Source organism: Oncorhynchus keta, chromosome 35, assembly GCF_023373465.1.
Source record: "Oncorhynchus keta strain PuntledgeMale-10-30-2019 chromosome 35, Oket_V2, whole genome shotgun sequence".
Classification (NCBI taxonomy): domain Eukaryota; kingdom Metazoa; phylum Chordata; class Actinopteri; order Salmoniformes; family Salmonidae; genus Oncorhynchus; species Oncorhynchus keta.
In genome coordinates this window covers 59776120-59848208 of record NC_068455.1, presented here as the reverse complement: position 1 = coordinate 59848208, position 72089 = coordinate 59776120, and the positions used below count along the sequence as shown (strand labels likewise).

General features: G+C 45.4%; 1 protein-coding gene across 6 annotated transcripts; it reads right to left on the bottom strand.

Annotated features, from left to right (window-relative positions):
- Positions 1-17411: 17411 nt before the first annotated feature.
- Positions 17412-65035, bottom strand: LOC118368762 (peroxisome proliferator-activated receptor gamma coactivator 1-alpha). 6 transcript variants are annotated; one of them, XM_035753130.2, is made up of 13 exons: positions 64825-65033; positions 61274-61453; positions 40678-40872; positions 39575-39697; positions 37426-38752; positions 36523-36568; positions 36254-36327; positions 30734-31958; positions 28504-28608; positions 27722-27842; positions 24370-24491; positions 23864-24015; positions 17412-20488 (listed from the first exon to the last, which is right to left on the bottom strand). In XM_035753130.2, exons 1-13 carry the CDS (start codon positions 64870-64872, stop codon positions 20385-20387), a joined length of 3822 nt encoding a protein of 1273 aa, XP_035609023.1. In that variant the 5' UTR covers positions 64873-65033; the 3' UTR covers positions 17412-20384. The 6 variants fall into 6 exon arrangements, with proteins under 6 accessions (XP_035609023.1, XP_052353155.1, XP_035609030.1 ...); XM_052497195.1 differs by having other exon boundaries at positions 40678-40869; XM_035753137.2 differs by having other exon boundaries at positions 38416-38752; positions 64825-65030.
- Positions 65036-72089: the final 7054 nt, after the last annotated feature.

The window sequence follows — 72089 nt, the reverse complement described above, 5'->3', positions numbered from 1 at the left end:
GAGATGAAGGGGAGGGACATCCAATGATTCATTGCAGCAGAGCAGAGCCCTCTTTCTTCCTTCCCCTCTCTCTCGCTCTCTCTCGTGTTAATGTTTTGTACACTCAGTGTATGTATTTATGTATGTGTATATATACAGTACCAGTCAAAAGTTTGGACACACCTACTCATTCAAGGGTTTTTCTTTATTTTTTACTATTTTCCACATTGTACAATAGTAGTGAAGACATCAAAACTATGAAATAACATATGGAGTCATGTAGTAGTCAAAAAGTGTTAAACAAATCAAAATAACGTAGGAGACTCTGCTAGCTAGCCAACAGCTAACTGCTAACAGCTAGCCAACGTCTGCTGTTTTGAATTCAACAACCCGGTCAGGTGGTTTCACATTTTCGTTTCGTTTCATTGCAGTGCAGCGGTTTGATTTGTTTGATCGTGGCTAGCTGCATAGCCGTCTTTGTTTCAAAGATAATTGTGTAGTCTAGACCGATTCCCTAGGTTAGCTAGCCAGCTATTGTCGTTCTTTAACTCAACGTAACGTAAACAACACTGCTAGCTAGCCAGCTAGCCCCCGAATAGCAGCACTGTAGAATTATTACACTCAACGGAACGACTTGATTAGTGTAGTGTCAACAACGCAGCTACTGCCAGCTAGCCTACTTTAGCAGTACTGTATCATTTTAATCATTTTAGTCAATAAGATTCTTGCTACGTAAGCTTAACTTTCTGAACATTCGAGACGTGTAGTCCGCTTGTCATTCCAATTTCCTTGCATTAGCGTAGCCTTTCTGTAGCCTGTCAACTATGTGTCTGTCTATCCCTGTTCTCTCCTCTCTGCACAGACCATACAAACGCTCCACACCGCGTGGCCGCGACCACCCTAACCTGGTGGTCCCAGCGCGTACGACCCACGTGGAGTTCCAGGTCTCTGGTAGCCTCTGGAACTGCCAATCTGCGGCCAACAAGGCAGAGTTCATCTCAGCCTATGCCTCCCTCCAGTCCCTTGACTTCTTGGCACTGACGGAAACATGGATCACCACAGATAACACTGCTACTCCTACTGCTCTCTCCCTCGTCCGCCCACGTGTTCCTCGCACACCCCGAGAGCTTCTGGTCAGCGGGTGGTGGCACCGGATCCTCATCTCTCCCAAGTGGTCTTTCTCTCTTTCTCCCCTTACCCATCTGTCTATTGCCTCCTTTGAATTCCATGCTGTCACAGTTACCAGCCCTTTCAAGCTTAACATCCTTATCATTTATCGCCCTCCAGGTTCCTCGGAGAGTTCATCAATGAGCTTGATGCCTTGATAAGCTCCTTTCCTGAGGACGGCTCACCTCTCACAGTTCTGGGCGACTTTAACCTCCCCACGTCTACCTTTGACTCATTCCTCTCTGCCTCCTTCTTTCCACTCCTCTCCTCTTTGACCTCACCCTCTCACCCTCCCCCTACTCACAAGGCAGGCAATACGCTTGACCTCATCTTTACTAGATGCTGTTCTTCCACTAACCTCATTGCAACTCCCTCCAAGTCTCCGACCACTACCTTGTATCCTTTTCCCTCTCGCTCTCATCCAACACTTCCCACACTGCCCCTACTCGGATGGTATCGCGCCGTCCCAATCTCGCTCTCTCTCCCCGCTACTCTCTCCTCTTCCATCCTATCTTCTCTTCCCTCTGCTCAAACTTTCTCCAACCTATCTCCTGATTCTGCCTCCTCAACCCTCCTCTCCTCCCTTACTGCATCCTTTGACTCCCTATGTCCCCTATCCTCCAGGCCGGCTCGGGTCCTCCCTCCCGCTCCGTGGCTCGACGACTCATTGCGAGCTCACAGAACAGGGCTCCGGGCAGCCGAGCGGAAATGGAGGAAAACTCGCCTCCTGCGGACCTGGCACCCTTTCACTCCCTCCTCTCTACATTTTCCTCCTCTGTCTCTGCTGCTAAAGCCACTTTCTACCATTCTAAATTCCAAGCATCTGCCTCTAACCCTAGGAAGCTCTTTGCCACCTTCTCCTCCCTCCTGAATCCTCCCCCCTCCCTCCTCCCTCTCTGCAGATGACTTCGTCAACCATTTTGAAAAGAAGGTCGATGACATCCGATCCTCGCTTGCTAAGTCAAACGACACCGCTGGTTCTGCTCACACTGCCCTACCCTATGCTCTGACCTCTTTCTCCCTCTCTCCAGATGAAATCTCGCGTCTTGTGACGGCCGGCCGCCCAACAACCTGCCCGCTTGACCCTATCCCCTCCTCTCTTCTCCAGACCATTTCCGGAGACCTTCTCCCTTACCTCACCTCGCTCATCAACTCATCCCTGACCGCTGGCTACGTCCCTCCCGTCTTCAAGAGAGCGAGAGTTGCACCCCTTCTGAAAAACCTACACTCGATCCCTCCGATGTCAACAACTACAGACCAGTATCCCTTCTCTCTTTTCTCTCCAAAACTCTTGAGCGTGCCGTCCTTTGGCCAGCTCTACCGCTATCTCTCTCAGAATGACCTTCTTGATCCAAATCAGTCAGGTTTCAAGACTAGTCATTCAACTGAGACTGCTCTTCTCTGTATCACGGAGGCGCTCCGCACTGCTAAAGCTAACTCTCTCCTCTGCTCTCATCCTTCTAGACCTATCGGCTGCCTTCGATACTGTGAACCATCAGATCCTCCCTCCACCCTCTCCGAGTTGGGCATCTCCGGCGCGGCCCACGCTTGGATTGCGTCCCTACCTGACAGGTCGCTCCTACCAGGTGGCGTGGCGAGAATCTGTCTCCTCACCACGCGCTCTCACCACTGGTGTCCCCCAGGCTCTGTTCTAGGCCCTCTCTTATTCTCGCTATACACCAAGTCACTTGGCTCTGTCATAACCTCACATGGTCTCTCCTATCATTGCTATGCAGACGACACACAATTAATCTTCTCCTTTCCCCCTTCTGATGACCAGGTGGCGAATCGCATCTCTGCATGTCTGGCAGACATATCAGTGTGGATGACGGATCACCACCTCAAGCTGAACCTCAGCAAGACGGAGCTCCTCTTCCTCCCGGGGAAGGACTGCCCGTTCCATGATCTCGCCATCACGGTTGACAACTCCATTGTGTCCTCCTCCCAGAGCGCTAAGAACCTTGGCGTGATCCTGGACAACACCCTGACGTTCTCAACTAACATCAAGGCGGTGTCCCGTTCCTGTAGGTTCATGCTCTACAACATCCGCAGAGTACGACCCTGCCTCACACAGGAAGCGGCGCAGGTCCTAATCCAGGCACTTGTCATCTCCCGTCTTGATTACTGCAACTCGCTGTTGGCTGGGCTCCCTGCCTGTGCCATTAAACCCCTACAACTCATCCAGAACGCCGCAGCCCGTCTGGTGTTCAACCTTCCCAAGTTCTCTCACGTCACCCCGCTCCTCCGCTCTCTCCACTGGCTTCCAGTTGAAGCTCGCATCCGCTACAAGACCATGGTGCTCGCCACGGAGCTGTGAGGGGAACGGCACCTCAGTACCTCCAGGCTCTGATCAGGCCCTACACCCAAACAAGGGCACTGCGTTCATCCACCTCTGGCCTGCTCGCCTCCCTACCACTGAGGAAGTACAGTTCCCGCTCAGCCCAGTCAAAACTGTTGTAAATGTAGATTTTATACTTGAGATTCTTCAAAGTAGCCACCCTTTGCCTTGATGACAACTTTGTACATTCATGGCATTCTCTCAAACAGCTTCATGAGGTAGTCACCTGGAATGCATTTCAATTAACTGGTGTGTTAAAAGTTAATTGAATGTGTTTGAGCCAATCAGTTGTGTTATGAAAAGGTAGGGGTGGTATACAGAAGATAGCCCTATCTGGTAAAAAATCAAGTCCATATTATGGCAAGAACAGTTCTAATAAGCAAAGAGAAATGACAGTCCATCATTACTTTAAGACATGAAGGTCAGTCAATTCGGAAAAACTCAAGAACTTTGAAAGTTTCTTGAAGTGCATTCAAAAAAAACATCAAGCGCTATGATGAAACTAGCTCTTATGACGACCGCCACAGGAAAAGAAGACCGAGTTACCTCTGCTGCAGAGGATAAATTCATTAGAGTTACCAGCCTCAGTAATTGCAGCCCAAATAAATGCTTTACAGAGTTCAAGTAAGAGATACATCTCAAAATCAACTGTTCAGAGGAGATTACGTGAATCAGGCCTTCAGGGTCGATTTGCTGTAAATAAACCACTACTAAAGGACACCAATAAGAAGAAGAGACGTGCTTGGACCAAGAAACCCGAGCTATGGACATTAGACCAGTCTGATGAGTCCAAATTCGAGATTTTTGGTTCAAACCGCCGTGTCTTTGTTCGACGCAGAGTAGGTGAATGGATGATCTCTGCAAGTGTGGTTCCCACCGTGAAGCATGGAGGAAGTGGTGTGATGGTGTGGGGGTGCTTTGCTGGTGACACCATCAGTGATTTATTTAGAATTCAAGGCACACTTAACAAGCATGGCTACCACAGCATGCGATACACCATCCCATCTGGTTTGCGCTTAGTGGGACTGTCATTTGTTTTTCAACAGGACAATGACCCAGCACACCTCCAGGCTGTGTAATGGCTATTTGACCAAGAAGGAGAGTGATGGAGTGCTGCCTCAGATGACCTGGCCTCCACAATCACCCAACCTCAACCCAATTGAGATGGTTTGGGATGAGTTGGACTACAGAGTGAACGAAAAGCAGCCAACAAGTGCTCAGCACCCTTGAACGAGTGGGTGTGTTCAAACTTTTGACAGGTACTGTATATATGTGTGTATGAGTATACAAAACATTAGGATTACCAGCTCTAGAGAGGGGAGGGGGGGGGGCGCTGCTCTGCTGCAGTGAGTCATTGGACGTCCCTCCGCTTAATTTCTCCATCCTCATCCTCACATCACAGGAACATCTGGCTGTGAATCCGGCCAATAAAAGGTCCAACGGGTGTGTGTGTGTGTGTGCCTGTGTCATGATTGACTAATTGAGCCCCTTGAAATGACAGCCTTCACAAAACCAAATGGCATCATCATTCATATGTAGTGACAGAAGCTCTGCCATATTTAGAAAGGAATATATATTTCACTGCAAAGGTGAGAGTCAACGTTATGGGTCACAAAAGGAAACTGCAATGGGTAAATCAAGTCAATCAACAAATCTAATCATACACAGCCCAACTGTATTCCAGACAGAATAAATGGATTCTGCCAAGAAGACCAAACTAATGGATGACGCTAAGGATAGTGTGGCAGTTCAACCATGAGGATGAAATAATTACACCTTCCTTGGTTGTCTTAACAGTTATCTGTCAGATGGACTGAGCACTATACTCAACTTGTGTCTATCATTTGCAATTACTATCATTTGCAATGCTATGTGCAACAGCACATTAACAAGTGAAGCAGGCAAGGTGCTGTCACAACTGAAACATGTATACAGTACCAATGAAAGCTAGGTTGTTTGGAGCTTTTAAGCCCCTGTAAGCAAGACAAAACTCAGGAGGTTGGTTGGCACCTTAATTGGGGAGGGCCAGCTCGTGGTAATGTCTGGGGTGGAATAAGTGGAATGGTATTGAATACACCAAACACATGGTGCCATTTCATTTGTTCTGTTCCAGCCATTATATTGAGCCGTCCTCCCCTCAGCAGCCTCCACTGACACTCAGCTATGTCGCTACAAACTAAATATTGTACAACATAATATGTACAGCAGGCGCTACCCAGCCGCAGGCTTTCGTTCCAACCCTTCTACAACGCACCTGATTCTACTAGTTAGCTGCTCCTCAGGACCTTGTTTAGCTGAATCAGGTCGGTTATAGCAGGGCTGGAGCAAAAGCATGCATACCCACTAGCTCTCCCATGTTGCACTGCACTAAATAACTGACTCTAGTAAACAGCAACATGTGAGTTGAAATCCTCGAGGGCCTGACGGAATGCGACAGACAGTATATGCATCGCCACGCTCAACGTCCCTGCAACCCAAACAGGTCAACGGGAATCAGCCGGTGCCGAAATTAATATCACAACGTGTCTCTCCTCCCCTCGCTCTCTTAAGGTGGGAGCGTTGCTTTCTGCACACCTCCAATGCAGTCATTGGTAAATGTGCCATATCAGCGACTCTTTAGCGAGAACACTAGGCATAATACCGCATCCAGGGATAGACAAGCAGTGCCATAGGCAACCATGTATAGGCTACACCCAGTAAATATGCAATTATTTGTCACGATTGGATTGGAGCTGAAGTCAAATGATGGTACAGTGTGACAGGCCTACCATGAGTCGGGTGTGTTCAGCCATACAGCATCGTCAGTTTTAACAGTGTGTGTTTTCACCAAACCTGAATGTACAATTCTAGAATTAGGCATATGCCACTGGGTGGGAGTGGCTTTCTTCAGAGCAGAGTGCACTCAGTCTTCAAGAGCTGTGTGTGTCATCTCTGCAGACTCTATACACACACACACTAACAGCAACATACACACAGAAATGCACTCTCTCTCACACACACACACACACACACACACACACACACACACACACACACACACACACACACACACACACACACACACACACACACACACACACACACACACACACACACACACACACACACACACACACACACACACACACACACACACACACACACCCTCTCAGCCTTTGTTTGAGGAGACTACAGTAAGTTCAGTACCCAGAGACCAAGCCTCATGCACAGTTAATGTTTCTCCTGTCTAGATGATTAACGTTCCCCGATCTCCGCTCCCAAACGGTCCCCTCCCGACTCACCTTCTGTGTTCGACACACTCCTGGGCCCCAGTAAAAATAGCTCCTCCACCCCTGTTCTTCACTTTGTTCTAGCCTTCTGTCAGCTGTCGTCAATACCAGCCCTTTGTCCACTATGACGGCAGGCCTGGGAGATGTCGAGAGAGAACAGAGAATGTTTGAAAATGGCATGTTTGTTTGTTTCAGCTATGTATTTTTTTTGTTTAATGACATACAGTACCAGTCAAAAGTTTGGACACACCTACTCACTCCAAGGTTTTTCTTTATTTTTATTATCTTCTACATTGTAGAATAATAGCGAAGACATTAAAACTATGAAACAACACATACGGGAATCATGTAGTATCCAAAAAAGTGTTAAACAAATCCAAATATATTTTGTATTTGACATTCAAAGAAGTAGCCACCCTTTGTCTTGAAGACAGCTTTGCACACTTGTGGCATTCTCTCAACCAGCTTCATGACGTAGTCACCTGGAATGCATTTCAATTAACAGGCGTGCCTTGTTAAAAGTTCATTTGTGGAATTAGTTTCCTTCTTAATGCGTTTGAGCCAATCAGTTGTGTTGTGACAAGGTAAGGGTGGTACAGTATACAGAAGATAGCCCTATTTGGTAAAAGATGAAGTCGATATTAAGACCAGCTCAAATTAGCAAAGTCCATCATTACTTTAAGACTTGAAGGTCAGTCAATTCGGAAAGTTTCAAGAACTTTGAAAGTTTCTTCAAGAGCAGTTGCAAAAGCCATCAAGAGCTATAATGAAGCTGGCTCTCATGAGGACCGAAACAGGAAAGGAAGACTCAGAGTTACCTCTGCTGCAGAGGATAAATTCATTCGAGTTACCAGCCTCAGAAATTGCAGCCCAAATAAATGCTTCACAGAGTTCAAGTAACAGACACCTCAACATGAACTGTTCAGAGGAGACTGCGTGAATCAGGCCTTCATGGTTGAATTGCTGCAAAGAAACCACTAATAAAGGACACCAATAATAAGAAGAGACTTGCTTGGGCCAAGAAACACAAGCAATGGACATTAGACTGGTGGAAATCTGTCCTGAAGATTGAGATTGTTGGTTCCAACCTCCGTGTTTTTGTGAGATGAAGAGTAGGTGAACGGATGATATCCGCATGTGTGGTTCCCACCGTGAAGCATGGAGGAGGAGGTGTGATGGTGTGGGGGTGCTTTGCTGGTAACACTGTCAGTGATTTATTTAGTATACAAGGCACACATAACCAGCATGGCTACCACAGCATTCTGCAGCGATACGCCATCCCTTCTGGTTTGCGCTTAGTGGGACTATCATTTGTTTTTCAACAGGACAATGACCCAACACGCCTCCAGGCTGTGTAATGGCTATTTGACCAAGAAGGAGAGTGATGGAGTGCTATAAAAATATGACAATGTCAATTATGCTTTTTTTGTTTTGAGCTAGGCTACTGTAGGGGGCTCAAATACTGTACATGTTGTCTTGCTAGTGGCACAACATGGCTTCTCATAAGATATTTAATCACTGAAAGACTCCTACTGTACATGAGCTTTCTTCTAATATTCAGATATGTCCTATCCAGTATCTGTAACAAATGAGAAGCGTACTCAAAGTGTGAAGTCTCTGTCCTTCACACTGTCTGATTTGCTTAGCTAAGGCTCTCACATCTTATGCTAATCTGAAAGACACCAGTGGAAATCTTGGCACTGTTTCAAAGGGCTAGATTTGGGCTGGTCCAACGACCTTCTCACTGAAAACATAGAAAGTTTGCTGGCTCTATATGTCACAGCCAGCACATGCTCAGAGAGAGGAAATATAACATGGGTTGAAGCTGTCGCTAACATTTGTGGTAGACATGATTGAAGTAGTGTAGTAACTAAGAACGAGTTGCTCATGGCATATGTATAATTTGTTAATTTGATCAGATTTTTGTCATATAATACACAATGGAAATGTGTAAAATATATCTTAGAACAAACATATCAAGATTTTGGCAAAAAATAAATGATGAGAAAAATTATTTGGAATTTAAACTGTGTGACAATGACAATGTTCTGCTAGGTCGTTAAAATCACTTCAATGCAACACGTCTATTTCCAGAGCCACATGAACACCTTCCAGCCATCTCATTGGGTGGGGTTAATGTGTCAACTTCCGGCCCATTGGCAAACAAGCAAAACCATTCTTAAATATGAATACAATTTGTCAAAACTACAAAATAAAGCGCACAACATTTTTAAGATGTGTTAATTCTCTGTTGAGGAAAATGATTGAAAACATTTTAACATGCGTTTTCACAAAGTATAAGCACTCGGATGTCGGCGTTAGCATAATTACGTGGTTTAGCTAGTTGGTATAACATGCTATCTATTGGTCATTATCCATACAGGCTGTGTCCCTTTTCAATCAAAGATGAATGCTTGAAAGAGAACTGTTGTTTGACACAGAATATTAATGACAAAAGTCAGAAACGGTGCCGATGTAAAAAAAAAACAAATGTATATAACATTAGGATATGTTTTATCTGTTGTGCCACAAAGCTAACTAGCTGTCCCGCCATGTTACGTGTACGAGAATGCAAATTATGCTAAAGCCGGCTTCCGAGTGCTTATACTACGTTTCTATAATTTTTCTCACAAGAGAATGACCAAATATTTCAAATCATGTGCACGTTATTTAACAGTTTTTACAAAAGTAATTTATATTTAACGACAGATAGGATGACGTCTGTAGCGAATCAATGGTCCGTCAAGACAAACAACTGATATTTCTAGATTACAGAAGAATTCTCAAGACGTAATTATAGTGAGTAAAATAAGTTTTAAGCAAATTAGCCTTCCGGAGTAAGTTGAAACAAAGTGTTAAAATGGGGTTAATTGAATTTTAAGCCTTGTCACAGAAGATTATGAAGCCCATGAAACACCACTTTAATTACGTTATTACCATGTGGATTAAGGCGTGGAGTATTTTTAACCAGTAATTCGAGTCACACTGTCCATGCATTTTAATGCAGTTTAGACACATTGGTTTTGGTCTGCATTTCTAACGATCCAAACATTAAGAGAAGTTCTATTCCAAAATAAACAGCCTCCATGATGCTTTGGAATAATGACATTTCTGTGTTAATTGTAAATGTACCCTCTCAATACCCCTGGATTAAATGGATATGTGGTGTTAATGAGTTATTAATGTGTTGTTAGCCTTGGTTTCATACTATTAGCAACACCAGAGCCTACAGGACAGTATTATTCTCAAAAGTTGTTACTGCTGTGTGCCCAAACATCATTTACGTGTTCAGTCTTCCATTTTGGTCATAGAATAGTAGGTTTGGTAACAAAGTTTGCCACTCTTGTGGCTTTGTATGAGATGAGGTGAGCAATGTAAATACATACTGAAGGGGCACTCTCATGGAGTGAGCATTGATTCCGCACTGGAGGACAGGGAAGGGTACACGTTCCCTGATAACACCGTTTGGCTGTGTTTGTCAAAGTTATTTGAAGACTTGCGATGATTTTTTATGATGATGATTTCTTCCGTCCAGAGGGATAGGGCGCTCTGCAATATGCCCCTTTGGGACAAGACCTGTGACTTGCTTTGCTGTCAGGAGCAGGACGCCATTGAAAGGAGTGATAACTGGAGTGGCGTTAAGTGTCGAGGAGGACCTACTGAAATGGAAGATTACTGGTGTCTGTGACACGGTGTGACTCAGGCCCATTGGAGAGTTATTGGGACTATCATTTATTTTTCAACAGGACAATGACCGAACACACGACCAGGCTGTGTAGGGCTATTTGACCAAGAAGGAGAGTGATGGAGCACTGCATCAGATGACCTGGCCTCCACAATCACTCGACCGCAACCCAATTGAGATGGTTTGGGATGAGTTGGACGGCAGAGTGAAGGAAAAGCAGCCAACAAGTGCTCAGCATATGTGGGAACTCCTTCAAGACCGTTGGAAAAGCATTCCAGGTGAAGCTGGTTGAGAGAATACCAAGAGTGTACACAGCTGTCATCAAGGCAAAGGGTGGCTACTTTGAAGAAGCTAAAATCTAAAATATATTTAGATTTGTTTAACACTTTTTTGGTTACTCACAAAATAGTTTTCATAAGCTTAACAGATAGATAAACCCGGCACAGTTACTGTTGTGTTGAAGGTTGATTTATTGCCGCTTTTTCGTAGATACAGTAATAGTGACTGAAATGAGAAACTGAAATATAGAAAGAAAAGAACAATGAGTATGACTTATTGTATGCTGGCTAGAATACTAGGCTTAATTCTCTATAATAACACAGCATGTATGTGTATGCATGTTCATGAACACATAAATATGCAGCATTATGCATTAAATCAGATTAAACTAATTCCCAAAAACATGACAAGATCAAATGCACTCGACAGTTATCTATTCATAAATGTCATTAAAATGATAATCTGTACAAAATATCATCATAAATTGAAAGCCAAATATGTTATGATTAATTTTACGTAGACAATGCTTCAAAATGATAGCAAGGATGGAGTTTGATAACGTCTGCAGCTCCACAATTTGACTTTCACCATTTTGTAATGTGAACTATTCTTTTTCTACAGGATTTAGCACATTAAACGAACAATACACATCAACACAGGAAAGTGGCCCCCAAGTGGTCAACAATAGAATTACACGATAGCCTAAAGGACCTCAAACCCACCTACAGGGACCAGAACACTATTCATAATTATGTTTTTATTTTTCAGAAAGCTTTGGAAAAGCCTTTCGCTGCTCTTACTGTATCCGTTTGTGTCCCTTACCTGCTAACACACTGCCCATTTTTTTCTCTTGAGTCCCCCACACCGGCCAATGTATTTCCTTAAGGCCCCAATTATTAGCCATTATTAGCACAAAAAAAAAAAAAAAAGATAGATAGGTCGACTGTGCTAAAAATGGACCAACCCGTCTGGCATTTTCCCCGAATGCCAAATCGCCAGTCCGCCCCTGACAACATATCCAACAAAATGGCAACCATTTTAATGCCCTGGGACATGTTCCCAAGATGTGATGTATCATCTATAAAGCTTACATATACTGTATTTAAGGTAAATTGTGCAAACAAATAGTTTTTGTCCACTTCCCATTCTATAGTAAAGTGACGTCTAGTCATGCGATGTGCTCAGCTCCATCTGAGACGGTGTGTGAGGGTATTTGCTTCACTAGAAGAGAGTAGAGAGGGGTAGGCAGGGGGGAGAGAGAGAGAGGGGGAGAGAAGTCAGTCAGTCAGTCAGTCATACTCTTTGAATTTGGCTGTCTGTACATTTCTAAAAAAAGAAGGTGCATGAGGCCTCAGCTGGAGATGACGTCCAGTAATACTATGTATTGCTGGAGCAGGATAGTGCATCATTCAGTGTTTAATTGCCTCTAAACTGTCTATTTGCAAGAGGAAATGAACATATTTGATTTGTCAGATTCTTGACTAAAGTCATTAAGAACAGGGTGAGTCACGGAAATTATGCTAATAGCTATTGATGCCACTTGATGATTACCAAATAATTAGATGATATAAATGCACTCACATCACCTCATTTGCATATTTTATTCAACGCTAGCTCATCAACCATCACACTAAGTGTATGCTGGTAAAATGCCTCGCTATCAATATCATTCGCCTCTCTCGCCTGCTACGGGCATTTCAAATTTGAAGTATCCGCGAGGTGGCTAGGCTACATTGCTTTGGACCGTACAGCCAGGCAGCCCCAAAAAGCACAGGCCTGTCAAGTCGAGTCAATTCCTTTCTCACTCTGTTCCTTTCTCAGGTGATGCGCGCACAAAAAGGACACCCATCTGCGGCCAGAACCCTAATGTCCTCTGTCAGCCGGCTGTCCCCACGGTGGCCGCGGCGACTCATCTTTCTGCTGACGTCCCGGTGTGGAGGAGTTGCCAGCCCCAGCATTCTAAAAGGCCTGCCGTTGCCCGGAGGCACGCTAACGCTGTGGTACCATGCACAGCGCAGGTGCGTCTCGTTGTGCAACCGGCTCCTCCTCTACCATTCAGACAGTGGCCACAACTGGAGGCCTATCAACAAGCGAGGGTTCTCGCCCCGTCTGGGGCTTTTCGCCAGTCGTTAATCCGTTTATGCTTGCTCTTTTCCCTTCCTCTCCACATACAGTTGGGCCACATCTGATTCATTCTATCTCAACATTCCCTTTTATGTTGTTCTAATTAATATGGTACGTCTTGGGCACACTTGCGGTAATTAGCATTGTTTTTAGCAGGCGACACACAGCAGATGGTGATTGAAAATAGGGATGAGTAGCTCAATCAGCCACCGTTTGTCTGTAGCCATTAATTATCTAGGAGAAGTATATGTTCATGGTCCCCAATGTTGATAGTTTGGGAGGAAGAAGAATACTGTCCATCTGTTGCTCATTACTCTTTAAAAGCACAAAGTGCTGCAACACAACAGTTGGAATAGGGAGCGTGTGATCGTAATAGCTCCGTCATGATCATCTCCCCATTACTCGCCATACAATAGACAACAGTCTCGATGACATATAAAGGCACTTTTGCTACTGAAACAGTTCTGGAGCCTTCAGGGATTCATGGAGATACTGTATATAATAACCCTGTCAGTGCTGGTCTTGTGACATAAGGTTAGAAGGTTCAAATCCACGGTTGAAGGCTCGTCTTAATATACTTCTCAAATTGATTACTTCAAGGGCAGTGATGTGGTAGAGGCCAAAAACACAATGATATACTGCACCAGAATGATCCTTTGGTATGATCCAATGAGAGCCATATGAGGTGGGAATCCCAGTTGTTAGCTCACATGACCGTCACGGCACCATGCCACAGGCCGGATTAAAGAAGCTGTCACTCTCTTTTGATGTCAACCGATGGGAGTTGCACCTCTTTGTCATCGGTTATGGGAATCATCACGATGACATGATATTTCAGGCGAAGGCGATTATTTAGCTACTTCCACCCATTTTGGCAAGACTCGTTGGTACTGGCAAGCACGGGTTACGCATGGCTAGAGGTCAAAGAGTGTAGACTTTGCCTGGTGACAAAGAGGGAACAGCACTGCTTATCAAATCTTCTAAAAATAAAACATAGGGAGGAGAGTGGAGGTTGGGGGCTCAAGCTGAGGAAGGTTTGAAATAAAACAGGAGAGAGAACTACGGAATCCAGGGACCTCACCTCGCCCGCTTCTCTCTCTGATGGCATTCCATCATCCACTAACAGTTCGCAAAATCCTGCTTCATATCACACACACACACACACACACACACAATTGTCCCCTACTCCCCAGTCCTAATGTTGTCACTTAAGTTATTTTTCATAGAATTATACAGGCAAATGATATAACTGGAATGCCAGTTTCACACTATTCACAAGAAAAAAAAAGTTCCTTCTGAGATGGATTTTTTCAAATGAATCATGTGCTTCCCTGAGAATAAACTGTTCCTGATACTAAATTACGGGTAGCATTACATGTTCCACCCCAGAGCCTTTAATTAACTAGTCGTGTGTAGCCTTATCTTATTTTCACAGATTTTTCTTCTTCCACCCTGACACTGTACGGGAGAGGTACAAATGTGTGAGAAATGCGTGAGAAAAGGTCAAGTGTTGTATTTTTATTTGAAGAGAATCTAAATCATCTAGATGTTGTTTGTCAAACATTATACTGCCTTAAAAAGGTATTCATGTCTTGAACATGTTATACATTTTCAATGTGACTGTGATTAGACTTCAATTTATGCCCAAGTTGAATTGGTCGATCCACAGAGCCCTTGAAGACAGTGTCAACCCTGATACCAGTGCTACGCAAGGAAGTGCAGGAAGGACGATGGCTACCCTGCAACTCTAAATAATATCACCTGTTTTGTCAGAGGGAACCAAAGCCGATCAAACCCCATTATCTGCAAGACTTCCACTTACCTTCAACCACAGTCCAGATAGGTGCTTATCTTACTGGTTAATATTTATTTTTTTAAACACATAACAGATAAAGTCGGCCATCCTATCATGACGGGAAGGGGAGGAGGGACAGGGAAAAGAAAGGGAATTGAGATTTCCTGGGACAGTTTCATTCTGTGGAAAGGGCAAGCAGGGAGAGACCTCCTGCTGGAATGCTGAGCCGAAATGAAGCCGGCCGCCTCTCTTTTCCTCCGGGGGCTAAATGGCAGCCCTTAATAAAAAAAACACAATCAGACCCCCAGTCTTAAAGTTTAATGCACATTCCTCCCATATTTCCCGTCACACCCACAGAGGAAAGGTTTGGGGGCTCCCAGCGAGACGTCCAGCCACGAGGCCAACCGGTGGCCGATACAACGATGCAGTCATCGCCGTCGTCCGTACTCCGTCTGCCAATTTGTGGACTTCAAATCAATTTGTCCCCTCAACATTATTAATTAACTTGCAGGGTCATGGTACGCAGGGCTAAAGTTGTGGACACTGACAACTAGGAGAATATATAGCATTTTCAGGTGATAGGAATATCAAAGAGGGGAAAGCTTAGGTCTAATTAAGTTCTTGGTCGAGACTTGTAGCTACACATGAAGACATTGATATGTTATATGCGTAGTCTTTCGTTTCATACAGTTTCATACAGTTACAGTAACCTAATGCAGATAGATGTAGCTTTGGGAAACCTAAGGTAAATGCTTACTACTACCGGCAGCATGGTGTCATGTCTACATTACTCATCTCATATGTATATACTGTACTCTATACCATCTACTCCATCTTGCCTATGACGTTCTGTACCATCACTCATTCCTATATCTGTATGTACATATTCTTTATCCCTTTACACTTGTGTGTACAAGGTAGTCGTTTTTGGAATTGTTAGGTTAGATTACTCGTTGGTTATTACTGCATTACTGGTTATTACTGTATTACCATCTGCTAACCATGTGTATGTGACAAGTACATTTGATTTACAACATTGCACCCAGTAACACAGGTGCAGTGGCTTCAGAGAGTAGTCACACCCCTTGACCTTTTCCACATTTTGTTGTTCGTCTGATTAAATAGAGATTTTGTGTCACTGGCCTACAAACAATACACCATAATGCCACGCAACGTGGAATTATGTTTTTAGACATTTTAACAAACGAATTAAAAATTAAAAGCTGAAATGTCTTGAGTCAATAAGTATTCAACCTTATGTTATGGCCTGAATAGCTTCAGGAGTAAAAATGTGCTTAAATCACATGATAAGTTGGCTGGACTCACTCTGTGTGCAATAATAGTGTTTAACATGATTTTTTTAATGACTAACTCATCTCTACCCCACACATACAATTATCTGTAAGGTCCCTCAGTTGAGCAGTGAATTTCAAACACAGATTCAACCACAAAGATCTGGGATGTTTCCGAATGCCTCGCAAAGAAGAGCATATATTGTTTTTTCCAAACAAAATGAACAGACATTGAATTACACTTTGGATGGTGTATCAATATACACAGTCACTACAAAGATACAGGTGTCCTTCCTAACTCAGTTGCCGGAGAGGAAGAAACCCACTCAGGGATTTTACCATGAGGCCAATGGTGACTTGAAAACAGTTACAGACTTTAATAGCTGTGATAGAAGAAAACTGGGAATGGATCAAGAACATTGTATATAATTAGTCCACAATACTAACCTAAATGCAAGTGAAAAGAAGAAAGCCTGTACAGAATAAACATATTCCAAAACATGCATCCTGTTTGCAATAAGACAAAAAACGAATTCTAACATTTGTGGCAAATTATTTTTATATCCTGAATACAAAGCACTATGTTTGGAGCAAATTCAACACATCACTTAGTACCACTCTTCATATTTTCAAGCATGGTGGTGGCTGCATCATGTTATGGGTATGCTTGCCATTGGCAAGGACTAGTGAGTTTTGTAGGATAAAAAGAAACGGATTAGAGCTAAGCACATGCAAAATCCTAGAAGAAAACTTGGTTCAGTCTGCTTTCTGACAGACATTGGTAGAAAAATTCACCTTTCAATAGGTGACCTAAATACAATAACCTAAAGCCAGGCCAAAGAAAGACTGGAGTTGCTTATCAATACAGCACTGAATTTTCCTGAGTGGCATAGTTACAGTTTTGACTTAAATTGGCTTGACAATCTATGGCAAGACTTGAAAATGGCTGTCCAGCAATGATTGACAGAGCTTGAAGAATTATTATATATTGTACAATCCATGTGTGCAAAGCTCTTAGAGACTTTCCCAAAAAGGCTCACAGCTGTAATCGCTGCCAAAGGTGATTCGAACATGTATTGACTCAGGGGTGTGAATACTTATGTAAATGAGACATTTCAGTATTTCATTTTCACTACATTGAAAACATTTCTAAAAACATGTGTTCACTTTGTTAGCTTGAGGTATTGTAGATGGGTGAGGGGGACAAAACGATTTAATAAATGTTTAATTCAGGCTCTAACGCAACAAAATGTGGTATACGTCAAGGGGTATGAACACTTTCTGAAGGCACTGCATTTCAATAGTCAGTGTTCGCATGGAGGGGTAGACTTCGAGGACACGCCATTACAGTCATGCAGTGCCGATTTTTAAATAGCTCACAGTGATGCTTGAATAACACAGTCTTACCAGGACAATGAGAGAGGAAGCAGGAGGGATGAGACGGTAAAGAAAAGAGGCACATGAAAGGAGGGTTCCAGGTGAGTTTCTTTCAAACACATTTCCCTTTATTGGCATGGTGAGGCTGATGAGAATTGCACATAAAAACAAAATTCACAAGAAAGTCATACAATAGGTAGAACCACAAAGGCATCGGTAAGGACTCGGCAGAAGGCAACGTGGATAGGACACAAACAGGTAACAACCCAAAGCAATACCCCCGCCCCCTCCCACCCCCCCTCTGCCCAACACACACACACACACACCTGCCTATAAACACACACATGCTCACACACACACACGCTCACACCATTGTCCTTCCAAAAGAAACATGATCACCCAACAAACGTTTAAGCAGTGGCAAATTCCTCAGTAGTTCACATTGTTAAAAAGTCTGACACAGTTGACATTTTGAGGACCATAAGGTGTTATAATATATTACTACTCTAGGCGATTTACAAAGCAGATTTTCTTTTTTATTACAATGATTAAAGCCACATCTATCAAATGGGACGCGACACCATTACCCAAGCGCTGTACATAAAATAAAAAATATGTTGAAATACAGGTGGACGGGGAGATTTCCCCACCACTGATTTTGCCTCTGCATCAAGGAAATTAGCTCGTTTTCATCTACACAAGTCAAACTTCATGAAAGGTGGCCTGTGATCAGCGAAGCTTTCATACAAAAGAGTTCTACCTCTTGCAATGTAGGCTGGTTTTTCTTGTTACTTAGCTTGCACTATAAACAGGATATTAATTGCACCAGAAAGCACAAGGTTACCTTTAATGTCACGTTGAAGGTGCTGTGGTATCTGGACTGTGTGGCAGCAGCGCCTAATAGAAAATGGTGCGGCTCCATGCAGTATTGAGTAGTTTCTCTAGGCTTATAAGATGTCATTCAAGTAGTGCCATTTAGAAAGGAGAGCCTGATATCCAAAAGTACTATGCGCTGTATCGGCTGTCATCATTTAATAGCCATGCGCGACACAGACAAATGTTTTGATGCTAGGATGCTTGTTGTTGAACACTACAGTTTTAACAGTGTGTTTTCCATGGTATTAGTTTACATTTGTACAGTTGCCACAATGTTCTACACAAACACACAGACCTGAACGTACACTAAATGGGCAAACACGAGTGTTGAGCAAAACATTCTGTAAGTGTTCTCTATTGGGTGATAAGGGTCATGTGACCATGCTAAGACACTGGAATGGAATCCCTGTATGTTGCCAGCGATTGGGTAATGGGTCAGGGTCCAAAACCACACAACAATATGAGCTAAAATACAACTTTGAAAAATAATTTATTGCTTTTTTATATACTTTTTCTTTCATTTATATTATTATTATTTTTGTAATTATTGTGAATAATGTCAATATTATTATCATCATATATATATATATATATATATATATATATATATATATTTTGTACATCAAATACAAGATTTTTTTAAATTCAGGAAAGAAAATTGTAAACTTTTGTTTGGCATTCACATAATCAAGCGTGTGGAGCAACGAAACAGATTTTTACAGTGTGGTACAACAAAAATACCTGGAAAATCATTTTATTGCTTCATGTTCTACGGTGTATAAAGGAAAATAATGTGGTAGACATTTTGTCATGGCTGCAAACCACTGTTGTGGAGACAGAAATCACTTGGACAATGAGCAGCATATCTCATGATGGGCCACTGTCGAGGAGATTATAATTGATTTTTTATTGTTTCTGAAAGGCATAGAATGTAATATTCCCACATTATTGTACACCTTACCCACTGATTGTAAGTGAAATAACAAAAATCAAATAAAAATATAAATAGCAAAAATGTGTGAGGTACACCATGTGAGATGGAGAGGATAAATATTTTTGATTCAAATATTAAAATAAATAGATAAATATGCACGGTTTATCCTGATTAAACAGATTAAACATTAGTAGTAGTCTTTTCTCACTGAGAGTAAAATTATCAAAACGAGAACCATAAAAAGCATTGAAATCAAAATGAATTGATATATATATATATATATATACTGATTGTTTCAGAAATATTATTAAAAATGGGGTTTGTTTCATTACAATCATGAAAAAACACGTTAAAAATGCATTTTATACTTGTTGTATACGGAAAAACACTGATTGAGAAACTTTATAAACAGATAAAACTATACATGGTTAACTTTTTTCCCCCAACAAAATAATTCTTAAAAAAGGAAATTTGTTCACATGCTCCATCAAAATGAGCCTCCTACACATTTTTACAATCATGTCATGTCCTCTAAACTTCATGTAGGTGTACAATATGTCTTACATCATTGTAATAACTACAGATCGACATTCTTTAATTGAGAAAATGTCTTCATCATTTTAAAAAGGCTGCATTTTACAGTGCATAGCTGTAACAAATAAAGAACTTTGTTTGATATGTACACAAAATAAAAATATTCCTTTTGATAATATCTGTATATACAGGGCTACATTTTTTTGTCCTGAAAATCTAGACAGCAACGTTATCTTGAGCCTCCAAGATACTCTTCCCTATACTCTCGTTAATAACGTAACACCACATCCCAAACACCAGATTTAAAAAAACAAAGAATAATCAAGGACAAAAAGAAAAAAAGACTGAACGAGCTGCACATGTTTCACCACTCAAAGCATAGTTGGGTTTTTGTAGTGCTTGGAGAGAAAAAAAAATCTCATGAATGTTTTTGTCTTTCACTGACTGTTGTACAGCAGTAAAGCACACACATCTGTGTACAGCGTTATGAGGATTCACTGGCTTTCCAGGTACTGTCTCTTCCCAGCTTCTTCAGCAGCTATGTTCATGTAAACGTTGTTTTTAATATACTTTTTGTTATATATATATATATATATATAGGTCTATATATATATATAGATTCCTCTTTATATACTCTCTTACATAGAGTGTAAAACTTCTCGTAGTCAAAGGACAGAAGCATTAGTGAGGTATCAAGACATCCCTCTTGGTAGACAGCGGCTGCTGGAGCACATGTTACCTTCTCAAGCAGCGCTGGGCCTCTCTCAGCAAGCTGTCAAAATCCATGGAGTCATACTTGCTTTTAGTGGAGGCTGGATCAAAGTCGTCAGAATGGGAATCTGAAACCAGAGATTCATTTTGACATCAGTGTTAAGCAACCTAAGTGGTCTCCTGTAAGTCGCCCCGGATAAGAGCGTCTGCCAAACGACTAAAGTGTATTGTAAATGTCTGGACACAAAATGTCGCTGGACACAAAATACCTGTCTCACAGATCGAGGCAAGTGGCACCTCTACATCAATCTCAAAGAACCCATCTGCATCTGTTACTTTTCAATAAGTCCCAAAGTTATCTGTACTCCCCTCCAATGTTCCATATCTCTCCTGAAATGAGGTCTTTAGACACAATGTTTACATGATTAAAATGCTCAGTGTGGAAAATAAAGCTTTTCCTGACACCGAGTGACCAAAAAAATCCCAAACTGAGCGAGTGGTCGGAGGCATCTATTTTGAATGGTCAGCGCGATAATAAACAAGTGTCTTATCTCTCGTGGCAGACAGCTTCACAAATGGGGCCCCCACACACAGGCTGCGGCAAACTTTGAGAGCTTGAGAAATGGGAATGACCATGGCAAGCTGGAGATGCCAGTCGTGATCTAATGCTATGGCCAAAGGGTGGATTGTGTCATGCCGCACACCTTGACGGATGAAAAATACCCACGCACACTACTTAGAACTAATGGACAGTGTCTCGGAAAACAACAATAAAAAAAAAATCGAGACGAGCGCGCCGGGCAAGATTGAGAGGAGGGACTGAGGTCGCTACCGCATGACATTATTCAAGTTCCCTTGCTTTGGACACTACGCTTTTCTCTTCTCTTTCTTTTCGCCTTCCCTTTTTCTCCTACTCCCGTCACGGGGCAGTTTGGGATAGCCTGAACTAGTTTTTCTCCCACAAAAAAAAGAGAGGAAGCAGAACGAAGGTCTTTCTTTTCATTCCGAGAGACTGATTAGCTGTCTTAGCGCTCCATGTCTTTTCTCAAGGACCTCGGAAATATACAATAATGCTTTCATTCCTTTCAAGAACATGTTATTTTTTCCCTCTGCCATGACCTACTGACCTCCCAGTGGCCCTGCATTACGCTAGTAAAACCAAATGCATGCTTTTCAACCGATCGCTGCCTGCACCCGCATGCCCGACTAGCATCACCACCCTGGATGGTTCCGACCTTGAATATGTGGACATCTATAAGTACCTAGGTGTCTGGCTAGACTGCAAACTCTCCTTCCAGACTCATATCAAACATCTCCAATCGAAAATTAAATCAAGAGTCGGCTTTCTATTCCACAACAAAGCCTCCTTCACTCACGCCGCCAAGTTTACCCTAGTAAAACTGACTATCCTACCGATCCTCGACTTCGGCGATGTCATCTATAAAATGGCTTCCAACACTCTACTCAGCAAACTGGATGCAGTTTATCACAGTGCCATCCGTTTTGTCACTAAAGCACCTTATACCACCCACCACTGCGACTTGTATGCTCTAGTCGGCTGGCCCTCGCTACATATTCGTCGCCAGACCCACTGGCTCCAGGTCATCTACAAGTCCATGCTAGGTAAAGCTCCGCCTTATCTCAGTTCACTGGTCATGATGGCAACACCCATCCGTAGCACGCGCTCCAGCAGGTGTATCTCACTGATCATCCCTAAAGCCAACACCTCATTTGGCCGCCTTTCGTTCCAGTACTCTGCTGCCTGTGACTGGAACGAATTGCAAAAATCGCTGAAGTTGGAGACTTTTATCTCCCTCACCAACTTCAAACATCAGCTATCTGAGCAGCTAACCGATCGCTGCAGCTGTACATAGTCTATTGGTAAATAGCCCACCCATTTTCACCTACCTCATCCCCATACTGTTTTTTATTTATTTACTTTTCTGCTCTTTTGCACACCAATATCTCTACCTGTACATGACCATCTGATCATTTATCACTCCAGTGTTAATCTGCAAAATTGTAATTATTCGCCTACCTCCTCATGCCTTTTGCACACATTGTATATAGACTCCCCTTTTTTTTCTACTGTGTTATTGACTTGTTAATTGTTTACTCCATGTGTAACTCTGTGTTGTCTGTTCACACTGCTATGCTTTATCTTGGCCAGGTCGCAGTTGCAAATGAGAACTTGTTCTCAACTAGCCTACCTGGTTAAATAAAGGTGAAATATATATATATTTTTTTAAATTAAACATTCCCCATTTCACTCTCTGTCAAGGGATGAATGGCGAGTGGAATATGGGAGCAACTGTACAAGCCCCACTCTGCATCTTAACCTCCATCATCAAATGGAGCAAATTACCTCTTATGGCCACACAGGACAGCATACATCTTGGTGGACTGACTGACAATTTAAACATCGATGCCAAAATGTCTACCCTCTTATTGATACTGGGACAATAGTATAGGTAGAGGATGAGAAAGAGAAGGATGGACCAGCCATGTTCTATTCTTGTTCTCAACATCGGCGTCTGTCGAGGGAGAAGCAGAGATATTTTTTATCAATTGTCATATTCGTCATCCGGCACCAAGTCCATCTGAACATCGAGTCCAGTCTTTCATGCGGATGAGGTTTCTTTTTCGGTGCATGCATGTGTAAGTTGTGTACCTTTTCCTCAGATGAATCGACTAGCTCTACCCGTGCTTTTATGTCGATGGCACTTTGTAGGGCTGCCGTCTTAAGAACCCGAGCCTCTGTCTGTCTTTGTCTATAAGTGTCGCACGAGGAAGAGATGGCTGACTATTAGTCAATCAGGCCTCCGCTGTCAGGCTCGTTTCTTCATCCCCCCCCCCTTCCCTCCCGTCAACCCTTCATCCTTCTCTCAGTGGATGACACGCTGCTAGGTACCACAGCGAGGTCTTTCCTCTGTTGAACGCCACAACAGCTGGCAACAGATGGAGGCTCACCCAGGAGGGATGGGCTGATGGGACTTAACCTTGCCCCCCTCCACCCCACTCCCCCTCCCTCTCTCCTTCCATCTACCTCTCTTTACCCTCCAAGAGGACCAGAGCATAAACTATACATCACTGTATATAGGGTATCAAAACAAATCACAGATAAGCTTTTAAAGAATCTTGCGCTCATCTTTCCAATTACTTGTGCATTGACTAAGTAGAAAGATAGAGGCTTTGAGCAATGGAATGGAAGAAGGCCTCCCGATTCCTTGAGATATACTCCTATATGGGTGGCGGTAAAAGAGCAGTTCTATTCCTGGACTGGTACGTAGAACCGTGATGCCTCGAAGGTGAATTGTAAAGCTTGGGGGTGGTGGTGGGGGGGTCTGGGGGGGGTAAGGGTAAATATATGCTCTTTCATTTTAAAAGGCGTCACTTGAGCCTATTTCTTTCAACAGCTTCCCCCTCCATCCCTCCCTTTGACAGTCCGCCTGTATTGGCCGTGGCTCCGGGGTTCTCCCGAGCAACAACAAAGCAGAACTTACCCAAGTCTGTATAATTCGATTTGCAGAACTGCTTTTGTCCACCGAAGCACAGCTCGAACTGGGGCTCGTTTGACCGGCGCAAGGTGTGTCCGTTTTCAAGGGCAGCGAAGGCGTCACAAGTGTAGCGGTAGGTGATGAAACCAAAATTGTCCCTGCAGTCGGGAATAAAAAAACGACGTCAGGGCCTCCTCTGTTAGTGGACATCCACACTATTTATTTATACAGTAAAATGTATCTGTAGGGCTCTTTGTAGGCTAGGAACAGATAAGATGAATAAAACATGATTGGAATGCATACAGCTCCATCCCGCCCTGCGTCTCCACTCGACATTGACATAGAAGTCGATGCAAAGCCCTGAAAGAGATGATGCTTTTCCGTGTTCCACCTAACCCAGATGGTAGGAATGAATGGACACAATGTATCACAATGAATCCTATTACCTCCCTATATAGCCAACACACACGCATGCACGCACGTCACACGCGAACACCGTCCCGGGGCCTTACCCGTCATCTCTCAGGTTCACGGCACACTCTTCGATCTCGCCGAAGACTTCAAAACGCCGCTTTAGCTCGGTTCGCGTGCTGTCGGACCTCAGTCTCCCCACGTACACCACCCGTCTCTCCTCCTGCTCATTAAAGGATAGAAAGAGAGAGGGAGAGAGATAAAGGAGGAGTACTTCCCTCTCGTTCATCCTGTTTCCTTCCCTTCAGGTTCACTCGGTGGCCGTAATGAACTACTCGGAACACCCGGTGGCGAGCGCTGACGTGAGGCCACCTTTTTGTTGCTCCCGTCTTGTTTTGTTCCTCCTTGATTGGTTGGAATGTGCTAAATACCTCCTCTTATCCGATAGGACAGAGAGGCTTTAGCGATCGTCTTATCTACCTGTTCGTTCACTTGTCTTTTCTGTCTTTGTTTCTGGCCCATATTGAACCGTATATCTTTTTTCAATCCAGTGACAAATATCAGAAGGAAGCCTTTTCTCTTTCCATAGCTCCTCCTCTTTCCATAGCTCCTCCTCTTTCCATAGCTCCTCCTCTTTCCATAGCTCGTCTGAACATGAGTTAATGAGTTGTTTATGCCATACAGTAGGCTCCAGTTAATATGCCATTTAGAGAAACCTGTACGAAACACCATCAGGAGCAACAGGAGGCCGGGGAGTGGTGGGGGGGGGGGGTCACACAATGTTCCTCGAACCACAAAGGACACAAAGGTCACAGCGGCATAATTTTGGACCTAAAGCACGAGGCTGCAATCATGTTTTTGGGAGCAATTTAATTGCGTCTGCTAATCATATAATGTAGAGCCAGCTTTAGGGCTATGTTGTATCACTGGTATTATTTACTTATTCACTCATTTACTTGCCATTACTGGGGCAAGTCTATTGGGATCCATTCAAATTTTGAAAGCTACCTCAGGCCACTGGTAACTTATACATGTAAATCAGTTGCCTGGTACTAAAACTTAAAGTTCACCTCCGCAAAGAAGCTAAACTAAGGCTCTGTCCCAAATAGCACCCTGTTCCCTATGTAATGCACTACTTTTGACCAGAGCGCTATGGCCCCTGGTCAAAGGTAGTGCACTATATAGGGAACAGAGTGCCATTTGGGATGCATCCTCAATGGCAAGACATAAGTGTTATTTTTCTCTGGCTCTTCTTCACATACAGTTTGCGGAACTAGTCATTTAATTCCTGACAGCTGATAAATATGCCGGCTTTCCAAGATGGCACCCAAGGTAGAGTCCTGCATCGGGTCTGATATCCACAGGTCCCTATGTTTGACCAGCAAAAGAAGCTGCCGGGTGGAATGACAATAGTCTTTCAACCCGCGGGTCGGCTTGCGGTTCAGAACAATTATACTGCAGGTAGGAAACAATCAAGGTTTTTTTTTTTACGAACCCATGACCATGTTGTTTGGCACTGTGTCGCAAATTCCATTCGGTGAATGGTAAGGCAGACAGGCTACCAGCCACACATGCAGCGAATCAGGGAACTGTCCATTATATGTGTGGTGCTGAAACACAAAACCGGTAGATGGATACACAGCCTGCAAAGCATATTTGTTTACGATAGGCTAATTCAGTTGATTATCAGTTAATAATCCAGGCTGCATCACATCCGGCAGTGATTGGGAGTCCCATACGCCGGCGCAAAATTGCCCCAGCTTCGTCCGGGTTTGCCCTGGGTAGGCCGTCATTGTAAAAAAAAAATAGTTCTGAACTAACTTGCCTAGTTAAATAAATAAAAAAATATAAATCATCTTATAATGTTAATTCAGGTTTTCGTTCATTTAGACCATATCAAGTTTAAACCTGTGTGGCTGTTAAAAGTTAGAGTATAGCAAACTAAATAAATCTATTTTTGCAGCCTATATTCGATTCTGGGAATTGTTGATTTAAGTTTCAATTAAACTTTTTGAATATCTAAACAAAATTGAATGCAAAGGTTTTGTTATGTCGGTTATAGACTTTCTGGAGGTAAGATGGCTAATGAAAATGCCCTTTTCTTCAGAACGATTGAGTTGTCAATATGCTGCATCTCATTGTGAAAATAAAATATATTGCTCTTTACTAATGGCATGGTTTTCTTTTATCCAAATGTTGAATAGACACGCAGACAAATGAAGTCATCGTATTTTTTTTAGAAGTTGATATTTGTCGGGTCACGGATCGGCTCTCAGAACAATTCTATGCCGATGGGTTGGGTTGTGGAGGAAAATCTGTCCTGATGTCGGGTATCGGGTGAAGCTCAGAATTGATGTGGCCGGCATGGGGCGGGTGCGGCTCAACAAAAACTGCCCTGTGCAGGACTCCACCCCAAGGCTGGCAGTCAGTGTACGTGTGTGTGGCCCTCACATCCGCTTGCCTCCCAAACCTCTACTGACAGCTTGGCTTTGCTGCCCATAACCGTCTCGTCTAAAGCTGTGCGTGTGTGCATTACTTGACATGTGCCTTTATCAGTCTCTGTTAGCATGTTCCAAACGAGTGCAATACTAAACAGAGAGAGGGGTTGAGAATTGATATTCATCCCACTTTGATTCAATTCAAAACTAGATCACTGGAAAGATTCCTTATTTGAAGTGTACATTGCCTTGGCGGTGAATTTCCCTTTTTATCCCTCCTCCCACTCTTGCCGTTTCTAACATGTGCCCCTGTGGTGTGATTAATTAGAACTGACACCGTTCCCAGATGCCGGAGACTTTTAAAAATACACAACCTGGAGATAAAGAGGAAACGAGTGGAGCCCTGAAACATTCAGTGACTCACTTTGCATGTATTCATTCATTAGAGAGGAACAGTAGGCAGGAGGCACGGCCACGGGCCCACAACTGTCTGCCCTGTCTAGGTAGTGAGACAGCGATGGGTACAGCTGGGAGATATTAATGCCAGGCTGCTGTTAGATGGAAGGATGAGAGAGAGAGAGAGAGAGAGAGAGAGAGAGAGAGAGAGAGAGAGAGAGAGAGAGAGAGAGAGAGAGAGAGAGAGAGAGAGAGAGAGAGAGAGAGAGAGAGAGAGAGAGAGAGGTTGGGAGTGAGAGAGAGAGAGAGAGAGAGAGAGAGAGAGAGAAAGGCAGAGAGAGAGAGAGAGAGAGAGAGAGAGAGAGAGAGAGAGAGTGGTTGGGAGTGTAGAGAAAGGCAGAGAGAGAGAGAGAGAGAGAGAGAGAGAGAGAGAGGAGAAGAGAGAGCGAGAGTGGTTGGGAGTGTAGAGAAAGGCAGAGAGAGAGAGAGAGAGAGAGAGAGAGAGAGAGAGGAGAAGAGAGAGCGAGGGTGGGTGGGTGGGAACGTAAGGAGATAAGCAGAGGGAGAGAGAGAAAGATCAGAAAAGAGAGAATATAAGAAGAATGACAGGGGAACTCACTATTGCTTTTTCACTTTGCCTCTCCCTCTGCTCGGCCCTCTGGGACTCCCTCTTCTGGTAGTCCTGGCGATACTCCTCCCGCTTCAGACGCTCGTGTTGGTATTCCTCGTAGCTGTCGTACCTGCGGAGGGACCAAACGAAACCCATCACTTTCACTGTCCTCCACCGCCCTTCCAACATCCGCCCTTCCATTTGACGCCAGCAGTTATGAAGCGTATCGGCAGAAAAAAAAACACCAACGAGATGGGCTAAATTTCTCAGAGGGGTCGGGAGACAAACAAACGCATTAATAAGAAGATGCCTCCTCCCCGCTGTTAAGGTTATGGATCCCACAGGAGGCCCGCGGGAGATGGTGGATAGCGGTAGAGGCGTACAGTTGGGAGTTGGGCAGCTGCCACTGTCAGCACTACTTGACGTCATTACTTTCTGCTTAGTTAGGGCTTCGTCCGGAGGGAAAGAAGTGCAACTTTTCTCTCTCAACTTCCTCGTCAAGATTTGTCCATGCATTGGAGAAGATGGGAAGAGTTGGGGATTTCCTGGTGTCGTTTGGCTCATCAATAGCAAATCATTTTGGAGCGAGGAGTGACTGTCAACATTTTACACTCCCTGTGTTTGTGCATAAGGACATTGTACAGGGGTTCCACAATCCTGCTGGTTTTCAAACAATTCATGTTGTTGGTTAAAAGGCAAGGATGAAAACAAGCATTAACTGCAGGGACTGGATCATCAGACCAGAGCTGTTTACCCCTGGTTTAGTGTAAGGGAATGTGGTGGACCCTTACCTTGGCCTGCGGCTGAGGGGGGATCTGGACTGAGATCGAGACTGCGAGTGAGGGCTTTTGTGGGTCCTGGATCGGTAAGTGCTGGAGTCCATGTTGTGACGAACCCTGCAAAAAACGGAATGCACATTAATCATCAAGATATCATCCAGGATATTTAAAAAATGTGTGCATATCTGAAATGCGTATCTCGAAAAACAGATAATGTTGTCTAGACATGCCAGTCACTGTACCTTGGCATCCCTAAATCATAGCCTTTTCTTGCAAGATGACAGACAGTCACAGTGTAAAATCTAACCATAAAAAAAAACACATAACCAAAAGTCCAAATATATTCTGCTAATTGTTCTTAACACATTTTCCTAGTTCTACTGAATTTGACTTGCTAGACTCTGCTTCTGCACAGTGCAGCTGGGAGATGTTCTCACCTTTTCCCCCCATCAGGGCCAGTATATACATGCTCCTCGTATCTATGTTAAATGAGGGGAAGGTCCTTAGGCCCTGTGGCCTAACTCTAAAGCTAGTAGCCCTACACAGAGTACACGCTCTCATTGCTTAATTATTGAACAGATGCTGAAGAAGGCAGACTTGGATGATCGAGGGAGAGAGGCTAGGCAACGGTCAAACGTCCACAGAGTTAAGGAAGACGAGAGTTTGGAAAGAGAGATGGGGAGTCGAGAGGATTTGAGAGAGAGAAAAATGGATTTGTTGCAATTGTTTCCCTTCGAGTTCTTGAGTGAGCTCTTGAGATTGAGGTACTTTTACCCCGGTAAACTTAGTCATCACCTTTTATGTGGTTATTTTTTCCCCCGTTTTTCTTCTTTCAAGTACCAACCCTGACATCCTTAGAAACCTTGTGACTTTCTCTGTGTACTGTATCACGAGGTTGGTGATAGTCATCCGAGTGAGTGATTTATCAAGGGTAAAGGACTTCAAAACAGAGGTCAAAGCTAACCTCCATTGAGAACCTTTCATTAACCCAGCAAACAAACTTAAACTCACTTATGAGCTTGAGGGAGGTGAACGAAGAGTCTATCCAGTTTGCAAGGCACTCAATGCAAACTCGCTGATAAAGTCTCCTTATATGTGTAGTCCTACTCGGTACCTATAACCCTTAAAAATAAAAAAAAACATACAGTACCCACTCTGCTCCGATCAAAGGGAACCATGGGAAATGTAGTTCTCTCGAGCTGCTGTGATAATACACACTGTTTTCAGAGGGGGGGGGTCCAGAAATAAACTCACTTCCCAGATTTGGCTTTCATCTTCCGGGACAAAGGGGGGTTCGCCTGGCGCTCAGCAAAAACAACAGCTGCAGCTTAAAACAACATGCACTGCATCAAACAGAGATCCCAGGAAAACAGAGGAGGAGATGAGAGAGACAAAACCTTGCCATGGGAAATGAGGCTTTGACAACGTTGAAGCAACCAAAGCCCAGCGCCTCAGTCGCTTCATCATTTTCCTAGTTGCCTCTTTCTCAGATATACCATTTTGATAGCACATGACTAACACACCAAACCTCCTTGTCTGGTATTTCCCAGTGGAACTGTCGGTCTGTAAGTATCAAGCTTCTCATAGTAGGAGTGCTGATCACGGATCAGTTTAGCCTTTTAGAGCATAGTGAATAAGATTATGTACATGAGGGACCTGCTCTGAGATCTGCACTTCTACTCTAAGAAGAGTGATACATACAGCCTCTGCTCTATAGTAAAGTCTATAGAGAGAGTTGAGCTTGGCTAGCCTCATTACACCAGCCAATTGCAATCCACTGTCCAGTAGTCAAGCCAGTAAGGATTCTCCCTGACCCTGCCACACTCTCCTATTGTTAAAGCCTATTTCCTGTGGAATATAATGAGTCTCCCCAATGTTTTTAGCTCAAGCTGGGAATGCTGAAGCAGCTGAAGCTGAAGGAGGCCCCATACTGGGAGACTGAAGAGACTCAGAGCACAGGGCCTATCCTCTACTGACACGTCTCTGACAGCTGAGGAGGCCTGTTGACACGACTGAGCTGTCCACCCCCTGCCGGGAACACTGTCAGAGCCGCCCACAACCTTTAGGCAACGCTCAAACAACGTTCAAACAACAGAGGGGAAATGGCACCCAGCAGGAGGGAATGAGTTGGCTGTGTTCCGATATCCACACTGGCATACTACTTAGAATGAAACTATTGGGCAAGACGTAGTATGGACATGGGAACCTAGACACGGTGAGAAGAGATTGAGGCTTTACTCACCTGGAGGAGAGGCGTCCGTCGGGTGAGCTGGAGAGGGAGCGCCTCCGGTGGTGGGAGGAGGAACTGCGGGACCGGGAGCGAGAACGGGAGGAGGGGGAGCCCGAACGGGGCCAGACAAAGTGTCTGGGGGAGAGGAGGAGGGAGGAGAGGGGTGAGACGGAGCCCCGTGAGGGGGAACAGCTGGACGGCGAGCAGGACGGCGAGCAGGACTCGAAAAGCATTTCCAGGGGGGTGCCCTCCCAGGGGTAGAGGTAGCGCCCCTCCACGCCACGGTCCTGGAGCTCAAGTTCCTCGTGGAAGGGCGGGGGACCCGGGTGCAGGTACCCAGTAGAACCAGAACCAGGGAGCTTGCAGTAGTACTCGTCCCCAGCAGGGTTCTCCTCGGACTCCTGCGGGGCGACAACCTTCTCCCCTCCTCCCTGCCCCCCCTCCTCCACCACCAACTCCCCCCCCTTCTCATCCTGGCTGTAAATGGCTTGCTGGGGGCGGCCAAAGTGCTTGTTGAGCTCCGCCCGGATCTCCTGGTCTCGCAGGGGCTGCTTCCTGCTGGTGGAATGCTGGTCCCCATCTAGGGTCTGTGGTGGGGGTGTTCTTGTCTGGGTGGTGGGGGTCCGGTCCTGTCCCCGAGCGCCCTGCCCCCGAGCCTCCGTAGCCACAGGGTAAGAGCTCTGCTGCAGCTGCTTGGCCAAAGAGGATGAAGATGTAGGAGAAGATGTAGAAGAGGAGGAGGAAGAAGAAAAGGAGGAGGGTGGCATGGCTGAGTCCTTACATTTCACATGCCTGTCCTCCGCCATGACCGGATTGGGCATCAGAGGGGTTGTCGTAGTAGTCGTCATGGTAACAGTAGCATAAGCTGCGTTAGCCGCATTAGCGTCAGCGTCCCGTTTTGTGCTGTCCGCCGGCGACTGACAATAGTCGTGGTCGCTGAAGCCGCGGGGCTCCTCCTGGCAACCCCCTGTCGTTGCGGTGACCACCGAGTTGGGGAGGGCAGTGGACGCTTTGCTCAGCTGGGCATACAGTTCAGTCTGCTCGGGGCCCTTCCTGGAGGGACCCCCACCTAGGTTCGGGGTTATGGCTGGGGGGCCGCAGGGGCCCGCCTCGCTCAGCCGAACCCTCTTGCACGCCAGGGCAGACGAGGAGCATGAAGACAACTTGGTTTTGAGTGATGCTTTGAAAGGGTTCTCTTGACTGGCTTTGTGGGGGGGCGTGGTAGGTGGTGTCAGACCTGGAGAGAGAGAGAGGAAGAGACAGAGAGAGGAAGAGCGAGAGGAAGGAGAGAGAAAGAGAAAGGATTGATAAGAGAATGGAATTATAATGCATTCTACCTCTCCACCTACACCCCCCTCCATTTCCACTCCCCACAACCTGTTTATAGACAGTGGGATAAACACAGGGGCTTGATTAAAATATTCACTTTCATTCCCGCTCCTAATCCTGATCCGTATTTTATTGCAATCTTGACAGATTCATGTAATGCTCTGTGTAACTTAATATGGTGGAGCTGCTACATGGCTCGGTTACCTCCGCCATCTCTCCCTCCCTCCCTGACCTTGGACAATCCCTTGTTCAGGAAGAAGAGAAAGCCACACATCTGCAGCGGACAACTAGAATACATCATCCTTCGAAAATATATAGCATCTCGACTTGAACCCTCGAATGTAGCCTAAAAATAGCAAAGACCTTTGGCTTCAGTTTTGAAAATCTATCACAAGTCTCCTATAGCTCAGGCTCCCTCTTTCTACTGCCAGTCAAGGTAGCGAGATATGTCAGTATTCGGAGGTACATGTTGCTATGGCGTGCCACTGTGCTGTCATACGATAGTGTCGGCTTGGCGCGAGGGAGATGTCTGACTGGTAATGGAAGCTCACTGTCTGCCGGGGTAATGGGTTGTCATTCTTCTCAGATCCCGCCTGCCTCTCCGTGACTCGTGCCGAACCTGACCCCCCCTTGACAGATTTACAGGCCGACAGATGGCAGTTATATGGGACTTCCTGAGATGGGTCTGCTTTATGGCACTGTTAATGCACACACACAAACAACCAGCGCTAGGTAGGCAGTCCCTTTCCCTCTCTCTTGTCTCTTCCCCTTCCTTTCTCCCTGCCGGTCGTCCTCTCTGGATCAATCTCTCTGTCTCTCTCTGTCTCTCATCATCTCGCTTTCTCTCACCGCCTGTCTTGCTCTTCCAGACTAATACACAGACAGACAGCCACACATGCACGTTCACACGGACACAGGCACACAATAACCGCGAACGGCCTCCCTCTCTGGAATGTATATTAGGCACTTTGAACACCTACGCTCCCTGTCTTTGCACATTTTCATGAACGCACATTACTCTCCGTCGCAGTGAATTGGACCAAGTGACAGCTATTAGTTTGAAATCCAGTGTAAGAGTATTTGATGGGACGGCTCGGAGTCAGAAAAGAGAGAGCGGGAGAAAGACACAAAGAGAGAGGAAGAATGAGAGAGAGAAAGAGCGAGACTGACACGTAACAAGTTGAGTTTCGGGGCCATTTCCTGAGTTTGGGCCGTCTAATCCGACCAGCTTATCATCTGGAATTATTATCTGGATTTGACATTAAACCGAACCGCAAACCGCCGTCCCACTTTAACAGTCAGACGTGCAACGTCGATAGAGACACAGAGACTTGATGCAGCATTTCAGAGAGAGAACTGAGAAAGAGGGCTTATGTTTATCATTACGCCAACAGAAAAGAGCGATGAAAAGGGAAGGGTGGTGCCTGAGGAACTTCTGATTCGCCAATGCGCACTAGGGTCCTAAACTAGGAGCCATTAGCGCTGTCGAAAATAAATCAGAATTCGATAAATATGCGCCTCTCAGTCAAACCGGTTGGTGATGGATGCTCGGCAGACACAAACACTTAACATATAGCCATTTTTTGTTGTTGTCTCTTTCTTATTTTTTCCCCCCTAATCTGTTTCTGTCCGGACTGTAAATTGCGAAGAGACTTCCAACCGAATGACTCTGACTCGGGGCTTAAAGAGTTGATCCTGCGGTAAGCCATGCAAATAGCAACACATAGACCCAAACCCCAGTGTCATGAGATACTGTAATTAAAGACAACACAGTGCAGAGTAAATCTATTAGTGAGAGGAGATTAGTCCTTCCAGTCAAATCTGTGGGCTCGTTCGGAGTAGTGGGGTTGCCTCAGGTTTACCTCAGTGACAAAACAATAACAACCAAGGGCCTAGGCCATAGCAAAAAGATGCTAGAGTGTACGGTTAGCGGTTTATAATCATACTATGACGACAACTCAGGCTTCTCCTTGTATTATTACTAGTACTACTACTAGCACTACTACGCCTACTACTATCATCACTACTGATAATAAAGAAAGCATTTTTCACCCCATGTCATGGAAAAGTTTCCAGCTGAAATGTTTATCTACTACTGGCCTACTATTACAACTCCTAATAAAGATATAAAAATGTCTCTCCTTGCCACGGAACATTCCCTGTCCTGAAGGTGGCCCCTCCCCCTTTGGCTTAGCTCCTTTCGGTTATCAATTAAAGAAGCATAATCTCCAGATCTACTCAAGCGGGGGCCATTGAGCAGACATTAACTCAAGGGATCACAGGGATTTCATCCCCCCCCCCGTTTCTCCATATCCAGCGCTCCCGAGTCGCTTACCGCACGGGACTAGACTAATCCTAAAGCGGAAGGGGCTCAATATCCACAAGTTTTTCCCTTCTAATTGCTTTTCCCTAATATCTAATCCCAAATCTGCAAAGGGCAGTGGGGTCAGAGTTTGTCTTTATTAACTATGCCTGGAGCAGGAGCACAGGGACACGAGGAGAATGGGACAGGGTTTAGGTCTGCTGTCAGAGGCACACCCACACGCAGTAAAAATCAAGAAATATGAACAGTTTGATTGCTCCACAGCTCTTAATTCCCATTGGGTGTCCCCTCTGACCTCTGATGCTCATATACACACAGGATTAAATGGCAAGTGGATCGAGGTCAATTGGAGGATCCCTCATTGGTGCATTGGTGTCCCACAAATGTACACCCTCTCCAACACAGGAGATGGCACCTATTGGTCCTCGTTCCCAAACAAAACGTCACCTTGCGTGTCGGGGCGTGTCTGGTGTGTTTACATCGTGGGCCCTTTATTTTCCAATCTGGTAAATGAATACCAAAAGGCAATACATTGTGAAGAAGAAGAAAAGGGCATCCATTTTGTTTTTATTGACCTGGGATGATTAATCTCAGGGAAGGAAGGGGGGGGGGGTACTGAAATAATTACCTGCATAATTCACATTCATACACAGAGAGAAACAGAGAGAGACAGACAGAGAGAGAGAGACAGAGGGAGACATAGGGAGAGAGAAGAACTGCTGAAGCCTGGTGTTTTAGCTTTGGCTGACATTCTCTTCGTCTGGCTTTTAATTACCTTTTGTCTGTAGCTTCTCACCGACACACTTAATGAATAAGTATAGAATACACAGAGATAATGACAATAATACTACTAAAAATCACCCCGCGTTGACCCCGTTTGGAAAATGTCATCCTTCCCATAAATACCAAGCCTTAACATTGGACATTACCTTCCCATGTCTCTAATCAAATTACCAGACTGTCTGACGGAAAAAAAAGAGACACAGATAATATCGGTCGAAACTGAATTACGTGGCAAAACCAATTAAAATAATAATAATGACATCAATTGTCTGTGATGTATTGGTGAGCATCACAGTCAAAGAGCATTAAGATCGAAACGAGAGAGAGAGAGAGAGAGAGAGAGAGAGAGAGAGAGAGAGAGAGAGAGAGAGAGAGAGAGAGAGAGAGAGAGAGAGAGAGAGAGAGAGAGAGAGAGAGAGAGAGAGAGAGAGAGAGAGAGAGAGAGAGAGAGAGAGAGAGAGAGAGAGAGAGAGAGAGAGAGAGAGAGAGAGAGAGAGAGAGAGAGAGAGAGAGAGAGAGAGAGAGAGAGAGAGAGAGAGAGAGAGAGAGAGAGAGAGAGAGAGAGAGAGAGAGAGAGAGAGAGAGAGAGAGAGAGAGAGAGAGAGAGAGAGAGAGAGAGAGAGAGAGAGAGAGAAAGAGAGAGAGAGAGAGAGAGAGAGAGAGAGAGAGAGAGAGAGAGAGAGAGAGAGAGAGAGAGAGAGAGAGAGAGAGAGAGAGAGAGAGAGAGAGAGAGAGAGAGAGAGGCAGTATATTAACTCTTCACAGAGAGAAGAAGGGGGATCTGCCTAATAAACCCAAAGGAGATTGGAAAGCTTAATCAATAGCGAGGCATATAAAAAATGTCACCGTGTGTCCTAGTCCTTCACCTTGAACTCTAAACTTTTATGAAACTATCAAGATGGTGTGAAAAGCCTTGAGGCAGTGACTGCAATTTAACCCCTAACTGGCTTAGTGAGAGAACTGGGGTTTTCCATTATACCACTACAAAGCAGGGCGAGCTTCTCTGTCATTTTTGTGAATATTTGCATCAATCCCCACTCCTTCATATATGGAAGATCTTCATTCATACATTTCCTGAAAACACATGAAATGCTTACCTGGGGTTCCAGAGATCTCCACACTCAATGTGCGTTCAATGGATTTGCTCTCAAACGGTGATCCCTTGTGGTCACTGAGAGACAAACGAGATTGAACACAGCATTTTACACCACACAGGAAAACGTGACTTAAATAAAAGGGCTTTGTGATCTTAGAAATGGAAATGAGAGTTAACAAAATGCCTCATTCTTGGTGCTAATTCTTTGTCTTTGTTCTTTTTTTGTTGTTTTCTGGTCTATGTAGAATGTTGAAAAACTCTTGCACTTACTTTGGAGACTCTGGGGTCAAAGGAAGTGGCAAGGTGGTTGGTTTGGCTGCAGAACACAAAGGAGCATGGGTAATTATTTAACTAGATTAGATAACAAGTTGAGGCAGAAGAGATCAGGTCCAAATCTGCAAATTGATCTCAGATTCGGGCATTATGTTACAAAACCCAACCTAGTACGATTAGAAATATGCTCTCTTGCTCTTGGTTTAGAAGAGCAAATAACCAATAGGCTTTCTCTATTGACCCTGTCCGTTTGTTTTGGTTGACTGTTCACTCTGTGAGGCAGGATGAAGTGATGGCATTGGCACATGTGTTCAGAGTACACCGTTCGACCCAGATATCCCATTCAATACAAAAAATGAAAACTACGAAAAACAAAATAGAAAACGGCACAAACAGTACACATGGCAATGGGAGGTGGTGATCCCTCCCTCCCTCCCCCCATGAAGTAATTGTCGCATGCATTTGGAACCGAAAGCAGAGGAAGAAAGGAGAGTCGAAGAAGCTTGTGCAGTTGCCTGAGGCTCTGGCTGTCTCCAACTGCAGCTAAAGATTGAAGCTCAGTTAGACATTAGAGCAGTACTCTGCCGAGACTAGCTAGGTAGACATTCAGAACACTCAGCTTGATCCAGCCAGATAGTGGTTGATTTAACAGATGCCATAATGTATCAACACGTAACACCCCTCTCCCACCTCCCCTTATGTCAATCTTGAGACAATGGTCTGTACCAATTCGAAAGAATACATTTTGGAATAGATGGTACATCTAGAAATGTATTTGCTGTTCTCGGAGTGATAGCTAGCGTCAAATTAGCATAGGGGTTAGTGTGTAGTCAAACTGGAAAGTGGTTAGAGCAGGAGAGGGAGAAAAGAGAGAGAGGGCGGGGATGCAGCGATGATTACCTAACAACAGGAGGCCCTGGTCATCGGGGTGCCTGCAGACTGCCTGCATGTGTAGGTGCTGCTGCCCTTGTGTGACGGAGGGAGTGGGGTCTGGAATTCTAGAATCTGGGAAGAGTGGGCATGGCAGGCCCAGTGAGAGCGCCATGGGGCTGCCCATGGCATCATCATCGCGGACCTCCTCCCCGAAACAGCCAGCCTGCTCCACCAGGCCAACCTCCGGCCAACCCAAGCCCAGCTCCAGCCCCAAATCTAGCCCCTGGTCTGACTGGCTAACCCAGCTGCCTAGGCCTAAGCTCTCGGCCAACAGGGGGTCCGAATCAGGCTCCTTGGCCTGTCTGAAACCCCAGCTGCAGGGATTGATATTGACAGTGCCTCTGTACTTCTCCTCCACCTCAATAGCCTGGCTGGGACACTGATCCCTCTCCAGGACTCCAGAGCTCATTCTTGATGAACTGCTCTTGCGGGGCTGAGGGGTAGTAGCGGGCAGGAGCAAGTGGGCCCGATAGCTGGCGGGCCTCTGCTTGGAGGTCAGCAACTGGCTAAGCAACGGATGCCCCGGCTCCTCCTCTCTTTTCTTTATGGTCACTGTGATGTGCCTACGCGCTGCCGCACCACGGCCATGCCCGCCCCAGCACTCGCTAGCCTGAGTGGCAGTGCCCACCTCAGGGCAACGCCCACAGCTGCCTGTCTGACCCGTCTCTCTAGGAAGGAGAGAATAAGAATGCATGTACCTAATGAACCTAGCGGCTGCCAGGCGCCCCGCGTCCACCGCAGGCTGCGGACCTGGCGGCCTTCCTTCTTCACTGGACGGCCTGCGCTCCAGTTTGGGGCGGGCATGGCCACTGCCGTTCCTACGTGTTGGGGGGACAGGAGCGGGTGCCGCCGCGGGTTCGGACTGTCCCTCAGTGCCACCAGCCCCATGAGCGCAACGACGCCACTTCCCAGCCCCCACACCAGCCACACTACACTCGCCAGCAGCCCGGCTCTCACCTCGCTGGTGATGCTGCTGCTGCTGCTGTTGCGACACGACGGACGACGAGGACGACTTCTTCTTGGAGGCGATAGAGGAGGAAGAGGAGGAGAGGGAGGAGAAGGAGGAGGTGGAGGAGGAGGACGGCGACGAGGAGGTGGAGGAGGAGGCGCCCAGCAGGCCGCCCTTGTCTTTGCCACCACCCCCCCAGGCGCTCTTGGCGTCGCTGGCTTTGGTCTGGAGGAGGATGTCGTCGGTGGCAGTCAGGTACTTGAGCAGCTCGGTGCACGGGCGCCTCACTAGACGGCTCTGCTGCGGACAGCCCCCCCTCGGCTTGCTGTTCCAGGAGATCTCCGTCTGCAGGGGGAGGTAGAACGAAAGAAAGAAAAGAGTTAAAAGAGAATAAGGAAGAGAGAGTGAGGCTCAGCACAACGGGTCGGCCCAACTGTTTGGGAGGCGGTGGTGGGAGCGCCGCCCGCCCATCATCTTAATTGCGTGGCCCCCGAGCGGCACCGCAGCAGCTCTGTGCGCTCATCCCCTGTCCTGGGGGAGCCCTCATAGCTCCATGCTCCAGAAGTGGGTGAGTCAAAGGAACAGTTTAAAAATAGACTTTTCAGGGATGTGTTAGCTCTGTGTGTGCACAACACAACAGCTCCCATATGCGCTGTTTACTAGACAACAACGCTACCAATGCATTCCAAATTATTATTATTTTTTTTTACAAAGCGCACCTTTTTCAGTAGTTTCTCCGAACAAGCGGGAGTAAACGAATGTATTATTTATGTGCTATCGTACTAAATAAAAATTGAATCTTCAAGAGCATTCATCATGTTCCAATGAAATGCGGCAAACAGCAAAATACTGGAATCACCGACTTCACTTAATTTGTATTCCTGTGCCCATTATACACCCACTAAAATAATACATTCATCTAAATGGAAAACCCATTCCCTCTACGGGGAGGGGGGTTAAATAAGACAACAGTCCCGATGCCTCGCCTGGAAAGCTGAACAGGCAATCAGCCTGTTTTTATTACGAGGCTGCAGTGGAGCAGAAGTTTAACACATTCCAAGGCCGGCAATGAAAAGAAATCTGAGAGCAGGGATGGTAAACAAACATGGAGGGGCCCTCCGGAAGCGGTGCCTTTGAAGTGAGCGAACGGTGCGACTGGGTAGCTACCTTGACAACAGCAGGTGTTGGTCTGATCCGGTGGTTGCTGGCTGCATGGTTTTGTGCCTTGTCGCCTATGTATTGATTATAGCTGAGCTGGGAGTTTGCGGGTGCCAGAAGGAGCTTCTTCAGCTGAAAACCCCCCACACAGAACAGAGAAGAAAGGGGGGTGGGAGAGAGAATAGAGAAAAAAAAAAGGGGTGAGTAGAGATTACGCAAACTGCCGTTGCCTCTGAAATTTCAACATTTCACTCAAATAAGCGATCGGAGATAGTCAACGCTTTTGTAAATGTCTGACTGAGGATGTTCGATTTATCTTGGTGTAGTTGTAACAACACAGAAGCCCTCATGAAGACAAAGCTCATTACTATCTATCAAGCAGGTCTTCTTTCTGTTTATTTACAGTGTTAAGAGGACAAGTCAATGAGAAACTATATTGCCGGGGCAGGTGTTTTGGGGTACACAACGGCCGTGCTTTACTAGTGTGGATAGGTTGGTCAAGCAGAAGCCAGCGTAAAATACAACGGACTATAACTGAACAAAATAAACAATATTCCAGGTCAAACCCCCTCAGGAAAGGCCAAATCAAAGGGGTTATTGTAGTCATGTTTTGTGTTTCGCAACAAATACACCAGTATGACCAACCTTCATCAGGAAACCAATGATGGTTTTGGGATTAGTATGGCCACTGACATTAGATGAGATGGATTTCCTTTCCTCATTACATCCCTAGCTTGATTTTCAGGCCTGTGGCATAGTGTCACCCATTCCAGACCCACCACTGTGCATGTATCATTACATTGGCGCAGCTAGCACGCTACAATGTAATTAGCACCTCACAGCTAACACTGATCAATTCGATTTGCTCTTTCATCCATGCATCTGAATCATGGCTCATCTCAGCCCACAGACAGACAGACATGCACAAGGGGGGCATGTGGGTTGGCGGCTGGGCTGCCAAAGCTGAAGGCCTGCAAGGCACACAGCCATTTTTGGTCACCGGTTGGCTTCGCTCATAGTGCCTTATCTGGTGCCGGCTGAGGCTCTGGTGAAGGGAGTGAAGGGAAGGGTGTGTGCTGGGGGATGGGGGAGGGGGCGGAACAGGGTCTTACCAAGGAGGGCTCCTCTGGTTCGGGGGTGCGCGGCGAACCGTCGGGGGTGCAGGGACAGCTCTGGTCGCTGGCATTGGTCACGTCCCCATCTGCCAGGGCCTCGAACGAAGGCAATCCGTCCTCGTCCACTGGGATGCTGTCCAGCGTTTCTGTAAGCACTGCCAGCAAGTTGGCCTCATTTTCCTCATCTATCTTCTTAGGAGGAGAAGAGAAGAGGGAAGAGGGATGGAGAGAGAAATAGGACATTTTAGTTTAGAGAACTTGCTTTACCAGCATGTGTATTTATTTGCAGAAGGGGTTGGGAGTGTGGGTGGTAACATGCTTATGTTGTTAATAGAGTAGGCCAGTTTTGCAGCAGAACGGCTTTGTTCTGGAGTCCTATTCCTTTTAAAAACACAATTCTCTCTCTGCGCACATGAGTCAGGCCTGTCACTCATATTTTAAGCATGCAGCTTACAGCACCAAAATAATATCCCCCCCCCCAAAAAAAAAATCCATTAACAAGGGTGACACGCGGGCAAAATATCTAGGGGGGAGCAGATAGGGAAGGAGGGATGTTGAGTTGCCGGAAAGGGAGCGATAGGCTTGTCAAAAATATGTTTCGAGCAATCCTCTGATAAGGCGAATTACTGCCTGTTAATGCTATATGAATGTGTTTTTTTTTAAGCGGCAAGAAAAGACAACTGATGTCCATCGAAAAGCGTGTGTGAGGGGAAAGTTGCCGTCGACATTTCTAAATAAAGTCCTGTTCTCGCCTCTTGTTCCCCTTTGAAGTGGATGTTGTGAGTTAGCTGCAGCTGTTTCCACAGTTAAAGGGGTGAAGAGAGAGAGCGAAAGAGACGGAGAGATGTGAGCTGCCTAGCATCGACAGGGGAGGTGTGTGAGAGAGAGGGGTATGGAGGAGGGAGGGGGGAGACAACAGGCACTGGAAGTTCCAGGACAAAACCCAGGGGAACCGAAAAGACAGGAAAAGATAAACAGCAATCGCCCCGGGATGCTCCATGGCGAGCCCAATAAGAATAAGAACAAATCCCTTTATGCCACACAGCAGGATTAGCATCTCTCGCCGATAGCGTGCGGCGATCATCCCGCCGAGGGGGAACCATCCCTTCAGATAGAGCCACTTGCCTACTCTGGCTTGGCTCTCTCGTGCACACAATTACCCCAGGCCGCTTGCTCCCATTCAACCCCTCTGAGTTTCCCACGATTACACACCACCGTGGATAGCTCTTCACGGGAGAAGCTTTAGAGCTTCCGAGATAGCGGCCATTTAATCTTTTTTTTCTCCTCCATTTTTTGGGAAGATGGCACAGATAGCCTAAGCATTTGCGTTAGCTAGCTGACAGTGAGGAGAATGTGAATCCAATGCCCATTCAGACAACATTCACCCTCTAACAACATGTGCTCTCAGTCATTATTAGAACATTATAAAAAGGGCCATAATTTCACAGAGATAACAAAACGGTGACTGGGGCCACGCCAGCACTGGCAGTAAACGGTTAGCAGGAAATTGCTCCCGAAGTGGTACCATGCTGTTTAATTACTTGCAAAAGAGCTTCAATTCAGCGTGCCGGAACCTATGTTGCCGTTCACAGTTTTCCAACATCCCACTTTATTAGCCGTGCACTAAGCGGGTGGGTAATAACAGTTGATACAGCCAGATCCTTTTCTCAGAACCTAACATGCACTCCTCAGCTAGAAAATTGTAACTGGGATCATTTCAGATGATCTCAAATGAGGCTTTAATGGAGAACCATCTGTTTGGATTCAACATAAACAACTTTTCACTGAAGGCTTGGGTGGCGTTTTCTTAACCTCCTTTCCAGTTTCCTCTTACCCAGTATGCATGTGCTTTGCACGTGAAATGAAGACCACTGTTTGACCGAGTGCCAGTAGAAGTTCAAAAGGCCACCGAGCCTTGTCGGAAAGGAGGGGTCTCAGGAATTGTTTTACAAGGCTCTGGTCGAGTTTCACTCGAGGTACGTGACCACTACAATCCGGTTTGCTAGACTTGAGAGGTAGCCCATGTTCCTCAAGATAACCCCCTGGGGGACTGTAATGCTGTGAAAGGGACACTTGTAAAAGCTCAAGTCGTGACGGTCATGCTACAGGCCTTGCTAAAGCTCCAGCTGGTAAGAGTCCCAGGCCAGTCAGGGGATTTTCAGGGGCTTGGGGGAAAAGAAGAGACCTGAGAAAGTGGTTCTCCTCTTGAGAGAGCCCCTGTCCAGCAAAGCCCAGCTTTGCCATGCCAGCTTAGGACCCTCCTCTCATTGCTTTACTGGACCAAAGTCAATCCACTAACCCCTTGACTCTTCACCAGCCAAAAGAACCCTGCTGGGGGAAATCTTTCACTTGGACCGATTGGGTTGAGATACTCAACCATCGGGGCTAACCTGGCGTCCTCTTTTATCGATTACCACAGCGGCTGTTGAGAGAATGAAATAGGGTTGGCAGAAGAAAAGAAAAAGGAATGGCCTCGGTGGGAGCACCATCTCTCCCATCCTGGTTAATGGACCTCACTGAATTAAAGAGATCTTAACCATCCAAGGCTAATTGTGGGATCACAATATATTAACCCGCTTCAATTCTAAAGGGTGCCATTCATGGCTGTTTTACTCCAAGCGCTTCAATTAGCCATAAAGCATGCTGGCAAGCGCCGGTAGGACTGTTTCCATCTCTCTCCCACCTCCTCCCCCCTCCCCTCCCACACCAGTCCTTCATTATCAGGCGAGGTTCTTTGTTATCAGACAGGCTGTCTTTGAAATCGTCCTTGCTTTAAGTCTGTTATTGAGTTCCGCCGAGCCATTGTGTTCCAGAGGTATTATTCGTGCCACTGATAACGGGGTGTGCATGTTTAAAAAAATAAATAAACACTTTTGAACTCTTGAGTTAAATAGCCAAATTAAATGGACTAATTGCTTCTTGAAGATTTGAAGCCTCCGAGCAATGCTCCAGGAATCAAACTTCAAGTAGACATTTGGCAATGCATCTTTCCATCTTTGAAGGAGGGGAATCAAAAAATCCACTGTAAAAGTTTACGCAATTGCAAACCTGATCATTCAATAAGACAGAGATTCATTTTATACACACTGCTGTTATCTTAAAAGGAAAGAGACTGTTACAACAACCACTCAGGGAGAAGAAAATCCTCTCATTCTAAATGGGTCATCTGTTATTGAAAGTACTTTTTATAAGGGGGAGACTGCAAATAAGGGGAGAAATAAATAAATAAAAAAGTCAGTCTACACAGACAGAAAACATTTCTTAATCAATTGGCCTGCGAATTGCTCGGGGTTAAATCCGCGCCTTGACAATTTAATTGTGCTGCTTCGTCTAGATATTTCTCTCTCTCTCTGCCCCCTCATAAACTCAAAGGCGTTCTCTCGGACGAGGTTAAACGACTAGCCAGACCTAATCAAAGCACAATCAGAAACGGAAGGGAAACCAGGCTAGGAGTGGAGAGGAGGAGAGGTGAGCCGCTTCAACGTCACAACTCCACCAAGAAAGCAGCGTTAGATTTGATGAACAAATAATGTCATTCTGTATTATTGCCCCAGATTTCAGAGGAAATAAATCCAAGTCAGAAGCCACTAAGGCGTTAGTCGAGCTGACAAGTCAGCTGGTCACACAGGCGCAACATATGGCAGGAGAGGGGGGAGGGAAAGGGGCAATTTTATGCTTGGTCCGGCAATACGGTGCGGAGGCTCCGTACGGAGAGTATGACACAATTGCGGAGGATTGCGGAGGCCAAATCAAGCTCTGTACGGTGATGCCATGGACCTCCCAAATGTTGTAACAATGTGGAGGGCTCTGTATAGCTCTGCATTTACATGATTGGTTGATGGTAGGTGGGGGCAGTAGGTCCTTTATAAACACAAACTCACTTCCTTGACAACTTCCATGACAATAAACATGGAGAACCTTGACAAAAGGCTATAAGAACAAGTTTGCAAACGTAAACATCTTCATGATACCGTGTGTAGGGATTTCAAAGACACAAAAATTAGGGGAAGAGAGATCGGGGAGGTAGTGGCGATGGAAGGGGACGCTTGCCACAAGAAGTGGAGGCAGTTGCAGGACAAGTTCGGAAAACAAAATGTTTTAAATGTTTGAAGTGGAGATGCAGGTGAGAAAACGGTGCCATTTGACTTCATGCTGTCTTGGCTGAGCTCCTATATCAAGCACCGGGAAACCGACTCCAATATCTCAGAAGAGGTAAGGTCTTGTCTTTAAATTTTATCCGGCTGCTTGTAATTTGCTGGCTGGCTATAGAGGTTAGCCCTGAATCAGTGCGACCGGTGCATTTTAAGTGGTGCAGACCAATTCATTGGATGCCACACTCTGCTCTGCGGAGGCCGCATCGCCGTAAATGCTGTACGGCCACTGCAGACGCCGGTTGGACCATGAATCGGATTTAAGGTGCAGCACGATGCACTGGAGAGACAAATCGTGCAGCCAACAGAGACGGCCAGTCATTTAGCGCAGGGAGAGAGAAGGTGATCGTAACCTATAGGAACGACACAATACATAAGTGCTGTATATATCATTATTGTGTATGTGTGTGTCTGTGTATGTGTGCATACGTGTGTGTGTGTGTGTGTGTGTGTGTGTGTGTGTGTGTGTGTGTGTGTGTGTGTGTGTGTGTGTGTGTGTGTGTGTGTGTGTGTGTGTGTGTGTGTGTGTGTGTGTGTGTGTGTGTGTGTGTGTGTGTGTGTCAGGCTGCACTGTCTTTCTCAGTGTTACGAGTCATAAAACAAAATATTAAAACTGTCAAATTTGTCAAGGCCATGATTGGCCCGGTAACAGATGTCAGCGCTGAAGGCCAGTCTCGTTTTACCGTCTGGCTACTGGAGTCAACGGTGCATCGGATTATTCAAAGTCCATTTCCCAAGCAAACGATCCCAAGCAAGAGACCGGGGTCTGCTTGCTTTGGACACAAGGCTCACCAGGTGGCATCGGTCAACACCTGAAAATGTTTGAGCCAAGACACACGCAACACACACACATAGAAAAATAAAACACACGTATACAGCCCATTTACCCAGCAATAAAAGTCTAATTCCTTGACCGTCTGGGTTTTACATACAGATAAGAGTGGTCAAAACTGTGGGTCGTCCACTCAGCTCAAATCAGACCATTTCCCTCTCTGCTGAGCTAACGCCGTAAGAGGGCTCATATCCTAGCTTGCCTAACATCTTAGCAATGTACTACTAGGGTGCAGGATTATGATCCAAGCCAGAAATCTTGGCCCTACACACAGTTTCTCAGTGATATCAGGAGTGATGTCAAGGCAGGATATCACTGTCACGTGTCACTCCCATTGACAACCAGTATGACTTTTAAACAGTGGAAACTACATTCCGGCCTGTCGGTGAAGCCTTGGACTGTGTGAGGGAGAAGTGTATGCCCCGAGGCCAGCACTGATGATGTGTCTCCTGGGAGCCATTTCAACCGTTAGAGCGCTATGAGATGAGAACGGAGAGAGCGAGAGAGCGAGAGAGAGAGGGGGGAGGGGGGGGGAGCGCAAGAGCAGAAGAAAATCCTTATGACCGATTCTCTGTCAAAGACCGTCAAACCAGACACAACTCACTCTGATTCTGAGAGTAACCCAAATGTGTTTATAAGGAAACGTCTCTTTATTCTGGTTTGTAAAAGGGTGATGGGCCCAGTCTTTGACCGACAGCTCCGGCTGTCCCACCACAACTCTTGACCGAAACTCTGACACAAAACATGCCCAGGTCTCGAAAATCTGCTGACGCCATCCTTGTCCTACGGCAATTTTTAGACTTCAGCCTTACCGGTTGTACAGTACCCCTGGGTCAAAAGTCACGGGAGTCAGCAAAAGCTACACTACCACCACAACATCATCAGCAGCCATGAAACAAGCTAGAATCCTTGCTCAGGATTCTCTAAGCAGGTGTACACATAACAGAAACAGGCAGACATAGCAGCTCGCACAATGCCAACGGTGGATCTCTAAGGAGATCAGACTGTTGGACTCCAACAAATGAGGAGATGGACACCAACAAATGAAGAGATGGACACCAACAAATGAGGAGATGGACACCAACAAATGAGAAGATGGACACCAACAAATGAGAAGATGGACACCAACAAATGAGGAGATGGACACCAACAAATGAGGAGATGGACACCAACAAATGAGGAGATGGACACCAACAAATGAGGAGATGGACACCAACAAATGAAGAGATGGACACCAACAAATGAGGAGATGGACACCAACAAATGAGGAGATGGACACCAACAAATGAGAAGATGGACACCAACAAATGAGAAGATGGACACCAACAAATGAGAAGATGGACACCAACAAATGAGAAGATGGACACCAACAAATGAGAAGATGGACACCAACAAATGAGAAGATGGACACCAACAAATGAGGAGATGGACACCAACAAATGAGGAGATGGACACCAACAAATGAGAAGATGGACACCAACAAATGAGAAGATGGACACCAACAAATGAGAAGATGGACACCAACAAATGAAGAGATGGACACCAACAAATGAGGAGATGGACACCAACAAATGAAGAGATGGACACCAACAAATGAGGAGATGGACACCAACAAATGAGAAGATGGACACCAACAAATGAGGAGATGGACACCAACAAATGAGGAGATGGACACCAACAAATGAGGAGATGGACACCAACAAATGAGGAGATGGACACCAACAATTGAGGAGATGGACCCCAACAAATGAGGAGATGGACACCAACAAATGAGGAGATGGACACCAACAAATGAGGAGATGGACCCCAACAAATGAGGAGATGGACACCAACAAATGAGGAGATGGACACCAACAAATGAGGAGATGGACACCAACAATTGAGGAGATGGACACCAACAAATGAAGAGATGGACACCAACAAATGAGGAGATGGACACCAACAAATGAAGAGATGGACACCAACAAATGAGGAGATGGACACCAACAAATGAGAAGATGGACACCAACAAATGAGGAGATGGACACCAACAAATGAGGAGATGGACACCAACAAATGAGGAGATGGACACCAACAAATGAGGAGATGGACACCAACAATTGAGGAGATGGACCCCAACAAATGAGGAGATGGACACCAACAAATGAGAAGATGGACACCAACAAATGAGGAGATGGACCCCAACAAATGAGGAGATGGACACCAACAAATGAGGAGATGGACACCAACAAATGAGGAGATGGACCCCAACAAATGAGGAGATGGACACCAACAAATGAGGAGATGGACACCAACAAATGAGGAGATGGACACCAACAATTGAGGAGATGGACACCAACAAATGAGGAGATGGACACCAACAAATGAGGAGATGGACACCAACAAATGAGGAGATGGACACCAACAAATGAAGAGATGGACACCAACAAATGAGGAGATGGACACCAACAAATGAGGAGATGGACACCAACAAATGAAGAGAAGGCCAATGGTTGGTTCCATATGCCTCTAGCAAAGGGGGGTGGACCGAACACCTAAAGCAATCCTCCCCTCCCCCAGGAGGTTTGGACTAGTCTGGCCATCTCCACTGCTGAAGACAACTGGAGCTCTCCAGTGACTAGACTTACTAGAATCTGAGGAGTGGCTTAGTCACAAGCGTTACAGGCCCAGGAGAGCCGCCGGTCACCAGACAGCTGAAGCCAGACCATGAGGAGGGTTTATATTAACAGTGTGATTAGAGAATCCACATCTAAGGCCTAACACAGAACTGCTGTTGTTTTTCGTCCCTCTCCTTCTAACAGATGGTCAGAGTGGTCAGAGCCTGTTTAATTCTTTCTTTTTATTACTCCAACGTAATTACACACCATCAAAATGTTTGGATGCTCTTTCGTGTGGTGATTTGGGTTGGGGTTCTTCTGTATTATCCAGGTTGACGCAAGAAATGGAGGTTCTTGCATTCCCACTTAGTTGAAATCGGACTTTGATTGCTTGTATCAGAAATCATTGCTTGCATCAGAAATCCCACTAGATACAGAGTAAGAGATGGGGAATATTTTCTATGCATTTTTCTAATGGCATGCAACTAGCCGTTCACTTTAGTAGACAGCTATGAAGCTGCAGTGCTAAGCATCCCTCCGTACGTGTCGGCGTGTAAACAATGGTGGTCAGTAGATGGGAAAGTGTGGGGGGGGGGGGCTCTGAAGTGCAAACCCTGTTAAATGGACATTGTCACATTACCTCCACCAAAGCATCGGTAACCGTTACCGTTACCGTGCGTGTAGCAAAACAAAAACAATGTGTGGTGTTAGTTTGCGGCTGTGTTGTCATGACATTTTCACAGAGAGAAAACATCCAAAGCTTCTCCTTTTCTCACAGAACTGCCAAGGATAATATCCGCTGCCCCCCCCCTTTCCCCTCCTGACCTTTCAGACCCTGCCAAGCTCATCAAGGGCTGCGGGCCTTTTCATTTGTCGCAGTAATATCTAAAGGAGGATCCATTCCTTAGAAAGGAGAGGGCGAGGATGAGGGTGGACAGATACTGTTATCACACAGTGGTGTTGTGTACCGGGACGCAAACGGGAAACATTTTGTATGCAGGGAAGCACACTTCTGCGTCGATTGGGAGCGTGTGCGCGTGCGCGTGTGCATGCGGGTGTGCTTCTATGTAAGCACGCGTGTGTGTCTATGTGTGTGCGCGGTGTTGGGGAGGGTATGGACCCAATATCACAAATATATGGTAATTGAAACCACAGAAATCTTTTCGGAAAATATAGTCAATTTGATTCTGTGGCAAAAGGTCACCCTATTCAATTTACACTCTATGCCGAGTACAACAAGGAGAGCAGAAAACACCTGAAAGCAAATGATCCTATCAAGCCGAGAGACCTCGGCACTTACCTACTGCATAAAAGCTATTTGCTGATTACTAAATAAATGCATTATCTTTTACCTTGACTTCTGTGCATGTGTGTGTGTTTCCCCCCAGTTGTATCTGGTCCGGGTGCTGCAGCAGGTAGGTCTTGTCCGTGCCTTGACTTTGTGAGCAGGTTATCAAGAGTCACGTTTCATCCACTTGGCTATCTGATGGCCTTTCTGGGGTGGCGACACACTCGCCAGCAGGTAAACATAAGAGGGCGCCCAAAACCCTTCAACGGTCTGAGTGGGACTATTGAGTAATACTACGTCTCTACAACTGTGGAGATACACATAGAGCAAACTAACGAGAGAAAGTCTAAGTCCTCTGCATCAATACAGATGGGTGTTAGGAAAGGTTTCTAAGATGGGACTTAAATTCATTGAAATACCCTTCGTTGAAATACCTGTCAAGGAGTAGCCTTCGCTGAAATTTATATGAATGTGTTTATTGCATGTTTATCTAGGATCATAAAATGTCATTACCACATGTAAATCCCGGGAAATTGATCTTTTCCAATCGGCTCAACCTTTATCCTGTTTGTTTGAATGTTCGATTGAGTGGAATGTCCCTGTAATTGTCAGCTGACCGCTTGCAAGCCTTGTTATTTCACTAATTGCATACTGACACACCTGTGGCCTCCTGCCTCAAGTGCTTCAGTTTCTTTAAATGGAGGATGGTGTTAAGTGTGTGAAGGTTACTGCTGATATTTATAATGATATCACCGTCTCTGTCTCGTAAATGGGGGAGGGCATCGGCCAGCTAACCTAACACCATCGTTTATGAACTCTCCAATGCTTGTACTTTCTCCCTAAGCACCTATCCACATACCTTCATGGATTTGAAGGACAATTACTGGTACATGGAAAAGCTCTCTATCCCACGCCTACACCAATCCAATGCTTTTCATTTTGTGGGGAGGAGTGAACAAGAGCACACTTCAGCAAGAAGAAGAGGGTGTTTGGATATGACGTTGCCCATTGATATAGGCCTTGTTTATTCTGCTCGGAATTGGCCAGCATTTATTTTTAATTTTTTTGTACCTTCATTTAACTAGGCAAGCCAGTTAAAGAACAAATTCTTATTTACAATGACGGCCTAGGAACAGTGAGTTAACTGCCTTGTTCAGAGGCAGAACGACAGATCTTTACCTTGTCAGCTCAGAGATTTGATCCACCAACCTTTCGGTTACTGGCCCAACACTCTAACCACTAGGCTACCGGCCGTACCATAATTGACAATACTAGACAAAATTGTCTGGGTACAAAGCCTACTCAGTCTGCCAGTTAATATAAGTAATAACAACACTAACGTGGTAATGGACACAGACAGGGATGGAGGAATAGAGGGACTTCGAGCTAGAGCTCATTAAAATTAGGTCAACAGCCCCATCGGAGGACACACACTTTTCCCAAATGTGCTTCATAACAAATGTGTGTACATCCTTCCAGTGAGAATGAACCCCCTAATCTTTCCCATAAACACAGCAGAGACACACACAGAGGCAGGCAGACAAACCCCCTCGCTTTCCCGCAAACACACACACACACACACACACACACACACACACACACACACACACACACACACACACACACACACACACACCACACACCACACACACACACACACACACACACACACACACACACACACACACACACACAGACGCAGGCAGACAACCCCCCCATCCCATTCCCACAAACACACACACAGGGGCAGACAGACAAACCCCACTCCCTTTCTCACAAAGACACACACACAGGCAGGCAGACAAACCCCACTCCATTTCCCACAAAGACACACACACAGGCAGGCAGACAAACCCCACTCCCTTTCCCACAAACACACACACACACAGGGGCAGGCAGACAAACCCCACTCCCTTTCCCACAAAGACACACACACAGGCAGGCAGACAAACCCCACTCCCTTTCCCACAAACACACAGAGGCAGGCAGACAGGCAGGCAGACCCCCCCCTCCCTTTCCCACAAACACACAGAGGCAGGCAGACAGGCAGGCAGACCCCTCCCTTTCCCACAAACACACAGAGGCAGGCAGACAGGCAGGCAGACCCCCCTCCCTTTCCCACAAACACACAGAGGCAGGCAGACAGGCAGACAGGCAGGCAGACCCCCCCCCTCCCTTTCCCACAAACACACAGAGGCAGGCAGACAGGCAGGCAGGCAGGCAGACACCCCCTTTCCCACAAACACACAGAGGCAGGCAGACAGGCAGGCAGACACCCCTCCCTTTCCCACAAACACACACACACACACACACACACAGGCAGGCAAGGCAGGCAGGCAGGCAGGCAGGCAGGCAGGCAGGCAAGGCAGACCCCCCCACTTCCCCACTCCCTTTCCCACAAACACACACACACAGGCAGGCAGGCAGGCAGACAGACAGACAGGCAGACAGGCAGACCCCCCCACTTCCCCCCTCCCTTTCCCACAAACACACACACATACACACACACACCATCAATGTCCATGCCACAGCTTTCTGCTTAGCCTTACTGTCTGTCAGTGGTAATGATTGTCAAGCCAATGTGCGTCATCCCAGCAGCCACTCACTCAAGCACAAGGAGTTACTTCAAGAGCTTTTACAACTATTCAAGGCCCTGCCTGAGCCCAAATGTTCCAAGAGAAAACACAAGCTTGAACCATAAGCATGCAGTTCGCGTAGCTCAATTGGTCTTGAACGTAGTTCCGGAATGACCAGGGTTTGTGAGTTTGACTTCCACATCAGAAGGCATACAAGAATAAGAAACACTGCACACTCTTTCGGAAGTACAAACAACCAAGACCAGCTACTTTGTAAGAGAACATTTTTTTCTATCACGCCAATTTTTTTGGTTTATTCCATCCTATTCTATGAGTAGGTCTAGGGAAGAGAGAGGCGCTAGTGCAGAAATGCTAGCTGTAGCAAGGCAGGGCTGCCGGGCTGGGGAGGGCTGCACACCTCTGATCGATATGCCTCTCCTGGAGAGGAGGATCACACAGGACTGATAGCACTTCACATCTAATCACTGAACCCACGGATTGAGAGCCTCTCTCCTTCTTTCTATCGTTCACTTGCTCTCACTCTCTCTTCAATTCACTTTCTCTCCTTTCTCTTCACTCTATTCTCTCTCTCTCTCTCTCTTACTCTGCCTCGCTCTCACTCATTCTGTTACTCTTTCTCGCTCTATACCTCTCTAAAAAGCAAGTGTTTTTAACTCCCACCCGCTTGAAAGTATACATTATTAAATAATACAGGAAGGCTTGGCTCGCGGTTTGGGTTACTGCGTGTATTTGTATGTGTGTGTGTGTGTGTGTGTGTGTGTGTCTATGTGTGCGTGCAGGGGGCTTATTGGCTTAGCATTTCCGGCCAGGGTAAAGAGAAGCGGTCCTGAAAGGCTCTTAGTACAGATTACGCTCTCGCACTAAAAATAGCCACACACACACACACACAGACAGGAACGCTATGGAAGTGCAGCGACTAGCCATTCATCACATGCAAACGTCACCACCTGGTATTTTTATAAGTTGTCTCACTCTCTTGTGTGTGCCCGTGCGCACATATAAACACCACACACTCAACACACACGCACACACAAGCTACTAGTATAGCTTGAGGAAGTGTGGGTGCCTACTTATTGCAGCAACGGCATGACAACTTTACACGTTACTCTCACTCTAAGAACAACAACAACACACAAACACACAAACAAGCAAACAACATACACACCCAACACACATTACAACCTCAAAGGAAACAAAAATACAATAAACCTGTCATGGGGGCTTCACTCCTGTGGCTGGCAGTCAGATTCTACTTTGACGGAAATGCGAGGTGGATGTGGCCTCTTCATGGTTAACCTTTACCCCCATGTCCTCATTAGAGGGTTCAGGAGGGAGACATACAGAACACTAGGTCACATAGCTGACCCCACCCGTGTTGGGACCTTATACAGTGCCTTCGGAAGGTACTCAGCCCCTTGAATTTTTCCACATTTTGCTACGTTACAGCCTTATTCTACAATTGATCAAATATTTTTTTTTTCTCAGTAATCTACACACAACACCCCATAATGACAAAGCGAAAACAGGTTTTTAGAAATGTATGATCATTTATAAAACATTTAAAACAGAAATAACTTATTTACATAAGTATTCAGACCATTTGCTATGAGACTCGAAATTGAGCTCAGGTGTATCCTGTTACCATTACTCATCCTTGAGATGTTTCTACAACTTGATTGGAGTCCACCTGTGGTCAATTCAATTGACTGGACAGGATATTGAAAGGCACATACCTGTCTATATAAAGGTCCCACAGTTGACAGTGCATGTCAGAGAAAAAACCAAGCCATGAGGTCAAAGGAATTGTCTGTAGAGCTCAGAGACAGGATTGTGTCAAGGCACAGATCTGGGTAGGGGTACCAAAAAAATCTCTGCAGCATTCAAGGTCCACAAGAACGCAGTGGCCACCATCATTCTTAAATGAAAAAAAATGTAGAACCACCAAGACTCTTTCTAGAGCTGGCCTCCCAGCCAAACTGAGGAATCGGGGGAGAAGGTCCTTGGCCAAGAACCTGATGGTCACTCTGAAAGAGCTCCTCTGTGGAGATGGGAGAACCTTCCAGACAACCATCTCTGCAGAACTCCACCAATCAGGCCTTTATGGTAGAGTGGCCAGTCAGAAGTCACTCCTCAGTAAATGGCACCCGCCATTTAACAAGGCACCTAAAGACTCTCAGACCATGAGAAACAAGATTCTCTGGTCTGATGAAACCAAGATTGAACTCTTTGGCCTGAATGCCAAGAGTCATTTCTGGAGAAAACCTGGCACCATCACCAAACATGCTGACCACACCGCTCACGTTGCAAAGTAAATGTACACATCTGTGTTATTCAATCATTGCACCCACACTGCTTGCGAGCATCAACGAGCGTCTGCGTAGCCAGGCGCTAAAATAGAACTTGGTTCTATTTGTGAAGCTTGATATGCTGCAAGTCCCGCCTCTCCCATCTCCTCATTGGTTTTTAGGTGCATATACCCATATACCCAGCAACAGTAAGCAGGCTAGTTAAATTACCATAAATGTTCAATGCTTTTCGACCCGTCCTCAAATGGATATAGTTAGTTCAGAGTTTGTTTTGATATTTCAACCTGTGTGACCTGGTGTGGGTGGATAAAATCAACATGCACGCGATGACACTAGCGTTCTGGTCAGCATGTACGGTGGATGTTTTTCAGCGGTAGGAACTTGGAGACTAGTCAGGATCGAGGCAAAGGTGCACGGAGCAAAGTACAGAGAGATCCTTGATGAAAACCTGCTCCACAGCGCTCAGGACTTCAGACTGGGGCGAAGTTTCAGTTTACAACAGGAAAACGATCCTAATCATACAGCCAAGACAACGCAGGAGTGTCTTCGGGACAAATCTCTGAATGTCCTTGAGTGGCCCAGCCAGAGCCCGGACTTGAACACAATCAAAAATATCTGTAGAGACCTGGAAATATCTGTGCAGCAACACTCCCCATTCAACCTGACAGAGCTTGAAAGGATCTGCAGAGAAGAATGGGAGAATCTCCCCAAATACAGGTGTGCCAAGATTGTAGCGTCATACCCAAGAAGACTCGAGGCTGTAATCATTGCCAAAGGTGCTTCAACAAAGTACTGAGTAAAGGGTCTGAATAATTATGTAAATGTGATATATATGGGTTTCATTTGTAATACATTTTCAAAAATGTCAGACTTTATTTTTTTTTTACATTTAAAAAAACATTATGGGGTATTGTGTGTAGATTGATGAGGAAAAAAAACATTATGGGGTATTGTGTGTAGATTGATGAGGAAAAAAAACATTATGGGGTATTGTGTGTAGATTGATGAGGAAAAAAACATTATGGGGTATTGTGTGTAGAATGATGAGGGAAAAAACATTGAATCCATTTTAGAATAAGGCTGTAACGTAACAAAATGTGGAAAAGTCAAGGGGTCTGAATACTTTCCGAATGCATTGTCTATGGTGTTGTCAGATGATACAGTTAGTGTGTTTTCCATCCATGCCCAGTACAGTACGGTTCTCTGTGTGAGATGGGACCCAAAGCTTTTCATCATTAGATACACAGACCCCGAAACATTAGACAGACAGTCCGGCTAGCGCTTGCACACACAAAACCCATTAAACTCTTGGCCGTACGTCTGATTGAATAGAAGGGTGTGTGTGTGTGTGTGTGTGTGTGTGTGTGTGTGTGTGTGTGTGTGTGTGTGTGTGTGTGTGTGTGTGTGTGTGTGTGTGTGTGTGTGTGTGTGCAGGTGTCTTGTTAAGCAGATACAATCAGCTAATAAGTTTGAGGACACTCGGCTGGGGCACTTACTTGCTCCAACCCAGCCCTCAATCAGCAGTGTATCTCTTTAGGAAGACATACAACAGTCAGCCAGCCAGCCTGCCAAGCGACCACCAAAAGATATTCCCTCTTGCTCTTTTCCAAACATGCCCTGAGGGTACTATTTTCTTGGCTGCCTCGCTCACCTCGTTCCCTCACTCCCTCCCCCCTCCTCCCCATCCCTCAGTCTGCGGGTGAATCCATTTCTTTATGCCCACTGGATATGAAACGTAACGGGGCTGTTTGTGGACATCCTTTGGGGAGAGTGTCTGTATGTGTGTGTCTGTGTGTGTGTGTGTGTGTGTGTCTGTGTGTGTGTGTCTGTGTGTGTGTGTGTGTGTGTCTGTGTGAGAGCCAATGGAGTATTGTGGAGGGGAGAGAGAGATAGAGAGAAGGAGAGAGATAGAGTGAGAGTATCTCTTTGCTGTGGAATGAATCTGACAGACGCTCAGAGATAACGCTCCGACTCAACCGTGTGTGTGTGTGTGCTGACGTGTGTGTGTTCACGTGTGAGTGAGTGCCTATACGTGTACACTTGAGTGTGCCTGTGTGTGTTGGAAGAAAGGGGTATTGGAACATAACATTTTGATCAGCACACTTGCAACACCCCTCCCCCCCAAAAAAACACAAGACTACATTACAGCCAGAATGACAGATCTGTGAGTCTGTTACACTGTTACAGAGATTGCCTTTGTTTATCAGAAGAAGGGGAGCCTAGCTTTTATCAAACTACATTGTTTGTGCACAAAGTAGGGGTCCTAACAATTATGGGAAGTGTGTTTTATTTTAATAGGGCTCACTTGAGAGAATCATATTATACAGAACAGTATGATAATTTAGCCACCCTTGCTGAACTGCAGAAAGGGTGCGTGTGCTGTGCTCTCAAATGTCAGCATAAATTTGCAAAGTAAACGCAGCCAGCGTTCAGCGGGGACTGGTAACAGGGGGTGATGAAGGTGTGTGTGTGTGTGTGTGTGTGTGTGTGTGTGTGTGTGTGTGTGTGTGTGTGTGTGTGTGTGTGTGTGTGTGTGTGTGTGTGTGTGTGTGTGTGTGTGTGTGTGTGTGTGTGTGTGTGCAAGTTTACTACTTGTGGGTGTCTAGGGTGAGGGAGGGGGGACTATTAAACAAACATTTTGATCGCGACACAATCAGCACTTCCAAACGTACACACACACATCCCCCGAATCAATCCGGGCTGTCTTTCTCTTCCTCGGCCCTGCTATGCGTAAGCACTGCATCTGCCCAGGGAAACATTTGAACAACACATAAACAAACAAAAATGAAACAAACAGAGGAGGGACCTCTGTCTCGGAGGCATAATACCTTCTTCCTTTAACAATCCCAAACCCGCCGTAAGCAAGATCGCCCACCTCCGATGACTAATCTAGCGTGTGTTTGTGTGCGACCAACACAGAAAAAGCCATTGCATATACAGTACCTGGCTAATGCCCTAAATCCTCCACTCCCTCTCTCACCAGACTCTCTTGTTTTTAATTCATCAGTTGGGGGATTTCCGCTGGCACTCCACGGCGGGATTCTATCCTCGCCGCGAAAATGACGCCAATCACTCAATCCGCGGGATCAGCGACTTGTTCCAGACAGAGGCACGCAATCGACATCTTGTTTTACCTCTAGCGATGTTGACTACCTCACTATCGTTGTTAATAAGAGACTCTGTTAATGGTCTGATATCTTTACTGGGTAATGTTGAGCGATTGACAGCTGGGGATAGAGTCATCTTTAAATGGCTTGATCAGAGTGTTTGAGGACCGGCTGTCATTGGGCAAATGTTATTTCCACTCCTTCCTTACAAGGAGACGGCAGCCATATTTGATGGAGTGGAGATAAAGTTGCTCCTAACCACTGATTTAGGATCAGATCTGGCTTAATCTGCATAAGGTTTAAGGTAGGGATTGAAGACAGCGTAATCTGAATCGAGATCTGTTGTTTGAGTATCCTGGAGATCCCATGTGATTCTGAGTTCACATTGGCAACCGGTTGGGGAGTTCTGGACATAATCTCACTGGCAGACCCAACAACCACAGCCCGATATAGAAAGTGTTGGCTTAGTGGCCGGGGCGTGTTGAAGAGGTGTGAGAGCACACTGTGGTCCAGACTGATAGCTGGCCTTGTAAGAGGCTGTGTGCCACTCTCAGTGTTGTCCGGATCCCGCTGAAGAACACTGGCAGAGTAGTGTAAAATAGGCCATCCAAGGGAAAGAACACACACAATGCACAATGTGGACAAGCACACCCACACACACACACACACACACACACACAACAAGTGCACGCACAAGCAGACAGTCACACACACACACTCTATATCAAACACTTGATAGTAGTCGCACACACCAAACACACACACGAATAGCCCATGTGCAGGATGTGAACAATCACCCTGGTCCATTAATGATCAAGCCAACTTCACGCTAGATGTTCACATTATCGACAGCCAGCGACTTTTTAAAAACAAAATTCGAGGTGTATAATAATAAAGCTGCTTACACATTTGCCACTGCCAGTCACGCGGCCGGCAGCATCTACATCAGTGCCAACGCTACAAAAACAAGACTTGTTCTTCTTCCCAAGTAGCGTTGGACCGAGACTGAAGTTCATTAAAACACAACCAGGGTAGGGTGTCCATTTTAGGAAGGATTCTCAGAGGCTGTTCTTAAAGAAGGAAAGACAAAGCTTTCTTTCTCTGGCATCAGAGGGTGTCTCTCTCTTGCGGTCTCAGTCTCTCTCTGCCTCTATCACTCTCACTCTGTCTCTTTATATCTGTTTATCTCTCTCTTTATCTCTCACGCCCCCTCCCTCCAGTTGTGTGCAGTAGCCAGAGGGAGCCCAGCCTAGCACACATCTCCCCGTCTTGGTTCCCCCTCCCTACCGCCCACCCTCCAGAGCAGGGCCCCACGGTGACAGCTGCACCCAGCTTCCAGGCACCCTCCCTGGGAAGCGGCCTCCACTCCCCTACCACCTCCAGACTCAACTCCACCATTTTAGCCCCGGAAATGCTCCAGATGAATCATGGCCAAGCGAACTGACACTGAAGGGCATCAACCGTCAAGTTCACAACAATCCACTGTGCCTTTTCTGCTACTGCTCCCCGATCCTATCTCTCTGTCTCGCTTTCGATCTCTCTCTCTGCTCATTTGCCTGCCAGCCAGGGCCTGTTCTGTTCTGTGCACACTAGAAGAACTCCATGGCAAATCACACATGCGGGATAAAAAAAAACAGAACAACGGGCCCTTCAGCACTGTGTGTGTGTGTGTGTGTGTGGAAAAAGAGAGAGAATTAGTGAGAGAGACTGAGAGAGAGACTATGCGCATTTGTGTGTGCAGTAGTTATGTAAGTATGTGTGTGGATTTGTATGTCTATGAGGTTTGTGTGTGTGCGTGTGTATTCATTCGTTTGTGCATTGTTTAAGGTTAAGGTTAGGGCAGAGACGACCTACCACGAACACCCATTAACCTCTAGTCAGGTAGTTTAAGAAAACATTGGCAGTAGATTGTGAGAGAGGAAGAACACAAAGTCCCCTGTGCCAACTTGTTTCACATAACAGCTGGCCAATCATTAACCAGTTCTAAAACCTGACGTTGTGATTGGGCGCTGCAGTGCCCCACACAGGCCAATCAGGGAAGCGCAGAAAGTTTGTGCGGCAACCCCCAGCCCCAAGCCTCTGATCTGTGAGCGTGCACGCACACACACACAAACACAGAGAGAGAACCAACCATTTTTCCCCTGTCAGATTAGTAAGGATTACTAATAACACGAGCCAACTCCCAGCGTTGCAGTATGATGTACTGAGCACTTCGTATGGCAACTTGAAAACTTTCCACTTTCCAATTCCAGATGGCAACCACCAGCACAAGGAATACATTCATTGATTGTAAAGCCAGCTCATTTGAAATGCATCACATTCATTAGTGCTCAGATGTTTTTCGAACGTTACAGCTGTTTTCTGATCGTAGCTGTGTAGTATGTGTGTTGAAATAATGTAGTATCCTACACACACACTTCGTACAGTGCTGGTTTCTCTATGCTGGCTACCTCAAAGAGTGCATTGTGTTTTAAAATGTGACACACACACACTTGACAGACATGCTTGCTTGTATTTTTATCCATCCCCTCATCGGCCGCAGGCCATATCACTCTGAGGGTCCGGAGTCACACGACTAGCACTCAGGACCCCGGAGCACAAGGGACTGTCTAGGGGCCACTCACTGGCACTAGGTTGAAGGACCAGAGGGAGGGAGGGAGGGAGGGAGGGAGGCGCGCGTGTGTGTGTGTGTGTGTGTGTGTGTGTGTGTGTGTGTGTGTGTGTGTGTGTGTGTGTGTGTGTGTGTGTGTGTGTGTGTGTGTGTGTGTGTGTGTGTGTGTGTGTGTGTGTGTGTGTGTGTGCGTGGAAAGAATTCTGTCCGCTATCAACCTCTCCCCTACTGGGGCCATTGAGACACACACTTTCCGCCTCCGAAAACGTGACAGCGTGACAAGCCACAGACCAACAGTGGCATTCCCCTCCAGCATTCTCCTCTCTCCAGCCAAGCCAGCACCAATCTCCATGTTCCTCGCCTATCTCCCCACTGATAAACCAGTAATGAACTGTCTCTCCTAGCTTACTTGTCCCAAATGACTTTATTTCCCCCCAGCATGCTACTTTCAGTGGACTTTGCCTCCCTGAATGAGAGAGAGTGCCGCAGGTTGAAAGTTGAACATTTTCCTCCCAAACCTTTTGGAAAAGGGGGCTTTCGCAATATGGCCATAATATGGGGGCCAAAGGGCCAAGAGCTGGGTTTAATTTCCTCTGCTCCTTTAGATGCCTGCCGCAGCAGAGTAGAGCAGTGGCTGGACTGTAATAAATGACTTGGGGGATTGATAAGGTACTGTCAGGGAGAGAAGCCAAAGGACAGTACAAAGGTCTCCAGGCTTATCGCCAAACCCCTGTTATCTTGACTTCGTACTTTTCAGGGGGATATAAAGTCCCTCTCTCAATACAGTCGGTACTACTACATACTGTACGAGGCGGGAGGTTTTTATCATGTACCTGGAAGGCTTTCAACAGATAGCAAACTCAGCATACAGTGTGACGCGTCTGTTTCTATCGCTGACTGAGCTCAGGCTGGTGACCTCTGAAGAGTTCATTTACCTCGCATCCACTTCCTAGATGGAAAAATACATACTGAACAAGAGTCCAGGCTACCAAAATATCCGTAAATAGTTAACGACCGTGTCACAAATTGTGTGATACTGGGGCAAAGGGGAGCAGAGAGACTTGGGGAAATAAAAACGAGCTGTAGTATGATATGCTCTCTTACCTCAAAGAGGTTGGAAGCCTCGTTGCCATATTGACTGGAAATTATCTCTGATTGGTCACTGTACCACTTGAGCCCGCCCAGGAAGCTGTCCGCATCCAGGTCACTGACGTCAAGCTCTGAGAGGTCGAGTTCGGGGAGGTCCGGACAGAGGGGTTGGTCTTCGCCAACCAAGGCAGCACACTGGGGAGACAAGAAGACGGAAGGTGTCAAAAACCCATCAACACACACAAAGGTGCGCAGACACACACATACGTACCAACGCACACACACACACACAAACACACACGCACACTGAGGCAAATGATGGAAGCTACTTTTTCACATTAATTCACAAGCCGTTACCCCCACAGGTATTATTTTATGGTTATTATGCAATATCTGTACACTACATCCTGGCCTTGAGGACATTCATTATGTATTTGATGATAACAAGTTATCTTTATTGATAGGCCTACCTTTTTACATTTCTCATACTGCATGGTTCGTTTTAGTAGACTAGGAAATCCTGCTAGGCCTATTGGCCTAATAGGTCAGACATTCATAAAGCCTGATAATTCAGTCAACATCGTGTTCCATGGGTATTCTTCCTATGGTGTTATGTCCATGTCACTGATAGGCTGAACTCTCGGGGTCAACCTCATTTGAATGACAGCATGGCTAGACTTGCCACCTGACTGGCTGACCTGGGCGCCTCAACACAATGGCAGCGGTAGCCATGGCACAAATTTCACTCTGACCCAACAGTCGTTTTCCACCCCGTACATGTGATACAGCGGGCCGCGGTGATGCTAAATGCTGCCATTTCATTCGTCACTGTCCGCTTTTATATAGGGGCCTATGCGACAGCTGCTCCGCCGCTCTCCAGACACAAATCATCGCTTCATCGAACTGCGTTGAGGGGATCCACAGACTTTAAATATGTGTGGTGTGAAGAGAGGAGGAAGATGGGGCAATGAAGTTAGACTCTGCGCCAACGGTTGCAAGCTCAATGTAAACACGTTCCAGGAAGGCGCTTTGCTAACCTACATTTCTTATTCAGGTGCCAATATGTTACAAATGTTAATTGCTTCAGCGGCCCGTGCTTGCTTGAGGCAAGGTTATGCCAGCTCTGCACGCAATGCATCTTGTTCTGGAACATGGCAGTCACTTCTACTCGACAGCGAGAGAAACCCCTAGGCAAGCAAGGAGATATCAGCTCGAGTGAGCCAAATGCAGGTATTTTTTTTTATCCCAAATTTACTCTCGCGTCTTCTCACTGACACCCTCGTTATGCATAGATAAACAGGCGTTTTAAGTTTGGGAAATGTCGAACCCCACATGTCATAAATGTTGGCTAGAGAGTTGTCAGGATTCAATGTATGCAGACTTAAGGGAGAGTTAATGGTGATACCCTCGGGCATACCCCGGAGGCAGTTAGTTCGCCAAGGAGCCAGAGAGAGGGAGAGGGCGTCTGACTGGAGAGAGATGAGCCTAGGGTTCGACTCAGGGCAACAGAGAGACAGATAGCCTACTATACCATGTGGGAGGTAGGCTTCAAAAAAAGAAAAACGCCCCGGCTAACACGTGCCATAGTCGATCCGGCCTCTGGTTGCGCTCATGAGATGACATAGTCATAGGCTATATTTACGACACAACTCCCTCTCCTTTGCCCATAAACTAGGATAAAGATGCAAATTCATCATAGTCTCTATCCCTCCTAGCCCTGTAAAATGCCCCACTTTATCAAGATATACGAAAAAAAGAAATCAAAGAGAGATCTGACATTTCCTCTCAATCTTCTCATCGACTTCCAAGGGTGTTAATGAAATAGCGCCGCCAGACAGAGCGAGGGGGGAGTGCGCTAACCGCCACTGCGAGCCAACGTGATTTACACACACAGAACACATACAAGCACCTGCTATGGTGAGATTATTAGGAATATGACTGGGGATGTTGAGTGAAATTCCCTGGTTGTAAAGGGGCGGTCTTTGGAAATTTCACGGCATGATTTATACTCAACTCAGAATGAATTGACGCACTTAGAAAATAAAGAATAAAGTTAGCATGTCTGTCACAAGCAGGACAGGTTCTTGAAATACACGCACCTTTTTAATGGAGGGGGGGGGGGTGAACAACACAATAGATAGGCAGCAGATATCACTACGTTGATACACTCGAAAATGCCGATACGGAACAAAAAAAAACAAAATGTTTTCATTTGTATTATAATAATTTGACAGGCTGGCTCAGCCGACCGAGCATCCATCTATCGATATGAGTAATTGAAGTTAAAGTGTAAAGAAGTGCTACTGGTGCATAAAGTAATTCGCCAGGCTGTCAAGGAAAGCAAATAAATACATGCGTAGGTCAATGGTCTTGGTCAATAAGTAATGGGTTAAACTGACATTTCAAGGCGTTTTGTCAGGCGAATAATTGTCATTCAATCTTGCCTCGAGTGGTGATAATAGACAGATGGAGAAAAGCTGATAAACCGACAGCAGCTTCATATCGAAGATGAGCTTCTATCCCATGACTGCGTTAAAGTCGACGGTAACTGCAGAATATAGCCTACAGCTCAATGCCTTAAACAAACTGCATAGACATGCATAACACTAGTAACAGAGTTATAGTCTATCGTCCATCTCCAAATCACTATTTGCATTATTTCCAGTTATTCAAGTAAAAATCATTGCATTGAGTCGTCAATCTACCCCGTGCGTTTTAAACCAAGAGCTTACAAAGTATGCTGTGGGAAAAACATTACCGATGGCAATTACGCAAATATTTTCATTAACCGGTCAAAACATTCTCATAGCCTATTTTGTCATATGCAACTAGGCTACAGATATGTGTTTACTCCTCCAAACGGATGTTGTTGGCAGAAATGTCAAGACGCGCCCGATACATGTAAGAGAAGATGCTCCTCCGTAATATCGAACCCTCCGTGCCTGTTATCACCCCTGCACTTTCCACTGAACAAATCCCACTGAACAAATCACGTAAAATCCCGATAAATCCCCGATAAAAAGACACGTATATCGTCGTGAGTGTTCTTTGTCACTGTACAATACCTGACTTAGAAACATTTCTGTCTTTCGGACTTCAAGAGCGGACCCTTCTCACATCAGCACAAGAGCGAATACAGACTTTGACTGGAAAGATCTCCATACGCATGTAAACATTCTTTCCGACTGCACGACATCCTAGGGAGACGCGACCAGCAGCAAACTCCAGGGCTGCAAGAGACGCACCGCTCATGCAGCCTACAACATTACATATAACGACTTAAACACGACACTATGAAGTAAAAGCAGCAATTTTGCTTCATCCCCTCCACTTGTCATGTATTCCTGTGCATTTCCCCGTATCGTATCCTCAGCGCAATAGCGGCGATATTATCGTATCCTCAGCGCAATAGCGGCGATATTACGCATCCGGTGCCAACACCAGTAAAGGAAAAGCCGTATTCGTTATCGGATATCACCGTCTTTGGATGTTCTGTGAGGTCCATCACCCAAAACGTTCCAGAACGGTACAGTTGACAATAAGTTGGATATTTTAGAACTGCTCACCTCTAATTCTCTCCAGACCGAGTCCTGGTTACACCTGTCCCACGCCATCCAGGCACTGAATGACGGTCCGAAAGAAACAAAAAAAGAAATCAGGCAAAAAGAAATCCACTCGCGCTCCACTCGCTCTCGCACAGGCTACTGCCCCTTACCGAGAATGAACTGAGGGTACCTGTCTTACAACTGCTTCCATCACATGACAAAGCTATTAAAAGTAGGCAGGGAAGTGAGTCCCTTCGCCCCCTCCCTACTACTCGCCAATGACGTACTGTGAAGCAGGCGGGGTCTGGAACGCGCATCGTCAATATGTTCCAACTGAAAAGAAATCGGTAAATTCTAATGACACGGAGAAATAAAATATATTTCTAGCGCAGCCCACATATATTGTTGCTTTGCTTATCAAGTCACTGCTATGCCCAGACCGCTCACTGGTCTATAGGCCTACACACGTTTGACACTCGAATCACCACCATGCATGCAGCATTTCAAGATATCAAAATGCACAGTGATATCAATGAAACATCTCTGTCTTGTTGAACGTGTCTACATTGCACATTGCGCCATAAGCATATTATTTCCCGTAACCTATTAAATATAGTAACATGGTAGGCTACTATGACACCACGCACCCTGTTTAGTTAAACAAATAGTCGACAATCACTGATGCTCATCTATTGAAAAGGGGTGCGCTGTGAGTTCCCATATATTATAAGGAAATAACGGATCATGTGAAGAACATGGCGACAAACAAAACATAAGGTTATACAAACAAAGTGTAGCCTATTGGTCTGACTTCTAATAACATTTCCCAGATGTTCCAACTATGTTACTGTGAAGTTTTCCAATATCTCAAGGCTAGGCTACTGCATTTCCAACTGGGGTATAGGTTTCAGAAGCGCCTGGGCGACGCGAGGCTTGTGTATAAAGTCTAAACCGTTTACATAACGCTCAATCTCCACCATATGCATATGCGTTTTGTTTGTTGGATGTGTAGCCCGCATTTTCGTACTTGATGCACGTGCTTCGCTTTTCAAGTTGCTAAAAGCTAGCTAGTTGGAGTCTGTGTTCTTCCATGTACCAGTGCACAGTGAAGCAACCGCACTAGTTGAAGATATTAAATGCACGTGGTACACAGAAGGCACTACAGCCTAGTGCGTTATCCCCAACGTAGCGTTGCAGACTGCTCCATTGACAATGAATGACTTCCACATGATGCGTTTGATGCATCTGGTTGACATAAGGCGCCATGTCCACGCTGACAGCCTGCCTGCAAGCTAGGCTACTCCAAAACTAATGTTAGACACTTTTGAATTTCCATTATTATTTCCTAATAACAGCAGAATGAAAGGAAATTGTGCAAGTTTGGACATGATTAGTCCCCCCCATCTCAAAGCACATTACAGCTTTAGACATTTTAGCCTTGGCTGTAATTTCAAGACAAAAACCTAATACCTACTGCCCCCCATTAGGTTTCTATCTGTTTCAAAACTGGAGATTTACATTTTAGAAGACATGGTGCAGCAGGTGACAAGTATCAACCATGTGTACAGTGTCAACAGTGCATGTATACGAAACAGCAGCACAGACAACCAAAAACACAAGCTCTGTGTAGACATTTCAAACAAGCAGGTCATCAGTGGGTTGTGCCTGGGCACACACTCCTTTTGGTTGTGGTATTCCTTTCCACAGAAAATCCACTTGATGTAAAACCCTATAGGTATGAAAAGAGATACAATTCTCATCTAAGGAAATTAATCTAGTCCCATTTTTGCTAAATTCACAAATACAAGTTAACATTATTACCTAGGATACATCTGATATAATTCCAACAATTGAATTAAGATATTTTATCAGGTAAAAAAGCTAAACCAAATGTGAATGTAGCCTCTGAGGCGTCAGTGATAGTATTTTTCAAGTTGAATCTTTTTCAAGTTTAAAGGGCCCTTCTCACTGGTCACACCATGTCATTTCAACGTGGAAGGAGGTGATTTCAAGCCATGTGCGCAGTAGTTATTGTACCCCAGTGGAAACACTAAAGAGTTTATTCTACATTTAAATTTTCATTAAACACCATGTTTCACAATAGCACCCCCCCAAAAAAATTATGTGTAGTGCAAAAACACTGAGTATACCAAACATTAGGAATACCTCCTTAATATTGAGTTGCACCCCCCCCTTTGCCCTAAGAACAGCCCCGATTCAACAGGGCGTGGACTCTACAAGATGTCGAAAGCATTCTACAGGGATGCTGGCCCATGTTGACATCAATGCCTCCCACAGTTGGCTGGATGTCCTTTGGGTGTTGGACCACTCTTGATGCACATGGGAAACTGTTGAGCGTTAAAAAAAACAGCAGCGTTGCAGTTCTTGACACAAACCGGTGCGCCTGGCACCTACTACCGTACCCCGTTCAAAGGCACTTCAATCTTTTGTCTTGCCCATTCACCCTCTGAATGGCACACATACACAATCCATGTCTCAATTGTCTCAAGGATTTTAAAAAATCCTTTAACCTGCCTCCAGCCCTTCATCCACACTGATTGAAGTAGATTTACACTGATGTAAGTGACATCAATAAGGGATCATAGCTTTAACCTGGATTCACCTGGTCAGTCTATGTCATGGAAAGAGCAGGTGTTCTTAATGTTATGTATACACATCAATATGATTTGTCACTTTGTTTTTTCATTCAACATTGGAAATTTGAGATAAAAGCGATGCTGTGTCAGTGGGTTGCTTTTTGACAATAAGGCACCAGACTGTCTACAGGCATAACGTTTTGAATCTAGAAGAAGACCGAGAGACGGGAGTAGTCAAGAAGGAGTCGATGTCACGGTTGTGTGGAGAGACGGACCAGGTCGCAGTGTGATTAAAGTTCCACATAATTTATTTACCCGAAACTTCCAAACAAAAAAAGAAACGAACAACGAACTGTGACATCAGAGGTGCCACATGCACTAACTCAAAACAAGATCCCACAAAAAAACAGTGGGGAAATGGCTGCCTAAATATGATCCCCAATCAGAGACAACGCTAAACAACTGCCTCTGATTGGGAACCATACCAGGCCAACATAGAAATAAAACAACCTAGATTACCCATCCTAGTCACACCCCAACTTAACCAAAATAGAGAATAAAAAGCCCCCCTCCCCCCCCTTTAGAGTACCTGACTCTATAGGGGAGGGTCCGGGTGGGCATCTAGCTTCGGTGGCGGCGCCGGTGCGGGGCGAAGTACCCACTTCGCTCACGGATCCACCAGCATCGGTGGCTGCTCTGGTGCGGGGCAAAGAACCCGCTCATCCCGTGGCTCCAGCATCTGTGGCGGCTCTGGTGTGGGAATTTGCCCCTGCCCAGACCACGGGTCCGGCCATGGAGGGAGGCACAGAGGGAGGCCCCTGCCATGGAACGGAACTGGACGTCATGCCTGGACTGGGCCCCGGCGCAGAAGAAGGCTCCGGCCATGGAGCAGGACTGGACACCATGCCTGGACTGGGCACAGGCGCAGAGGAATGCTCCGGCCTTGGAGCGGGACTGGACGCCGTGCCTGGACTGGGCACTGGCGCAGAGTGAGGCTCCTGCCATGTAGCAGGACTGGACGCCTTGCCTAGAAGCTCTGAACCGTGGACCATCGCAGGAGGTTCCGGACTGTGGACCGTCGTAGGAGGTTCCGGACTGTGGACTGTCGTAGGAGGTTCCGGACTGTGGACCTTCATAGGAGGTCTTCGTGTCACGGTTGTGTGGAGAGACTGACCAAGGTGCAGCGTGATTAAAGTTCCACATAATTTATTTACTCAAAACTTCCAAACAAAAAAAGAACCAAACAACGAACTGTGACATCAGAGGTGCCACATGCACTAACTCAAAACAAGATCCCACAAAAAAACAGTGGGAAAATGGCTGCCTAAATATGATCCCCAATCAGAGACAACGATAAATAGCTGCCTCTGATTGGGAACCATACCAGGCCAACATAGAAATAAAACAACCTAGATTACCCACCCTAGTCACACCCCGACCTAATCAAAATAGAGAATAAAAATACTCTTTATTGTCAGGGCGTGACAGTCGACCAAGATTGGCAAGAGGAATGTCGAGTTGTCCTGAAAAGCATGATAAGCTAACCTTACAGTGTGTCAAGCTAGCTAGCTAACTAGCTGTGTTTTACATGTCATACTTAAGTGGTAATGCCAGAGAAGCAGGTGTTTGGAGGATATATTAGCACGGCTGTTGTTAGGCCCGAGATGAAGTCGAGGTCTGGAAAATCGTGCCAATATATTCTCCATACACCAGCTTCGAGGTACATTATCCCTTTTATACAACGGGTTACCAACATATTCAAATAATGATTTACATATTTTCATTAAAAACATTATTTTGATGAATTTATTGATACTATTTCATCATTTCACAAGTTATAGTCCAACACAAATCTAGGCTTGCTACCCAAGCCGGCTAGTCATTCGTTTTATCGGTTCGGTTGCCAGAGACGCGTCCCAGTCATTAAGTCTTTTTGTTCTGTATCTATGGACATTTGTTCTAAATCGTTCGTCCAGTCGTTCGTTCTAAATGTTTTATTGCCATACTGGCTGTGTTACGGTTTTCTTCTGTCGAATGAGAGGAGGACCAAAATGCAGCGTGGTTATTTAATAAAGATGAAAAACGAACAATACAAAAACACTAAACGTAACGTGAAAAACCGAAACAGCCCTATCTGGTGAAAACAAACACAGAGACAGAAACAATCACCCACGAAACACTCAAAGAATATGGCTGCCTAAATATGGTTCCCAATCAGAGACAACGATAAACACCTGCCTCTGATTGAGAATGACTCCAGGCAACCATAGACTTTCCTAGACTACTATACTATACCACAATCCCATAACCTACAAAAAAAACAAGATAAATAACCCATGTCACACCCTGGCCTGACCAAAATAATAAAGAAAACACAAAATACTAAGACCAGGGCGTGACAAGCTGGTAACGTTCTTATCCCTTGCTAGCTAGCCAACTTCGGCTAACTTACAGTCACGTCAAACAGTGCAGCTAGAATAACAACAAAGTATCTGCGTTTGCATTTGTTTAAGCTGTTTTCTAGTTACATTTATTTGGATACATTCATATCAATGAGCTAATGATGTGTGATTTCACCTGGCATAGAAAATGTGCTTTCTCGTCAGGACACTGTTGTTCAGAGAAGCGAGCCAACAGCTAACACAATCACTTCAAACTGAAGTTGGAAAAACTGCAAACTTGCTGCACTTCATTTAAGTTTACCTTTTTTCTATTGATATTTATTTGTATAAATCCAGGCTGATTTGCCTGTCTGTTTCATCCCGACTCCTGACACGTTCCTTACTATGCGATAGCTGGAGATGTTGGAGTGTTGCAAATGTCGGCAAGACAGACAGCACGGTTTATAATAAATCTCCACTGTTGAAAACGAAATGTTAGTCTAAAAGAAATGTGAGATAATGTCTATATGCTTTATCTAGTAGAGATCAAGTTCATAAATTGCCTGGCTGGGCTGATGAGATAGTGGATTTCGCAGTCAGATGGAACAGCGTAAATAGGCATTTTAACGTCATAGATTTTGCCTGTGGTAACTCATGGAATAGACACCGGCTGGAATGCGGTTTTAACCAATCAGCATTCAGGATTAGACCAACCCATTGTATAATATGTCATAACAGCTGACATAACTTGCCATAACCTGTCATAATATGGTCATAACACTGTCATGACCCATATATTTACACCTGTTGTGACATATATTATTATGTTTTAATGGCTGGTTATGACACCTACATAAGTGTCAAAACTCCCATTTATTCAAATGTGTTTTTCCCTGCCAATAAGTTTCCTTTCATTTGAAAGTTTGTTTCTTAAGTCCTTTGTTGTTGTTGTAATGAATTCTTGTAGAAAATAGAAAATAACTTGTAGAAAATACACTTTACGACACTGTCATAAAATATTAATACCATCCTGTGTCACTTTACTTGGACTAAGAAAATACACTATGGCGCTGTCATGAAGCATTATGACCATCCTGTCACATTATTTGGACAAAGAAAGTACACTTTATGACACTGTCATGAAGCATTATGACCATACTGTCACTTTATTTGGACGAAGAAAGTACACTTTATGGCACTGTCATGAAGCATTATGACCATACTGTCACTTTATTTGGACTAAGAAAGTACACTTTATGACACTGTCATGAAGCATTATGACCATACTGTCACATTATTTGGACTAAGAAAGTACACTTTATGACACTGTCATGAAGCATTATGACCATCCTGTCACTTTATTTGGACTAAGAAAGTACACTTTATGACACTGTCATGAAGCATTATGACCATACTGTCACATTATTTGGACGAAGAAAGTACACTTTATGACACTGTCATGAAGCATTATGACCATACTGTCACATTATTTGGACTAAGAAAGTACACTTTATGGCACTGTCATGAAGCATTATGACCATACTGTCACATTATTTGGACTAAGAAAGTACACTTTATGGCACTGTCATGAAGCATTATGACCATACTGTCACATTATTTGGACGAAGAAAGTACACTTTATGACACTGTCATGAAGCATTATGACCATACTGTCACATTATTTGTCACTGTCATGAAGCATTATGACCATACTGTCACATTATTTGGACTAAGAAAGTACACTTTATGGCACTGTCATGAAGCATTATGACCATACTGTCACATTATTTGGACGAAGAAAGTACACTTTATGACACTGTCATGAAGCATTATGACCATCCTGTCACATTATTTGGACTAAGAAAGTACACTTTACGGCACTGTTATGAAGCATTATGACCATCATAATCATATACATATCACATACATGCCCTTATGTCAGACATCAGTCACAAAGGGTGTCTTGTCCTGCTCCTGAAATCTGATCCTGCATTTATCCCAGTCATCAGAAACAGAGCATTGGGGTAGGTGCAAGTCTGACATTAATGTGTGCGCAATTACAATTATAATTTCAGAAAATTTCATTTGACATAAACATACAATTGACAAGTAGGCTATGGTGTAATGGAATGTTTTGCCTTGTGTGGTAGGTTTAGTGGGTTTTGACACTCTTATGTATGGACCATATCCAACCATAAAATAACTACTGTGGTAGGTTTAGTGGGTTTTGACACTTATGTATGGACCATATCCAACCATAAAATAACTACTGTGGTAGGTTTAGTGGGTTTTGACCCTTATGTATGGA

Bases quoted from the DNA above. Each gene is read 5' to 3' on its own strand.
- LOC118368762 (XM_035753130.2), bottom strand. From the start codon at position 64,872: ATGGCGTGGGACAGGTGTAACCAGGACTCGGTCTGGAGAGAATTAGAG. The intron at 40,873-61,273 runs GTAAGAGAGCAT...TCTCCTCCTAAG, and splicing joins AGGCTTCCAACCTCTTTGAG to AAGATAGATGAGGAAAATGA. The intron at 36,328-36,522 runs GTAAGTGCAAGA...TTTGTCTCTCAG, and splicing joins TTGACCCCAGAGTCTCCAAA to TGACCACAAGGGATCACCGT.